A 72089-nucleotide genomic window follows, 5' to 3' on the forward strand; every position below is an offset into this window, starting at 1 on the left:
ATGAATAATCAAAAGTGCTAATTTTAAAGGCTTATATGCAAGTTATTGTCATAAAAAGTGTTTGGGGACCTAGGTCCTGCCCCAGGGGACATGGATCAATGCAAAAAAAAGTTTTAAAAACGGCCGTTTTTTCGGGAGCAGTGATTTTAATAATGCTTAAAGTGAAACAATAAAAGTGTAATATCCCTTTAAATGTCATACCTGGGGGGTGTCTACTGGGCAGCAAAATTCATTTCTTGAGCAAGAATGATATCCGCTTTAAGGGAATGGGCTTCCTTCAACAGTGCAGCGTGCTTAAAGGGACTATTGATTCCCTTTGAGTTTATGGACATAAACTTCAGAGGCATGGTAGAAGTTGGTTATTTGCTGGGATAATGCAATGCAAGGATATACTGTAACACTGAAGGTGAGGAACAGAGTACCTGTGCGATGGAAACTTAGGAATCCGGAGAGTAGTTCTGCTTGCGATAACAGTAGTGGAGTAGTTCATAGTCATCTCAATGAGTAGCAAGTCCTTGATATCTGAAATCCACGTAGATAGTGCAATCATAGGCGGTGACTAGGTGGGCAGAGGATGCTAGAAAAAAAATAGGGAAGAAAGGAACAGAAACAACATGTGTAAAAAAGCACCTGTTAAACACAGGTACAATGGGCAGCTTAGGCTGCTGTGGTGACTTGGGGGTAGGTAGACCAATAGTGCAATGCACTAGGTACTGGAAGAGGAGGACAAACTAAATGTTTGGTCTCCATGACTCACGCTACTAAGGAGTAGTAGTGATAGGGAGAGGCTCATTACTGATTATGGAGAATGGTTTAGGTCTACTCTGTGTTCAGACATTCCGGGGTGGGTTGAGAAGGAGGTTGTGCATCTGGAGGGAGCAATTGCCATTGTTTGAAGAGTAGAATGACATTTTCCACACTGTATATAGGGAATAGTTTGCCGTTCCAGGCGACAGGTAGCTTTGTGGGGAATCCCCAATGGTATACGACACTATTGTTGCGCAGAATCTTTGTGAGCGGAGTAAGCTTCTTTCTCTTCAATGCGGTCTGTTGTGATATATCCGTGTATAAAGACCTGTAAGGTTGTCTAGGACTGTTGGGTTTTGTTTGGCTGCCACCATGACTCCCTCTTGCACATGTTAATAGCGAATGTGTGCCAGGGTATCTCTGGGTGCTGTGTCAGGTAGAAATTTTGGTTTGGGTATGCGGTGGGCCCTGTCAACGCATAGTTCAATATCATTCAGAGACAGTATGAGGGCTTTCATAAGGCATTGAACACATTTGGTAAGTTCATTTGGTGGAATAGATCCAGGAATCCCTCTGAACTTAATATATATTTTTTTAATTCTTTTATTTAAAATTTCACAAGTAAAATACATAGATAACATAAATCAAAAGAAATATGTTTAAACAATAAAATAACAATGTTTGTACAAAATATATATTTTGAAGCACATTATCAGACAAGTATTTACAATATTTACATAACCCTCCCACCTCCCTCCCAAAACCCACCCACAAAAACCCAAATGTATATAACAGTAAAGAAAATAAAGACATCTCACAACAATAAATATATCAAAAATGTTTCAAAACAACAATAAAGATAACAAGAATATTAACAAAACAACCCACTCCCAACCCTCATAGCGAAAAAAATGACAAACTAGCCCTATTATATACTATCCCTCCACCCTATCCCTACACAAACAAAAAACACTCCTATATACTTTCTCCACACTGTCCCTTAATCACCATCTGTACTCACCCTGAAAAACAAAAATAAAAAAGGTTAATCGTTCAAGAATAAACATCAATAACATAATTCACATATTTACATTATATACACCATTGCTTCCACTCCTCCATGTTCCATAATTTCCTTGCATCCTTCTCTCCTAATTTCTTATAATCAAAATATGCATAATTGTAAATCTTTCCTCGGACCATGGCCACGCATTCTTTCACTTTAACCACTTCCTGCCTAAAAATCAGAATATTCCAAACATCCCACAAACACTCTTTAATACAATTCACAACAATCCATAACAGCCTCTCCTCATTCCTCCCCAAATCACACAAACCATATAACACCATCTCATACGTTACACTATTCACACCAGTCAATCCCTCAATCATCTTTTCCATCCTTTTCCATATTTTCTTCGCATAGCAACACTCCCAGAACACATGTACCACCCTCTTAATCCCCCCACACCCCAGCCTTGGACACACCTCACTGTCCACAAACCTTCTCTTTCTCTGAAACTCTCTTGTAGGCAAACACCCATGCACCCCCATCCATGCAATATCCTTCTGCCTATTATCCACTCCCTTACAGCACACATTCTTCCAGACTTTCTTACATTCGGCTACTCTTAAACCACCTATTCCTTCCATCTCCTCCCTTTCTTTCGGTATCTGCATAACCTTCTTACTCTCACACCATTTATCTCGCGTCGCATCCTGCAACCCATACCTCCTCATACACCTTTCAATCCTCACATAAAACCAAGGCGCGACAAAACATACAGGTTTCCTCAAATCAACTTCACACAACTTATATTTCCATAACACACTCCCACATGCATATTTTACCATACACCCTGCAACATTCTCTTTCTCACTTAATCTCACACACATACTTACATACTTCACTACCAGAAATTTCTCAATATTCACCATACCTTTCCCGCCATTCACTACTCTTTTCATTACTTTCTCTCTTTTCAACTTCTCCATTTTAGACGACCAAAAAAAGGAAAAACACACTCACAATTTGTTTCATTACTCTATCTGGAGCTGGAAACACATAAAACAAAAATAACAAAATCGGAATCACAACAGCCTTCACAATCAACACCTTCCCTTCCAACGACAAAGTCCTTAAAGACCAAAAATCAATTTTCTTTTTTACTTTCACTAACGCATCCTGCCAACTCTCTCTCCCATACAGATCAGAATTAAACTTGACACCTAAAATCCTCACTCCTCCCTCACAAAACTTCCAACCACACTGTTCAATCCCCCTCCATACACCAAACAATTTACACTCACTTTTCCCCATATTCACACAAAAACCACTTGTCATACAAAAAATCTCAATCAACAACTTCACTCTTTTTAGTCCTGCCATATCTCTACAAATCACTAACATCATCCATATATCCTATTACTTTCAAAACCCTGCCACCACTCCCTGGCACCTCCACCCCTCTCACACACTTATCTTTCATCAACATCCTCAACAAAGGTTCAAACACACAAATAAACAACAAGGGTGATAACGGACAACCCTGTCTCACACCCGACCTAATGCTTATATCACGCGTCATCCACCCATTCACCAAAACCTTACTTACTATACCTCTATACAAACACTTAATCCACCCAATCAACACCTCAGGTAACCCCATTCTCCTCAATACTTTAAACATAAAATCATGCGACACTCTGTCATACGCTTTTTCAAAATCGACGGCCAACACTGCCACTTCCTGCTTCCTCTCCTTACAAAACCATACCACATCCCGCAAGCTCACCAAACTTTCTGCAATAGACCTCCCAGGCACCGCACACGCCTGCTCCTCCCCCACCAATTTCTCCACCACCGCACGCAACCTATTCGCCAATACCTTCGCCACCACCTTTATAATCAACATTCAACAATGATATAGGCCTCCAATTTTTCAACTCTCGCTTGTCACCTTTTTTATACAACAAAACAATCACGCTTTTTAACATAGATTCAGGCATCCTCCCCTCTTCCAAAACTTTCATCACCATCTCATACACGCAGTCACCAATCACCTCCCAAAACATACAATAAAACTCAACTGGCAAACCATCACTCCCAAGTGTCTTACCTTTCTTCATACTCCCCAGACATTCATCAACTTCACCTTTACTCACTTTCTCCCCTAACATACTCTTATCCTCCATATCCAGACACATCTCCACCTGCTCCAACACTTCCTTCTCAACCCTCTCATCCCTCTTCTTTTCCATATATAAATCGGAATAAAACTTCCAGATTTCATCTCCCAACCTCTTTTTTCCACTTACCACCTGTCCATTCTCATCCAACACACTTGACAAATCCACCTTCCCACCATATACCTTTTTAAAGAAAAACCGCGTACACTTCTCATCCTTCTCCTTCACTACCATCCTTGCTTGCGACATATTCTCTCTCCCCCTCCGCTCCATAAAGATTCTCAAGTTTCCTCTTGCTTCCACCAACTCACACCCCACATTCTCTCCCCATTCCCTTAGTTCTTACAAATATTCCAATCTCTTCAGCCACCATTCATACGCCTCACGTTCCTTTTTCGCAATCTCACAACCCTTTCTTACAAAAACCTCTTAGTCTGACCTTTCACCCACTCCCACCACTCAATCATACTTAAAAAATCCTTCCTCCTCCTTTTAAGTTTCCCAAAAAAATCAACATACTCTCTTTTCACACCCTCATCCTCCAATAATTCCACATTCAGCTTCCACACACCTTTACCATACGTTACCTCCGATTCCATACTCACAACACACTCGATCCGACCATGGTCCAAGAAAGGCTCCCGCTGAATCATAAAAGATTCCGGCTGCAAATTTTTTGAAATAAAACAAAAATCAATTCTAGATCTCACAGTACCCTTATCACTAAAATAAGAAAACCCACCACCTTCACCCACATCCCTTAACCCAAACAACCGCAAAATAATTCTTTGCTATTACTCATTTAATCAATTTTTTCAAAGTTGTATTTACAGGCATATATCATCATCTCTCTCTGAGCTCTCACCATGGCCTACTCTGATCTAGGACACAATCCCACAGTTACCTCGCACAATGTCAGGGGTTTGAATATCCCAGGGAAGCGAATCACTCTTCTCAGAGAGTTAAAAAAAAGGTAGTCCAGCTTTGTTTTCCTTCAGGAAATGCATTTTAAGACGAATCATATACCAAGACTCACTGATCATTACTTCACAGAGGCACACCATGCTACAAATAACACCTCCAAGTCAAAAGGGGTTTCAATCTTGGTCAGTAAAGATGCTAAGTTTGAGTTAAACGATAAACTAGTAGACCCAGAGGGCAGATTTATCTTTCTAAAAGGGACATGTCACGGGGTCACCCTAACTCTGGCCAATGTTTATTTCCCCAATACTGAGCAATTTTCGTTTTGCCAAAAAATGATTACAGAATTAACGAGTTTTCATACAGGTCGTTTGATCCTGGGAGGGGACTTTAAAGCCCTTCTTAACCCATCGGAAGACACCTCCTCTGGGAAGACATACATTACTTATAGAACTCTTAAAAAAATAAAAAATCTTCTATACTCACTATCCCTGATTGACACATGGCGTTTCTTACACCCGGATGACAGGGATTATACCTTTTACTCGGTTCCACATGATCGTCATGCGAGAATAGATTTTTATTTATCTCACAGAGGGACCTCCACACATTGTCTGGGGCAAACATAGGGTTGCAGACTATCCCAGACCACGCCCCAATCTCCATAGTTCTGAACCTCTCAGAGCCTGTCATGAACAGGTGTGACCAGATTGTGTGGACTGCAAAGAGGAAACCAAAATGCATGTAAAGTGAAATAAGAATGTTTATTTAGGATAAGTGATATAAATAAACAAACACCCCAAATACAAATAGTGCTCAACCAACCAACAGAAACCCACAGACAACAGATAATATATACAGCCAAAGGGAAATACCAAAATCAAACACGTAAGCCAGGCCAGGGTCATACACAGGGGATCAGCAACTGAACAAGGGCAGGATAGGAGAGGGAGATAATGGATGGGATATGGATACAAGGGAATCGGAACACAGGAGGGACAGGATCAGGATGGGATCGGATACAGGCTCAGGAGCAGGTTCAGGTTCAGATACAGGAGATACAGGTTTACAGGATACGGGATAACAGGTCAGGGCACAAGGAAGAAAGATACCAAGGCAAGCCTATGAGGGCTTGCCGGGTATTTATAAGGCTGTGGTAATTGACCTCATGTTACAGCTGAGCGCAGAGTGTGCTGTTTGCTCCACACTGCCGGAGTGCACCCACTGGTGGACACCGGTACTACGGCCCAAGGATGCAACAGTGCCACCAGCAGGAGAGACCTCTTACTACAGGTCCCAGGTGTTGGAAGACACCCACTGGTGGACACTGGTACTGCGATCCAAGAGACCGATAGCGCCACCAATGGGTAAACCCTCTTATGACAGTACCCCCCCAAAGGAGCGGCCTCCGGACGCTCCAACAAGGTGAAATTGTCCAAAGTTCATGGCTTCAAAACGAACAACAGATGAGGGCACATCAGGCTGGGCATCGGGTACATCAAACTGGACAGCGGGTACTTCTGAGCAGACAGCGGGCACATCTGGGCAGACAGCAGGCACATCCGGGCAGACAGCGGGCAGGAATACACCGAGCTGGGCAGCGGGCACTTTGAGCTGGGCAGCGGGCATGGACACTTCAGCTGGCACATCAGTCTGGAAGCTGGCACATCAGTCTGGGAAGCTGGCACATCAGGCTGGAAGGCAGGCACTGAGACAACAGACTGGGAAGCTGGCACATCAAACTGGGAAGCTGGCACATCAAACTGGAAGGCAAGCTTCAAGACATCAGGCTGGGAAGCTGGCACATCAAACTGGGAAGCTGGCACATCAGATTGGGAAGCTGGCACATCAGACTGGGAAGCTGGCACATCAGACTGGGAGGCAGGCATCGAGACATCAGGTGGAAATGCAGACACTGAGACATCAGGCTGAAAGGCAAGCTTCGAGACATCAGGCTGGAAGGCAGGCATGAAGACATCAGACTGGCAAGCGGGCACATCAGACTGAAAAGCGGGCACTGAGACTTCAGGCTAGAAGGCAGGCACATTAGACTGGAGAGCGGGTACATCCGACTGCAAGGCTGAGACATCCAGCTGGAAGGCAGGCATTGAGACATCCGGCTGGAAGGCAGGCATCGAGACATCCGGCTGGAAGGCAGGCGTCGAGACATCCGGCTGGAAGGCAGGCGTTGATACATCCAGCTGGAAGGCAGGCGTCGAGACATCCGGTTGGAAGGCAGGCATCGGGACATCCGGCTGGAAGGCAGGCGTCGGGACATCCGGCAGGAAGGCAGGCGTCGGGACATCCGGCTGGAAGGCAGGCGTCGGGACATCCGGCTGGAAGGCAGGCGTCGGGACATCCGGCTGGAAGGCAGGCGTCGGGACATCCGGCTGGAAGGCAGGCGTCGGGACATCCGGCTGGAAGGCAGGCGTCGGGACATCCGGCTGGAAGGCAGGCATCGGGACATCCGGCTGGAAGGCAGGCACATCAGACTGGATAGCAGGTGCATCAGAATGGAAAGCAGGCACCGAGGCTTCGGGCTGGAAGGCAGACATCAGGACAGACTGGACAGCGGGCACATCAGACTGTGAGGCAAAGACATCAAGCTGGGAGGCAGGCGCCAAGACATCAGGCTGGAAGGCAGGCATCAGGACATCAGACTGGAAAGCAGGCACATTAGACTGGAGAGTGGGTACATCAGACTGGAAGGTGGGCACATCAGGCTGGAAGGCAGAGACATCAAGCTGGAAGGCAGAGACATCCGGCTGGAAGGCATAGACATCCGGCTGGAAGGCAGGCTTAGAGACATCCGGCTGGAAGGTGGTCGCTGAGACATCAGGCTGGAAGGTAGGCATCAGGACATCAGACTGGGAGGCAGGCACATCAGACTGGATAGCAGGCACATCAGACTGGAAAGCGGGCACCGAGACTTTGGGCTGGAAGGCAGGCATCAAGACATCAGACTGAGAAGCGGGCATATCAAGCTGGAAGGCAGGCACCGAGACATCCGGCTGGAGGGCAGGCACCGAGACATCAGGCTGGAAGGCAGGCACCGAAACACCAGGCTGGAAGGCAGGCACATCAGACTGGAAAGCGGGCACTGACTGGCAAGTGGGCACATCAGACTGAAGGGCAGGCATCGAGACATCAGGCTGGAAAGCGGGCACATCAGACTGGAAGGTAGATATATCAGGCTGGAAGGCAGGCACCGAGCCTTCAGGCTGGAAGGCAGGCATCAAGACATCAGACTGGAAAGCGGACACATCTGACTGGAAGGTAGGCACATCAGGCTGGAAGGCAGGCACCGCGACTTCAGACTGGAAAGCGGGTACATCAGACTGGAAAGTGGACACATCAGACTGGAAGGTAGGCACATCAGACTGGAAGGCAGGCACCAAGACTTTGGGCTGGAAGGCAGGCATCAAAACATCAGACTGGGAAGCGGGCACATCAGACTGGAAGGTAGATACATCAGGCTGGAAGATAGGCACATCAGGCTGGAAGGCAGGCACCGAGACTTTGGGCTGGAAGGCAGGCATCGGGACATCAGACTGGAAATCGGGTACATCAGACTGGAAAGTGGACACATCAGACTGGAAAGTGGACACATCAGACTGGAAGGTAGGCACATCAGACTGGAAGGCAGGCACATCAGACTGGAAGGCAGGCACCGAGACCTTGGGCTGGAAGGCAGGCATCAAGACATCAGACTAGGAAGCAGGCACATCAGACTGGAAGGTAGGCACATCAGACTGGAAGGTAGGCACCGAGACTTTGGGCTGGAAGGCAGGCATCAAGACATCAGACTGGAAAGCAGGCACATCAGGCTGGAAGGCAGGCAGGTCAGGCTGGAAGGCAGGCAGGTCAGGCTGGAAGGCAGGCAGATCAGGCTGGAACAGGTTGGTTGGTGTGGAAGCAAGTTGGGTTACTGGCAGGATTGTGTGAGTGGGGAAGAACTTCCGTTTCTTCTTTGGCTTAACTGCTGGAGATCTGTAGGTGGCTGTAGGACTGTAGACAGGAGGTGAGGCATACTGAAAGGAAGGGCTGGGATATGGCAAGGAAGGAGGAACAGCGGCCAGAGGAAGTTCTTGTGGGGAAGTTGCAGGTATTAGAGAAGAGAGAGGTGGGTTAAAGGCAGGATAGGTGCAGGAAGTAGAAACAGGGCATTGATACCTGGTGGGGAGCAGGGTATATTGGACTGCAGCTGAGGTTGCCAGGGGTGATGGGAGAAAGGACATCTGAGCAGGCAGGTGTTTAGTAGCAGGTCTGGTTTGTGGAGAGCTAACAGAAGCTGGGCATAACAGGTCTGACCATGCCTGAAGTACAGGTAGCACAAAAGTGGGCTCACATTCCCTTTGTCTGACCAGCGACTGCAACTGTTTGGGACAAACCAAATAATGCTCAAAAAAGGATGCAGAGTCATCCTCCAACAGCCATACTAAGGACGCAACCTGGTTAACGCTGAAGGGGGGAGAAAAGTCATCATGGCCCCTTGGGATACAAGGCAGAGCCAGCTCTGTACACATTCCAGTCAAAGGCTGAACATCCTCAAAAAGTATACTGCCCTGATCGACAACAGAGTGAGCTAAACGGATAATTTCCAGCAGCTGATCACTGGACCACCCTTTCAATATCTGGCGGAGATATTCAGAACTAGGGATGAGCTTCGTGTTCGAGTCGAACCCATGTTCGACTCGAACATCGTCTGTTCGCCCGTTCGCCGAATTGCGAACGATATGGGCCGTTCGCGCCAAATTCGTGTGGCGCGTCACTGCCCATAATTCACTGCGGCATCGCAGTGCATTGCTGGCTGATGATTGGCCAAGCATGCACTATGACCCGCATGCTTGGCCAATCACAGCACCGTCTGAACAGAGAGCTGTAATTGGCCAAAGCCAAGGAGGCTTTGGCCAATTATGGCTCGGGATTTAGCACACGCCCCACACTATATAAGGCAGCCTGCACGGCGGCCCTGTGTAGTGTGTGTTCCGGCGTTCATAGATAGAGAGAGAGAGAGACAGACAGTGTCATTTGATTTGAGTTAGATAAATTAGGCAGAACAGTCAGTCAGTTAGCTGCACTTACAGTGTATTGTGTATAAATATGCATCCCAGGTGTTGCATATATATATATATATATATATATATATATATACACTGTATTCAGTTTAGCTAGATCCGTTCCTGTTATCATCTTACTGACAGGCAGGCTTGTCTTGTTACAGTATTTACAGCTACTTGAAGAAAATTGCTGGTGTTCTTTTGATCCTATTAGTACCACAGTCAGGTAGCTAAACTATTTACAGTTAGTGCAGTGCGTCCTGCTCAGTGTTCAGCTAAAACTACAAGTTAGTGGGGTGCGTCCTGCTCACAGTGTTCAGCTAAACCTACAAGTTAGTGGGGTGCGTCCTGCTCACAGTGTTCAGCTAAACCTACAAGTTAGTGTGGTGCATCCACCTCACAGTGTTCAGCTAAATTAGTGCGGTGTGTCCTGCTCACAGTGTTCAGCTAAAACTACAAGTTAGTGTGGTGCGTCCACCTCACAGTGTTCAGCTAAACCTAGAAGTTAGTGCGGTGCGTCCTACTCAGTGTTCAGCTAAAACTACAAGTTAGTGCTGTGCGTCCTCCTCACAGTGTTCAGTTAAACCTACAAGTTAGCGTAGTGAGACCTCTGCACAGTGTTCATCTAAAGCTACAAGTTAGTGCAGTGCGCCCTGCTCACAGTGTTCAGCTAGATCCGTTCCTGTTATCTTCTTACTGACAGGCAGGCTTGTCTTGTTACAGTATTTACAGCTACCTGAAGAAAATTGCTGGTGTTCTTTTGATCCTATTAGTACCACAGTCAGGCAGCTAGACTATTTACAGTTAGTGCAGTGCGTCCTGCTCAGTGTTCAGCTAAAACTACAAGATAGTGTGGTGCGTCCACCTCACAGTGTTCAGCTAAACCTACAAGTTAGTGCGGTGCGTCCTGCTCACAGTGTTCAGCTAGATCCGTTCCTGTTATCTTCTTACTGACAGGCAGGCTTGTCTTGTTACAGTATTTACAGCTACCTGAAGAAAATTGCTGGTGTACTTTTGATCCTATTAGTACCACAGTCAGGCAGCTAGACTATTTACAGTTAGTGCAGTGCGTCCTGCTCACAGTGTTCAGCTAAAACTACAAGTTAGTGGGGTACGTCCACCTCAGTGTTCAGCTAAACCTACAAGTTAGTGCGGTGCATCCTGCTCACAGTGTTCAGCTAAAACTACAAGTTAGTGCTGTGCGTCCTGCTCAGTGTTCAGCTAAACCTACAAGTTAGTGTAGTGAGACCTCTGCACAGTGTTCATCTAAAGCTACAAGTTAGTGCAGTGCGTCCTGCTCACAGTGTTCAGCTAGATCCGTTCCTGTTATCTTCTTACTGACAGGCAGGCTTGTCTTGTTACAGTATTTACAGCTACCTGAAGAAAATTGCTGGTGTTCTTTTGATCCTATTAGTACCACAGTCAGGCAGCTAGACTATTTACAGTTAGTGCAGTGCGTCCTGCTCACAGTGTTCAGCTAAAACTACAAGTTAGTGGGGTGCGTCCACCTCACAGTGTTCAGCTAAACCTACAAGTTAGTGCGGTGCGTCCTGCTCACAGTGTACAGCTAAAACTACAAGTTAGTGCTGTGAGTCCTGCTCACAGTGTTCAGCTAAAACTACAAGTTAGTGGGGTGCGTCCACCTCACAGTGTTCAGCTAAACCTACAAGTTAGTGCGGTGCGTCCTGCTCACAGTGTACAGCTAAAACTACAAGTTAGTGCTGTGAGTCCTGCTCACAGTGTTCAGCTAAAACTACAAGTTAGTGTGGTGCGTCCACCTCACAGTGTTCAGCTAAAACTACAAGTTAGTGCAGTGCGTCTACCTCACAGTGTTCAGCTAAACCTACAAGTTAGTGCGGTGTGTCCTGCTCACAGTGTACAGCTAAAACTACAAGTTAGTGCTGTGCGTCCTGCTCACAGTGTTCAGCTAAAACTACAAGTTAGTGTGGTGCGTCCACCTCACAGTGTTCAGCTAAAACTACAAGTTAGTGCGGTGCGTCCACCTCAGTGTTCAGCTAAACCTACAAGTTAGTGCGGCGCGTCCTGCTCACAGTGTTCAGCTAAAACTACAAGTTAGTGTGGTGCGTCCACCTCACAGTGTCCAGCTAAACCTACAAGTTATTTTTTGCGAGCTCTGCACAGTGTTCAGCTAAAGCTACCTGTAGAAGGTTGGTGGTGTTCTCATACTACAGGCAGGCAGTTGATTTTGCTAGCTGCAGTATCAGTACATATATATATATATATATATATATATATATATATATATATATATATATTCCAGCTTAGTGCAGCTACAGGCCATTAGTATGTCTGGAAGGCCAAGAAGGAGAGGCAGACAGTCACAAGCCAATAAGAGAGGGCAAGCAGGCTCTGTGTCTAGTGCTGATTGTGGAGACGGTGCATCCTCATCAGCACGTGGCCGTGGGACACGCTTGGCCTTTTTTTTGGCAGCTGGCCGTGTTGAGCCGCAACATGCGGAAGACTTTGTCGAGTGGATGACCAAGCCGTCCTCATCCTCCTCATCCTCTCTCACCCATGCCCAGGGTACTTTGTCTGGCAAAGCAGCGGCCTCTTCCCTTGGCTCAATGTCATCAGTGACTCCTTCCCTAGCCCCACCATGTCCTCCTGAGGAGTCCCTCGAACTGTTTGACCACAGTGTTGGGTACATGCTCCAGGAGGATGCCCAGCGTTTGGAAGGCTCTGATGATGATACTGAGCTCGATGAAGGCAGTAACGTGAGCATGGACAGAGGGGGTGCCCAAGAAGGACAGCAATCTGGCAGTCATGCTCCCCCTGCTGCAGCATACTGCCAGGTTTGCTCCAGTGATGAGGAGGGAGGGGATGATGAGGTCACTGACTCAATTTGGGTGCCTGATAGGAGAGAGGAGGAGGCGGCACATCACCAACGAGGCAGGATGCCCTCCAGGGGCCAGCCTAAGGGCAGCACCTTGACTGCATCACACCCCAAAGCTCCACATGTGCAGGGCGCTGCAGTCTCTGCACGTTATTCAAAAAGTTCTTTGGTGTGGGCCTTTTTTGAGACAAGTGCATCAGATCGCACCGCTGCTATTTGCAACATATGTCTCAAGCGTATCTCGCGTGGCCAAAACATCTCCCGCTTGGGTACCACATGCTTGACCAGACATATGTTGACCTGCCATGCAGTTCGTTGGCAAGCGTATCTAAAAGACCCACACCAAAGAACAAAGAGGACCTCTCCTTGCTCCTCATCAGCTGAGATCTCCAATCCCACTATACCTTCAGTCCTCTCTGAGACCTGCACTGAGAGGAATGAAGGTGTAGAATTAGGTGTGTCACAGCCAAGTACTTGTGGGCAATCTGCTTTTGGTACACCGACGTCAGATTGTACCAGGCAAATTTCCCTGCCCCAGCTGCTGCACCGCCGAAAGAAGTTTGCTCCCAGCCATCCACATGCCCAGCGGTTGAATGCTAGCTTGGCAAAATTGCTAGTACTTCAACGGCTACCTTTTCAGTTGGTAGACTCTGCCCCCTTTCGTGAGTTTGTGGAATGTGTGGTTCCTCAGTGACAGGCAAACGCCACTTTTTCTCACGGAAGGCGATTCCGGCTCTCTACCGGCATGTGGAAGGCAATGTCCATGCCTCGCTGGACAGGGCGGTCAGCGGTAAGGTGCGTATTACCGCTGACTCATGGTCCAGCAGGCATGGACAGGGACGTTACCTAAGTTTCACGGCGCATTGGGTGACTCTGCTGGCAGCTGGGAAGGATGCAGGACAAGGTGCAGTAGTGTTGGAGGTTGTTCCGCCACCACGCCTCCAAAATGCTAATGATTGTGACACACCTCTCTCCTCCACCCCCTCCTCTTCTTCTTCCTCCATGGCCTCTTCCTGTGCTTTGTCCTCGGAACCAGCGGTGCTCCGTAGCCGTTCAAGGGGCTACGCAAGTACGCAGGCCAAAAGATGCCATGCAGTGCTTGAGCTGGTGTGCTTGGGGGACAGGAGCCACACTGGGGCAGAGGTTCTGTCAGCTCTGCAGGGGCAGGTTCAAAGGTGGTTGACGCCACGCCAACTTAAGGCAGGAATGGTGGTTTGTGACAATGGCACCAACCTCCTCTCTGCCCTCCGACAGGGACAAATGACCCATGTGCCCTGTTTGGCTCACGTCCTTAACTTGGTGGTGCAGCGGTTCTTGGGCAGGTACCCGGGCTTACAGGATGTCCTGAGGCAGGCCAGGAAAGTCTGTGTGCATTTCCGCCGGTCATATAATGCCTGTGCTCGGCTGACGGACCTCCAAAAGGAGTTTAACCTGCCCAAGAACCGCCTAATCTGTGACATGCCCACCAGGTGGAACTCAACGTTGGCCATGCTGCAGCGGCTGCACACGCAGCAGAGGGCCATCAATGAGTACCTGTGTGACTATGGCACCAGGACAGGGTCAGGGGAGCTTGGTTTTTTTTCCCCACGCCAGTGGGCCATGATCAGGGATGCATGCACTGGCACTCAGCATCAGCAGCAGTCTTTAAGGGATCAGTCCCAAGAAACACATGGACTTGTACGTGGCTGGGAGGAGGTGGCTGCGGACCATGTCGTCCTTAGTGACCCAGAGGACTCCGGACCGAATGCCTCTGCAAACCTACGCTGCATGGCCTCCCTGATCTTGCAATGCCTGCGAAAGGATCCTTGTATTCGTGGTATCAAGGAGAAGGACCAATACTGGCTGGCAACCCTCCTTGATCCACGTTACAAGGGTAAGGTTGCGGACCTTATCTTGCCATCGCAGAGGGAGCAGAGGATGAAACATCTTCGGGAGGCCTTGCAGAAAGGTCTGTGCAACGCGTTCCCAGAGACTGGGAGGTTACAAACTCCTGTTTCTGGACAACGTGTTGCTAAGGCTTCGGTCAGTCAAAGAAGGAGCGGTGGAGAAGGTGGCCGTCTGACCGATGCGTTCAGACAATTTTTTGGTCCGCAGCCCCAAGGTATGATCGGTTCCAGCAACCATTGCCAGTGTCTGTTTTACATGGTGCAGGAATACCTAAGGGCAAGATCTGACTTGGACACCTTTCCCACCGAAAATCCTCTGGGTTACTGAGTCTTGAGGATGGATCACTGGCCAGAGCTTGCACAGTATGCAATTGAGCTACTGGCCTGTCCTGCATCCAGCGTTCTTTCGGAACGCACATTTAGTGCTGCTGGAGGCTTTGTAACCGATCACAGGGTGCGTCTGTCCACCGACTCGGTCGATCGACTGACCTTCATAAAAATTAATCAGTCTTGGATCACCACCAGCTACCAAGCACCTGATGCTGATGTAACCGAATAATTTTTTTTGGAATCTCAGATCCCTTCAAAGACTGCCTATGCTGATGCTGAGTGACTATCCCTGAGTAATTATCCTCTTCCTCCTCAATAATCATGCTGATAGCTTGTAAGAACATTTTTGGTTCTGGGCGCCACCACCAGTGCAGCAGGGCTCATTTCTGCGTTCCAACTAGAGTATCTGTGAGAGGTTGCAGTGTTGTGGCACCAGCACCAGTGCCTAAGGCCCAATTTTTCAGCCCCTGTTTAACAGGGGCGTGTTATTACAATTTTTGATGCAATACTTTGCAGCAGGGCTCATTTCTGCGTTCCAACTAGAGTATCTGTGAGGGGTTGCAGTGTTGTGGCACCACCTCCACCAAAGGCCCAATTTTTCTGCCCTTGTTCAACAGGGGCATGTAATTACAAATCTTGATCTAATATTTTACAGCAGGGCCCTGTGAGGGCTTACAGTGTTGTGGCCACAACAACACCTAAGGCCCAAATTTCTGCTGAGTATATAGGGCAGGCCCCTACTTTCAAACATCCTACTTGCAAACGGAAGGAGACAACAGGAAGTGAGATGAAATCTACCCCTAGGAAGGGAAATTCTCTCCTGTAAGAGTTAATATGGGAAAAACATTTCTCCTTTCCACTGATGCTTTCCAATCCTTGTTCCACAAAAAAACCCAAATTTTCAAAAAACATTTGTCATTGGGACAAAAAGTGAGGTGAAATCTTCTGAAGAGGAGGAAAGACAGCAAAACAAATGTCACAGGGGTGATAACCCTTCCCTATGTTTTCCAAAAAGCTTAAAAAAGATTTTTTGGCTGGAGCTAAACACGTTAAAAATGTACTCGTTAAAAATTACAAACAGATTCTACTTAACAACAAACCTACAGTCCCTGTCTTGTTTGCACCGCCTGTATACTGCTGTTCAGAGTATATAGGGCCTGGTGGCCTCACACCTTTCCTTATTTTAATTTGGGTGCGGGGTTCCCCTTAATATCCATACAAGACCCAAAGGGCCTGGTAATGGTCTGGGGGGTACCCATGCCGTTTGTCTCACTGATTTTCATCCATATTGCCAGGACCCGACATTATATTAAACCCGCAAGCAGTTTTAAATGAGATTTTTTCCTTTAAAAATGACATTTTGTGCAGGGACTGTTCTAAACACGGGAAACACGCGCCACTTTACAGGCATACTATAGACACACCCCAGGTACGATATTTAGGTATATAATAAAATGAACCACTGAAGGTCAAATATGTTGCCTTCAAAGAGTTGCCAACATCCCGGATTAGTGCAAAAAATAAGCTTTTTCTCCTTTCCTTTTCAAAGGTCAATTTGGGACTTAACAGGCTGTCCTCTCATTTGGGGGCCTTTGCGAGGTCATCTCTGAAGCCGAGGGGTAACCATTATTCTACACGGGTTAGTCAGCTGACAGCCAATGCGCTTTTATCCAAAAGATATAATTTGCTGCCTCATCCCACTGGATGTTTGTGCATACTCATGCATGTATCTTTCATTTTTGAAAACTCTTTACTGGTATGTATGGTGGACACTGTGGGATGCTGGGTTGCTAAATTTTCTTTTGTTCATATTGTTACATTGTGCAAATCATTTTTCATTTGTTATTTCAGAATGTATCTTCTACATATATGATTTGTTTCTCTCTACAATACGCCTCTGAAGAAGGGACATCGTCCTGAAACATGTCAGGCTTTTAGAGAAAATATCCTATTACAAATGGAAGTATACAAAAATTACTATATGAAAGCAAATTTCACTGTATGAGTACCATTGTTGAGATTCATGTTTAATGTATCTTGTTTTTATGCTTTTCTAAATAAATAAAATATATATTTTTTATCAAAATTCTATCATATGGTTCGCCTACAAAGTCCCATTATACCGGGGGGTATATAAGTTCCCTGACCCAAGGGTCTTATTTTTTGCAGGTACGATATTTAAAGGAATATTTCACTTTTTTTTTTTTTTTTACTTTAAGCATCATTAAAATCACTGCTCCCGAAAAAACGTCCGTTTTTAAAAGTTTTTTTTGCATCGATACAAGTCCCTTGGGGTAGGACCCGGGTCCCCAAACCCTTTTTAGGACAATACCATGCAAATTAGCCTTTAAAATGAGCACTTTTGATTTCAAACGTTCGAGTCCCATAGACGTCAATGGGGTTCTAACGTTCGTGCGAATTTTCGGTCCGTTCGCAGGTTCTGGTGCGAACTGAACCGGGGGGTGTTCGGCTCATCCCTATTCAGAACTCTCTGTTGCCAGCAGAGCATAATAAACAATTATATCTGAATTCATCCCAGCAATGTGAAACAGAACTCAAGATGGTTCCCCTGTGCAGCCACTTCTGGTCAGAGATGGCCTTGGTATATTGTCATGAACAGGTGTGACCAGATTGTGTGGACTGCAAAGAGGAAACCAAAACGCATGTAAAGTGAAATAAGAATAATGTTTATTTAGGATAAGTGATATAAATAAACAAACACCCCAAATACAAATAGTGCTCAACCAACAGAAACCCACAGACAACAGATAATATATACAGCCAAAGGGAAATACCAAAATCAAACACATAAGGCAGGCCAGGGTCATACACAGGGGATCAGCAACTGAACAAGGGCAGGATAGGAGAGGGAGATAATGGATGGGATATGGATACAAGGGAATCAGAACACAGGAGGAACAGGATCAGGATGGGATCGGATACAGGCTCAGGAGCTGGTTCAGGTTCAGATACAGGAGATACAGGTTTACAGGATACGGGATAACAGGTCAGGGCACAAGGAAGAAAGATACCAAGGCAAGCCTATGAGGGCTTGCCGGGTATTTATAAGGCTGTGGTAATTGACCTCATGTTACAGCTGAGCGCAGAGTGTGCTGTTTGCTCCACACTGCTGGAGTGCACCCGCTGGTGGACACCGGTACTACGGCCCAAGGATGCAACAGTGCCACCAGCAGGAGAGACCTCTTACTACAGGTCCCAGGTGTTGGAAGACACCCGCTGGTGGACACTGGTACTGCGATCCAAGAGACCGATAGCGCCACCAATGGGTAAACCCTCTCATGACAGAGCCCCCAACTAAATCTAATACCTGGATATTAAATTCCTTGCTGACAGACCCAATGCTGACAGACCCAATCTTGTTACCCAAATTGACATCATCGTTGACTGAATATTTTACACATAACATTACCCCTGATGTAGACCCTTTAATGGTGTGGGAGGCACACAAGTGCTAAATTATAGGGGAACTGATCCAAATGGGAACACGCAGAAAAAAAGAAATGGACAAGGAAATTGTTAAATTGACCAATAAAATTTGTGAACTAGAGACCCTCCATAAACAATCATTCACAACCCAATCAGCGGCATTATTATTGGAGTCCAGGAAAACCCTTAAACAGATTCTAGAAACCAAGTTTCTTTTAAAAGAAGATATATTACGAACACGGTGACAAAACTGGCAAGATTATAGCAAGGGCATTGAGAGGCCAGGTAACCCAACATACTATTCTAGGCATCCAAAACAAATGGGTAAAAGTGACAGAGCGACGGACAAAATTGCACACCATTTTCATGAGTATTATACTGCTATATATTATCTCCCGCCCCAGCACAAACCGGCAGACATTTTAAAAGACAGGACACAAGCTATTGAAGACTATCTGAAGGAATCCAAACTCCCATCCCTTACAGCAGATGACATTTCCCAGTTAGAAAACCCCATAGAAGCCTCAGAAATTCAAATGGCCATTAAAGATTTGAAAACTGGAAAGAGCCCAGGCCCAGACAGATTTAGTGCCATCTATTATAAGACATTTATTGACTTATTGACCTCTCCCCTAAAAGATGCGCTGAACTCTTTGTCTAAACAGAGAACTATACCGCCCTACTTTTTGTCAGCACACATCACAGTGTCACCCAAGCCAGGCAAGGACCCAGTACACTGTACTAGTTATAGGCCGATTTCTATTTTAAATTTAGATGTAAAACTCATGGCCAAGATCATTGCCAACAGGTTGGGACCCTTATTACATGACCTGATTGGTCCAGACCAAGCAGAATTTGTACCGAACAGAGAGGCCAGAGACAATGTCACGAAATCTCTGGACCTGATATATGCGACACGTCAGCGAAAGATCGAGGGCTTTCTCCTGTCAACCGACGTGGAAAAGGCCTTCAATCGAGTAGCATGGGACTATATGTTGAAGACTTGCGAACATGTGGGCCTGGGCCCACGTATGCTGACCTGGATTTCAGCATTATACCGCAACCCCTCAGCCAAGCTTAAAATAAATGGTACGCTGTCAGATAGTGTTAGCACAAAAAATAGGACAAGACAGGGCTGCCCACTGTCCCCCCCTCTACTCTTCATTATTTCACAGGCACATCCTCTCAAACGGATCTATTAGGGGATTCCAGATGACTGGGAGGGAATTCAAGGTCGCAGCATACACGGATGATCTTTTATTTTTTTTTACTGACCCGCATATCTCCATTCCTTCTCTCATGAAAGAATTTTCCCTCTATGGTTACATCTCCAACCTTGAAAACATTTGCACCCATAAAAAAACTCAACAAATTTGAAACATATGTGAACATACAAAAATTTATTAGAACTCTCAACATGAAGAAATATTTTTTATCCCATCCTTGTCAGGATCCGAGGCCTATGGTGAATGATCACTCGACATTAAAGAATAAATCCATTTTTAATCCTCCTAATGTTGATAATAAATATTTGGAGGTTTTTAAGAACATGGTTTCAAATGATTTGGATAAGCTTAAAATCAAGAAAGTTTCTGATCCACTATCAGTTAAACGTGGTATTGAATCTCTTGCTAACCGCAAAGAAATAGTGATCCGCCCTGCGGATAAGGGGGGGGTCTTGTCATTCTTAGTAAAGAATACTATCAGTTTGAAATGCGCCGTCTACTTGATGACCATGATACTTATCAGATCCTCAACAAAGACGATGTTAGTATTTAAAGATGAGCTACATGCCATCATAGAGGATGGTAGGGATCAAAAAATCCTGACAAAAAAGGAATCTATGTATTTGGACCCCTTATTTTGCAGAACTCCCATCATCTATTTTTTACCCAAGATTCATAAGGACACCACTCACCCTCCTGGGAGACCCATTGTGAATGGGATCGATTCTGTATCTGCTAGGTTGGGACAATACATTGATTTCTTTCATCAGCCATTGGTTATGAAAACTCCAGCTTTATTGAAAGATACAAAGCGCATCATACAAATTCTAGAATCTCTTGAGTGTTCCCCTTCCATAATATTAGTGACGGCAGATGTCCGCTCGCTCTATACCATCATCGGCCATGAAGATGCCATGTCTTTGGTGGAATGGGCCCTTTCCTCCTCCTCCCTCTCTGGTAGACATCAGGAATTTCTCCTTAGTTGTCTAGATTTTTGTCTAACAAGAAATTATTCCTGGTACGACAAAGAATTTTATCTGCAAACCAGGGGAGTTGCAATGGGAGCACCCTTTGCCCCCAGTGTGGCCAACATATTTATGTCCCACTGGGAGGAAAAGACAGTATTCTCACACTGCCCCCCTGAATTTCTATGTTATCGTAGATTCGTAGAGGATCTTATTATGATTTGGAAGGGTGAAAGATCTAAACTTGAGGTCTTCATTGAATCTTTGAACAATAATGACAAAAATATATCTTTGACATGGACTATTGATCTTGAGAAAGTTGTTTATCTAGATTTGGTCATTAGTGTTGACAACAATCGTTTTAGATTAATTAATCATTTTAAACCGACTGACCATAACTCTTATATTCCCCTGGGGAGTTGTCATCACCGTTCCTGGTTGTGTAACATCCCCAGGGGACCGTTTATCAGATTACGTCGCAATTGCACCAGTGAGGACGATTTTGCCACCCAATCCCACGTCTTACTATCTCGTTTTGAACAAAAGGGATATCACCGACAGAATCTAGAAGAAGAAATCTTGAAGGTCAAAACCTAGGATAGACATTTATTGGTCTCTGATCAAAAACAAGGATTCCAATGTTGATAACCATTATTTTAAAATGATTTTAGATTATAATGTGCAATATCGCAAATTCGAGAAAATCATCCAAAAAAATGGTGTATTCTAAAACAAGACAGGGTTTTAGGCCCTGTCTTACCTGAACGTCCCCAGTTTATTTATAAAAGGGCCCCCACCCTTAGAGATTGTCTTTCCCCTGGTGTTCTCAATCCCCCTATGCCTTCCACTGACAGATTATTTTCGTTTTTGGGAGGGTTCTATGCCTGCGGACGATGTGTCCCTTGTAGACACTCTAAGGTCAACATTAAAAACATGTCAACAATAAAAAATGTAAAAAGTTCCTGGCATCTGCCACTAATAGAGAATATGACATTAAGCACCTTATTACCTGCGACATGGTGGGAGTTGTTTATATGTTGAAGTGCGATTGTGGGCTTCAATATATTGGTTGAACCTCTAGATCCTTACATGTTTGACTTGCAGAACATGTCAACAACATTAAAAAGGGTCTCAAAACCGACAACGTATCTAAACATTTAAAATTATTTCACCAACAGAATCCTAATGCCGCGTACACACGGTCGGACTTTTCGTCTACAAAAGTCCGACAGCCTGTCCGACAGACTTCCGGCGGACTTTCGGCGGACTTGCAGCAGACTTTCTAACGAATGGACTTGCCTACACACGACCACACAAAAGTCCGACGGATTCGTACGTGATGACGTACACCGGACTAAAAAAAGGAAGTTCATAGCCAGTAGCCAATAGCTGCCCTAGCATGGGTTTTTGTCCGTCGGACTAGCACACAGACGAGCGGATTTCGGGTCCATCGTAGTTACGACGTAAAGATTTGAAGCATGTTTCAAATCTAAAGTCCGTCGGATTTGAGGCTGAAAAAGTCTGCTGAAAGTCCGGAGAAGCCCACACACGAACGGATTACCAGCCAGCTTTAGTCCGTCGGCGTCCGTTGGACTTTTGTAGACAAAAAGTCCGACCGTGTGTACGCGGCATAAGAGTTTAAAGTTTTGGGGTATTGAGAGGGTCACCAAACACTGGAGAGGGGGCAATTTTATACGACAGTTGAGCAAAAGGGAATATTATTGGATAGATGAAACTCAAGTTCTTTGCCCTGATGGATTAAATATCGACTTTGATATTAATTTTTTTATTACTGATCGGGAATAATATAATTTATAGTTGATGCAGAAGATGGTCGCGGATGATGTTTTTATATATAGGATTTTATATTATACTGTATGTAATTTATATTTCATATATCATTTTTTACATTCTCAATTTTTTCCTAATATGATGGTTTGGGTTTTAAATGCTTTCTAGCCTGTCTCACCGCACTATTCAGGAGTCCTCATGATGTGCAAGCTGTGAGCTTATATTTACATGCAGTGACCTATTTCCATTTGTTGTTTTTCAGTTAGTGGGGACACTTCCAGGATTGCATCCCTGTATAGTGATCCCCGCCCCTTCATTGCTACGCTGCTTCCCGCAGCGTTCGGTTGCTATGGTAACCTATTGCGTATATAGCGCGGGTGACCACACTCCTTCCGGATCCGCTGATGAAGTCCCCGCCCACTGGGACGCAATGCGTTCGGAAGGAAGGGAGCATCGTGACGTCACCCGCAGCCATCTCGCATTTTCATCTCGTGCTCATACATCTGGCACTGGATGAGTGCCTTGTTTACACTTGGGGATTGATTTATGCTTTATATGGCTCGTCTGTTATCGCTGTTCTACTGATCCGGATCCGCTGCTTATCACTGCCATATGACCCGTAGGGGAAAGTGCATTTGACCCTCTATAACGAAAGGGTCCTGGTGCTGAGGTGAGAGGCCAACCTGTGTATTGGTGGAGGGATCACACTTACCCACTGATTTTCCAGCATGATATCACATCACTTATGATTGCTTGGATTTTATGGACATCTCCAACCTTAAAATACATTTTTCGAAGTCTGATGCGATGAACATCACATTGCCCGATGACAAGCTGATTGCAGCACAGAGCAATAGCCCCTTTTCATGGGTAAAATCGGCCATTAAATACCTATGGATCTGGTTGACCCCTAGAATCTCCTCGATCTTTGAGCGCAATTTCCCTCCTCTCTTTAAAACTGTCGAGAAAAACCTACAAGATTGGCACACTTCATATTTCTCGTGGTTTGGCAGGGCGGCTATATGCAAGATGACTGTTCTGCCAAAAATTCTATATCTACTCCGTACCCTGCCCATAAAAATACCCCAAAGCTTTTTAAAAAAATTGCACACACTCCAAATGAAATTCATTTGGGCCCACAAACCACCTCGTATAAAAGCCTCTCTCCTCACTAGACCCAAGGGACTAGGGGGATTGGGTATTCCTGATTTAAAAGATTATTATTATGCCACGTATTATTGATTGGCATTGCCACTCAAAGCTTAAAGATTGGATCACCATTGAAAATGATATGAGCACAATCCCACTTCAATTCTCTCCCAGGATACTCAAAACGAAATACCCCCTTTCTGTGAAAACGCATCCTCTCATAGGCACCTCTCTGGACATTTTCCACAATCTCGCAAAACATTCCAAATTCTCCACACCCCTGAGCCCTCTTACCCCATTACAAGATAATCCAGATTTCCCACCGGGCTTAGGCAATCACCTATTGGCATCAGCTGACACAAAGATGCCTCTCCTTGCATTGCATTGTTTTACGAATAAGACAGTAAAAGACTTTACCCAATTCAAAATGGAGAACAAAACACCCCACTTGCCCATGTGGTCATACTTCCAAGTACGCAGCTATATTAATAATGCTGCTCGCAGGAATCACTTTACGAGAGATCTCACAGAATTTGAAAGGACGTGCTTTAGTGGGGAACTGGTAGCGAAATCCACTTCCACTTCCTATGCATGGCTGCAAAATTTGAAGACAACGGCCGTGGACAGGTTCAGAGAGAGATGGTCAAGGGAACTGGGAATACAGTTCACCGACAGCCAATGGGAAAGAACTTGTATATTGTCCCATAAAGGCTCAATCAGCACATGAATGCAGGAAACAGCTTATAAGGTCTTGACCCATTGGTATGCAACTCCAGAGAAACTACATAAGTGGTACCCTTAGACATCTGACTTGTGCTGGAGATGTAACAAGGTCAAAGGCACTTTGCTACACATTTGGTGGCAATGTGATATGATACTACCACTTTGGTTCTAAGTCAGGGAGGTCATCCAACAAATTACGGAGACCAATCTACAACTTGATGCTGCCTGTTGTTTGCTGCATGTGTCAAGTTTCTCTTTCAGGAAATATAAAGCTTCTCTCTCCAAGCATTTGATAAATTCAGTCATTCCGCTCTACTGGAAATCAACACTTACCCCCACACTAAAAGAATGGTTATATAAGGTCTCTTACATCTGTGAGATGGAGGACACAGCAGCCCAGTCCTCTGAGATCATCGAAAGCTACCACAAAACTTGGTCTCCCTGGTTTGTCTTCAGACACTCCCAGGCTTATGAAAAGTTAATATCTTAGACAAGATCCCAGAAACGTATGATTGCGTACGTACTAATTTGCAGGTTCCCTGATGTGTCTCTAGTAAATTTGAATTTATGAAGCATCACTTTGGGGTTTTCCAGATATATATATATATATATATATATATATATATATATATATATATATATATATATATATATATCTATCTATATATATAGATAGATATATATATATATATATATATATATATATATATATATCTATATATAGATATATATATATATATATCTATATAGATATATATATATATATATATATATATATATATATATATCAACACTTCCTAGAATCTCCAAAGGTTTAGCCTTCAAACAAAAGATCAGAACTTCAGAACTATCTTAGTAATGCAACTTCACTTACCACCTCCCCTTAACTTTCTTCTTCTCTTTATCTTTTTCTTTCTAATCTTAATCTTTACTCTTCACTTCCCTACCTAGTGGTGGACCATACCTCCATTTAAAAACATGTCACAATAATTTTTATTCTTGTTTTTCTTCTGATGGTCCTGTTGTAACCTCTACCATTTACAACTCTTGGACTCTTTATTCTATGCTTGTCAGTTTCTTTATACTACATGTTTCATTCTAAATGTACGCTACTGTACTTTTCATTTCATTTTTTCGTGTATGTATGCTACTTTATTCTTGAATAAACTCTAATGATAAAAAAAAATAAATAATAATAATAAATTATCTACTGAGTTTGTACTCAAAGTGCCAGTGCTGCCACAATTTTATCATCAATATGTGGAAAAAAAGGTTTAGCCCCAAGGATATTGCGGACACAGAGACAAGTGCAAATAGGGTATGCCAAAAATTGAGTAAAAGATCTATGAATTTTATTAATACAAAAATACACAATACAATATAATGTACAAAAATCACCTAAAAACAATAGAGTAAAACACCTAACAATGTAATGAAACAGCCACTAAACTTGAAACACACCGCAGATCAAGACTAGAGGCCAAGCTGATGGGGTGTGTATACCAAGGTACCCAACATGTTTCGGAAAGCAAAAGAGGGATTTTTTGACATGTATATTTCATTCTTCCTCAAGGCGTGCTGTTCCATTTCTATTGAAAAAGAAGGGAGGGGGAGTATATCAGTATTATAGTATATAACATATAACATATACTATTACAATAAACTGATTTGACATAGCAACAATATGGTACATGTAATCGATGGAATAAATTAGGGTTGTCCCGATACCGATACTAGTATCGGTATCGGCACCGATACCGAGCATTTGCCCAAGTACTTGTACTTGGGCAAATGCTCCCGATGCTTCCCCGATACCTAGAGGACAGCTGTGATCGGCGGTGGGGGAGTTACAAGATTCTCCCCCCCGCCGGCTTTCAGCTGCTTTAGTGACATACAGCGGTGATCGCTCACCGCTGACTGTCACTGCATCCTCCTCCATGTCCCCTCCTTTCCTCTGTCCCTCTCCACTGTCCCCCTCCGTTCCCCTCTCCTTTTCTGTGCCTCTCCGCTGTGACTGTCCCCTCCGTTCCCCTCTCCTTCTCTGTGCCTCTCCGCTGTGCCTGTCCCCTCCGTTCCCCTCTCCTTCTCTGTGCCTCTCCGCTGTGACTGTCCCCTCCGTTCCCCTCTCCTTCTCTGTGCCTCTCCGCTGTGACTGTCCCCTCCGTTCCCCTCTCCTTCTCTGTGCCTCTCCGCTGTGACTGTCCCCTCCGTTCCCCTCTCCTTCTCTGTGCCTCTCCGCTGTGACTGTCCCCTCCGATCCCCTCTCCTTTTCTGTCCCCCTCCGTTCCGCTGTCCTCCTCCTCCTTCCTTTGTGAATGGACAGAGTCAGCTGACTCTGTCCATTCACATAACTGAAACATTGTAATCTCCTGTGATTACGATGTCTCAGTTTATGAATGGAGAGGAGCCGCTGTCTTCTCTTCATTCATTCTCAGTGCAGCTGAGGCTGCAGAGAAAGGGACTGGGGAATCTCTATCCTCGGTCTCTTTCTCTGTCTCAAGGGGGAGATATCAGAGGTCTGTTAAGACCCCTGATATCTCACCAAAGCCCCCCAACAGGGCTGATAAAAAAAAAAAAAACACATATTGCAATAAAGTATAAAAAAAAATTATTTTAAAAAATAAAAATTGTAAATAAATAAAAAAAAAAAAAAAAACACACACACATACACCGTTCACCCCCTCCCCACCCCACCCCCACCCCCCAAAAAAAGAAAGCACTGTTAAAAAAAAAAAAAAAAAAACACACTGTCACATGACATTAAAAAAAAGTATCGGTAATCGGTATCAGCGAGTACTTGAAAAAAAGTATCGGTACTTGTACTCGGTCCTAAAAAAGTGGTATCGGGACAACCCTAGAATAAATGCATCCTGTACTTACAGATCTGTGTTTAGGTTCAACAGTACAAGTCAGTAGGCGAAACGTCAGGCCCTGGATGTTGCTGAGCTGCACTTCCAAAATGCATTCATATAGTTTGGGGTGTTTGAAAAAATAAACCCCATGTAGCTGGAGTGCAAACTAGAACAGTTGCAACTAGATAAATGGAGACAGGTCCAGTAGTCGCCCTGAAGCGATCCAATAAAGTTCACGAGGATAGCCCCTAACTAATGGAGATGGATGTCTAGTAAAAAATATAACAAAATGTATGTATAAGGAAAGTTGTATACTGTAGCTATATATTAACAGTCCTCCATTGGGTTAAGTGAACACAAATTAGTCACAACCCATAGGAGGGCAATATGTTAGAAGAATACAAAAGTAGCAGAAGCTGAGAAATGAACAGTTTCCATTACCTGTGATTCAGATGTCATACCACAGTCACAGAGATCCCTCGCGTTTCCTGGCTGTCTATCAATTACTTCTCACACTGACAGGTATATGTACGATCCGTCAGACGTCGACACGGCCGCCGGCAAGGTGGTGGGCGGATGCACTGGACGAATTTATCATCAAGGTGTGCAAGATAATGCAAATAAAAATAATATTTTTATATGTTATCACAATCCAACATTAAAATAATACCCCTAGTGGATATTGTAGCCAAAAACACCAGTGCTGCAAATAATGCAAAATTGTGCAAAAATGTGCAAAAATAGATTACACATTAATCAATACAGTGATAAAGTGAAAAAACAATCCAGTTTGGTGACTTGATTTTCAGATGATAGTATGCATTAAAGAACAAAATCAGTTTGTCTGGTGATATCCGTTGTACAAATGTCATCAAAATCCTCAGTGATCTGATCATGGGGAAACATGTGAATGTATTATACTAGATACAAGAAGATAAATTGGGGTAGGAATTAGAGCTGCATGATTCTGGCCAAAATTAGATTTTTTTTTGCTTAGAAAGACAATTTTTTTGCTTAGAATAAAGGTCACGATTCTCTCACGATTCTCGCGGTCTAAAATCTTTCACATTAAACAAAAAAATGTGGGCTAACTTTACTGGTTATTTTTTTTTTTTAATTCATTAAAGTAATATTTTCCAAAAAAATTGCATTTGAAAGGCCGCTGCTCAAATACAGTGTGACCTAAATATTGCAACAACCACCATTTTATTCTCTAGGGTCTCTACTAAAAAAAATATATATAATGTTTGGGGGTTCTAAGTAATGTCTAGCAATTTCTAGCAAAAAAAATGATTTTAACTTGAATACAACAACTGTCAGAAAAAGGTTTAGTGTTTAAGTGATTAAACGTTCCTAATTTACATACAGAAGTCTATTACTTTGATGTAAAAGACAAATTGATACAATGTTTAGACTTAACATTCCACTGATAGAATATTTTAAAACTTGGCAGACTGTACAGACTTTGAAAAGAAAAAAAAAAAAATGAAAATTCTCTGCATACCAAAGATCGGGAAGATAGGGAAACCCTTTGTCAAGATTGCAATGGGAAAAAATTGTGATAACGATTCTTGACGATTAATCGTGCAGCTCTAGTGGGAATACAATTGAAGTAAAAGTCGCCAGACATCATTGTATACAGAAGGTGCTAGGTCCTCTATGGGTGAATAAAAAAAAATATACTCCCTCTGAAAAGCGATACCCAATCAATGATATATGTCTATTTTTAAAGAACTTTACACAATAGAAAATCATTAATTATTATCAAAAGACCACAAAAAATAAATACCACTACATAAATAAACTGTAAAAGTAACCTAAAAAAAATGGAGTTTTGTTTTTTTAGCTTCTCAGTTTTGAAGCATAGTGCCACTTCAAATTTGTAAACAATAACAGGAAGTTTTGTTATTCCTTTGGTGATTAGGGACAGCTAGCTGTAGCAAACCATGAATGTATGGGAGATTGATCAGCATGACACTACAAACTTCAGCCACAACATGTGAGCCCTTCAATTATAAGGTAAGGCAAAAAAATCACGCCGCAAATATAACTAAACTAAAGCTGGAAACGCACTATATGATTTTCTGTAGATTTTTTCCTTCAGATTTACCAAAACCACATAATATGAGGTCAAACCTTAAAAGTTTGTATGCAATCAGGCAGGCCCTTGCACTGGTTTTGGTAAATCTAAAGGAAATCAGACAACAAAAGTTGTATAGTGTGCATGGGGTATAAAACCTAGTTAACCCCTTGCTGACCAGCCGCCTTAATTTTACTGTGACAGGTCGGCACCATCCCGCGAGCCCACTGCACAGCGTGGGTGCCAATGCTCGTTGTCGACAGTTATGATGACCGCTGGCCATGAGCAATCGCGGGCATGAGAGGAAGAACAGGGAAGTGTGTGTGTAAACACACAAATCCCTGTTCTGTGAGGCGTGACAGATTGTGAGTTCCTATTAGCTAGGAACCACAATCTGTCATTTCCTCTAGGTCAGTCCCCTTCCCCTACAGTTAGAAACACACATAGGGAACACAGTTAACCCCTTGATCGCCCCCTAGTGTTATCCCCTCCCCTGCCAGTGACATTTTTACAGTAAGCAAAAAAATGGGGAAAAGCGAACTTGGGACTTTAAATGGGAAGCGAGGGAAGGTTCGCGCCCCCATCCCTATATCATGAGAAAAAAGGGGGGGAGGTTGGGACTTTAAATGAGGCGCTCATAATGGAACCCAATCATATTCACAGAGGTACAAACATATGTATGTTTATTAGGGACCAAAGAACAACATGGCATAAAAAGTGTACTGCATACATATGACATAAAAAATATTGAAGTTTAGACAATAAATGGTATGTAGATAAAGCAACATGGCAAGGCAAATAAAATTATGCATCACAGTCCCCCTGACAAGATAAATGTACAATGAAATGAGAAACATCAGGCATTTGAATAGGTCCCACGCGTTTCATGGACTTTGGTCCACTCTTCAGGAGCCATATGCATCTGAATTATAAAAAATATAAAGAAAGGACAATATAGTTTCAGAACGTCAGCTCCCCCTCGGCGTCACGCAGGCATGCATACGCTTTTTATGCCATGTTGTTCTTTGGTCCCTAATAAACATACATATGTTTGTACCTCTGTGAATGTGATTGGGTTCCATTATGAGCGCCTCATTTAAACATCCCAGCCTCCCCCCCTTTTTACAGTAAGCAGTGCATTTTTATATCACTGATCACTGTATAAATGCCAATGGTCCCAAAAATGCGTCAAAAGTGTCCGATGTGTCCGCCATAATGTTGCAGTCCCGATAAAAATCACAGATCTATCCCCTATTTTGTAGATGCTATAACTTTTCCAAACCAATCAATATATGCTTATTGCAATTTTTTACCAAAAATATGTAGAAGAATACATATTAGCCTAAACTGAGAAAAAATTAGCTTTTTTTTAAAAAAATGTGGATATTTATCGTAGCAAAAAGTACAAAATATTGTGTTTTTTTTCAAAATTGTCACTCTTTTTTTTTGTTTATAGCGCAAAAAATAAAAACCGCAGAGGCGATGAAATACCACCAAAAGAAATCTCTATTTGTGGGAAAAAAAGGACATCAATTTTGTTTGGGTGCAGTGTCGCACGACCACGCAATTGTCAGTTAAAGCGATGCAGTGCCAAATCACAAAAAATGGCCTGGTCATTCAGCAGCCAAATGTTCCAGGGCAGTGGTTAAAACAACAAAAACATTTAAAAGCATACAGTACCTTTAAATTACATTTACAATCTCTGCCCTGCTTCTGTTTGAAAATAAAGCAGCTGAGTAATCCCAGGTGACATAACTGACCACATGTAATCATGAATATATACTGTGTAGTCAATGACATCAGCCAGTAAAAAAAAAGGGAAAAAACATGGTATAGGGTTCCCCTAAGGAATCCATATCAGACCCTTATCCTTGATGAGAGTATTGTATGGGTTTGACCTTGAAATAAAAACAATGTGGGGTTATTATCAAAATGGTTTTAAGGGTAGAAGGTTTAAGCCTTCTATGTGTTAGCCACATGCACTCAGAATGTGTCCCTCAGTGTAAATCAATTGTCATTCATGTTGTCCATTGATGCAAACACAGCATCGATCACAATGAACAATGATTCTGGTAACCCGCCAACACAAATATAATGACCAACACACAACAATCCTCTGCTAACAGACTGTCATCGCACTGGTTGCTAATGAGTGTCAACAAGCCAGCAGTGATGCTCCCTGATGTTACTGACCAGATATTATATTGATCATATTTACAGTCAAACAGTCTGAGGAAGAGAGGATTCCCCCATCTAAATGCGTCAGCCATCTGGAAGATCCTCCGGTGCGTTGGACACAGTCCTGGTGACCTGGTTGCTTTTTGTCCATTGTGGACTCTGATATGCTTTTATAATACACTTGTTTGTGAGTATGTTTCCTTCTTGATTTTAATAAATATTACTTGGGTAATGCGCAAGGTTGGTGCGCCCTCTCTTCATTCTTTTAAATAGATCATATTTAGTCAGTGACACCACCCAGGATGCTTATTGGCTTGTTTACAATTTAAAACAAATCAACAGGCACCAGGAGCTTTGGTTGCTGGGATGCTGATGGCCACTTATGTCCTATCTATCTCTAATTTCACTGCCACCCGACCGCGCTAAGGTAACACTATAATGCCGCTGCATAGAAAAGAAAAAGTGCAGGTGGGTTTAGTTGTAATTTGGTGGATTGGCAGCCCTAATGCATTATAATGTGCTTTGATGTGCATTTGTTTACAGTATGAAATGCCCTGGAGGGAGGGAAGGAGTCTTTTAAAACAAGAAGAAGAAGAAGAAGACGTTCGATAGGTTGGGGGGGTTCTGTACATTTCCACATGCTGGCAATGGTAAGTCTTGCTGCTATTAGGATATGTGTTACTATTGTTCTAAAACAATGCAGATATATATCCAGATTTAATCCTAATAATGCCATTGCAGATGTCAGTTCTGTCAGATTACCTGTAAAACCTGCAATAAAAGATGAAAAAGATTTCCAAGATTGAACACTCAAGCTCAGTACGAATTGCTATTAGCATTCAAAAAATGTTCTATCATTAATTTCAAGAAAAAATGGCAAATATGTTTAAACAACCCAAGAGCCTCTAAATATCTAAAGAATAGCATTATATGATATACCAAGATAATGAATATCATAAAGACCCTTCTTCTCGTCCCTAATAATTTAAGTACTTGATAACCAGATCCCGCTTACAGTTAGATCCCACTGGAGGTAGGCGGAAATAGGTTATCAAAATTCAGATAGTGTATGTTACCCTTGTAACTTCTTATTATTAATTCCCTAATACTTGTTATATATTGATCCATGCAACATGATAAGCAATACCAAATAACTGTAATCATTTTTGTTGGAAATTATTCTGTCAAAAACCTAATAAAAATGTAAAGTTAACTGATTCCTTGACCGGTGCATGCCGATGTACATCGGCAGAATGGCACGGCTGGGCAAATGGGCGTTCCTGTACCATGAGTCGGGTCGCGGGTCCCGTGGACTCGATGTCCGTGGGGATACCCGCGATCGTCTCACAGAGAGAAGAATGGGGAGATGCTAATGTAAACCAGCATCTCCCCGTTCTGCCTAGTGACAGTATCACTGATCACTGCTCCCTGTGATTGGGAGCTACAATCAGTGATGTGTCACAGCTAGCCCATCCCCCCTACAATTAGAACACATCCCTAGGACACACTTAACCCATACAGCGCCACCTAGTGTTAACCCCTTCACTGCCAGTCACATTTACACAGTAATCAATGCAATTTTAATCGCACTGATCGCTGTATAAATGTGAATGGTCCCAAAATCTTGCCAAAATTGTCCGACGTGTCCGACATAATGTTGCAGTCATGATAAAAATCGCTGATCGTCCCCATTACTAGTAAAAAAAAAAAAATATTAACAAAAATGTCATAATACTATCCCCTATTTTGTAGACGCTATAACTTTTGCGCAAAACCAATCAATAAACGCTTATTGCAATTTTTTTTTACCAAAAATATGTAGAAGAATATGTATCAGCCTAAACTGAGGAAAAAAAATTTTTTTTTATATATTTTTGGGGGATATTTATTATAGCAAAAAGCAAAAAATGATGCGTTTTTTCAAAATTGTCGCTATTTTTTTGTTTATAGCGAAAAAAATAAAAAACACAGAGGTGATCAAATACCACCAAAAGAAATCTCTATTTGTGGGAAAAAAAGACGTCAGTTTTGTTTGGGAGCCACGTTGCATGACCGCGCAATTGTTAGTTAAACCGACGCAGTGCCGAATAGCAAAAAGTGCTTTGGTCTTTGGCCAGCAAAATAGTCCGGGTCTTAAGTGGTTAAAAAAAACAAGAAGAAGGAATGCTTAAGCCTCGTACACACGATCGGACTTTCTGACAACAAAACCATGGAATTTTGTTCGAAGAGTGTTGGCTCAAACTTGTCTTGCATACACACGGTCACAAAAATGTTGGCCAACAATTACGAACGTAGTGACGTATGAGACATACTATGTGGTTTTTCAGCTCTTTAGCGCCACCCTTTGGGCTTCTTCTGCTAATTTCGTTTTAGTAGAAGTTTAGTGAGTTTTGATTTGTGCTTTTCAGTTCATTTCTGAATGGCCGTTTGTCAACCAGACATGTTGCGGAATTGGAGGAGATAATGTGTTATTTATTATTGGCCTTGGAGTTATTGCTCTGACATTTTTTTTGGTTGAATAATGATTTGATTTGGTATAGTTTCTATATTTTTGGATGCATAGAATGCACTTTTTGGTTACGTTCTATTGGAAGATAGCATGTCTAATTTTATTTGTTTTCTTTTTTTAATGCACAATAAAAAATTTTTGTAGACTAATACTTGGCTATGGGAGTCATTTACTGTAGAGCTGCGGCGCTAATTAGCGCTAATTCATGGCAATTTAGTGCTAATTAGCGCTAAAACGGTATTCACTATAGTGCTGGTGAGAAAATACTCCCAAAATCAAATTTACTATAGTTCCCTGAAACCAAATAGCACCCAAACCCTCTGAGGGTCTGAGAAGTGAAAAATTCCCAATTTTGGACAACTAGGTGCCAAGTGTCTTTTTTACCCGGGGCTATAGTAAATACCAAAATGGGAGCTAATTAGAGAGCATTTTTTGGAAGTGAAAATCTGCTCTATTCTAGTCCAAATCAAGTTTTAGACATTGTTTCTAATGGAACAATTGTAACTTTCACAAAAAAAACTTTTAATGTTGAGATGAAATGTATCTTTCTCTGAAATAATTTTTCCTTTTCAACATTGTTGCTTCTACTTAAAATATTTTGTTTTTAAGAATGCTAGAATGTGGAATGTTTTGATGTTTTGGTAAAATATATTTTTCTCTGTCACTTTCATTTGTTACTCTCCATCTCACAACAATCTTTACCCAAACTCACACAGGTGTCTTTACAAACCACAAACAATACCATTGCTGATGCAAATTTAAAACGAGTCACAATTTTTTGTGCTTTTTATTATTTCCAAATATTCATAATTTGAGCCCAAAAAATGTGATGTGTACCAACATCAGAAATCAAAATGTAATTCCCAAAAATTTGAGGGTAATATTCTACTCTCAATATATACAAAATAATTCTGCGCTACCCAAAGAGAAAAGGGAACGAAAGCAGCTAACACGACCAACAAAGTATAAATGGGAAAAACAAAGAAAAAGTGTAGCGCTAAACAATATCCAACATAAACGACAATAGACCAGTCAATATGCAGTGAAAAGGGATCCATCGTATCTAGGAAATGAACATTATAAATGGATAGTCCTCATGAAAACATTATGACTGAACAATAAAAGTGGGTAGTCCTTATGAAAACATATATTAGACAAAAAATTTCGGCATCCCAAATGCAGACCAGCTCACTCCCACTGAGAGATGAAAAGGCTTACCGGATGGGGTGGACCCAAAGGGGCATACGCCAAGTTGGGTCGGATAAGGCTTGGGTGGTGAGTGGCTGTGTTTGGCTCAAAAAAGGATGTTATCTCGCGGATTACTGTATTCCTCCAAGTGGCACCCGGGTCCTGAAGGGTGTGGGCAATCTCGCGGATATGGATGGTCCTGCAGATCCTAGAAGGATGGGGTATTCCGTGGGTGAATCCCTCAAGGCAACATTCCATGGACCAGGAGATGGTGTTGTTAGGTAAGGAGAGAAAGGAAGGGCCACATAGTGTAAATCCAAAAACAAAAGTTTTTATTTAAAATAAATAGATATACACTCACATGTAAATCCAAAGTAACAGCGCTGTTTTTTTTTTACTTTGGATTTACATGTGAGTGTATATCTATTTATTTTAAATAAAAACTTTTGTTTTTGGATTTACACTATGTGGCCCTTCCTTTCTCTCCTTACCTAACAACACCATCTCCTGGTCCATGGAATGTTGCCTTGAGGGATTCACCCACGGAATACCCCATCCTTCTAGGATCTGCAGGACCATCCATATCCGCGAGATTGCCCACACCCTTCAGGACCCGGGTGCCACTTGGAGGAATACAGTAATCCGCGAGATAACATCCTTTTTTGAGCCAAACACAGCCACTCACCACCCAAGCCTTATCCGACCCAACTTGGCGTATGCCCCTTTGGGTCCACCCCATCCGGTAAGCCTTTTCATCTCTCGGTGGGAGTGAGCTGGTCTGCATTTGGGATGCCGAAATTTTTTGTCTAATATATGTTTTCATAAGGACTACCCACTTTTATTGTTCAGTCATAATGTTTTCATGAGGACTATCCATTTATAATGTTCATTTCCTAGATACGGTTGATCCCTTTTCACTGCATATTGACTGGTCTATTGTCGTTTATGTTGGATATTGTTTAGCGCTACACTTTTTCTTTGTTTTTCCTAATATTCTACTCTCACCCACAAAAAAACACCAAATATCACAGAATAAATCAAGAAGAATAACTCTTGAGTAATGTAATTTCATCACCTGTATGTCCAAAGAAATGCAGTATTTGTGTTTTTATTTGTATTTACGTGTAGTTATGTGTAGGAGGTTCTCACATGTGGCAGCTCTGTGGTTTAGAGGTTAGAACTTCTGCTTAGTATCCCTAAGCGTCTGGGTTCAAATCCCAAACATGCTGCTTCATGTAGAGAAGTTGTCTCATCTCCCAGGTCCTATAACTATGTATAAATGTAGTATTTATGTGTAGGAGGGTTCCACCACCATTGTAAATCTTTTCCAGGTACACTAGCCCAGTCCCAGGCAGCCCAGTCTTAGTCCGTAGGGTTACAATTTGATTTGGCCCACCCTTTGCAGCTAGAACAGCTTCTGGGAAGGCTTCCACAAGGTTTAGCGTGTCTATGGGAATGTTTGATCATTCTTCCTGAAGTGCATTTGTGAGGCCAGGGACTGATGTTGGATGGGAAGGCCTGGCTCGCAGTCTCTGCTCTAATTCAGCCAAAGGGTGTTCTATCGGGTTGAGGCTAGAACTCTGTGCAGGCCAGTCAAGTTTCTCCACCCCAAACGTGCTCATCCATGTCTTTATGGACCTTGCTTTGTGCAGTGGTGTGCAGTCATGTTGGAACAGGAAGGGGCTTTCCCCAAACTGTTCCCACAAAGTTGGGAGCATGAAATTGTCCAAAATGTCTTGGTATGCTGACCCCTTAAGAGTTCCCTTAACTGGAACTAAGAGGCCAAGCCCAACCTCTGAAAAACAACCCCACATCATAATCCCCCCCGCACCAAATCATTTGGAGCAGTGCACAAAGCAAGGTCCATAAAGACATGAATTAGTGATTTTGGGGTGGAGGAACTTGACTGGCCTGGACAGAGTCCTGACCTCAACACAACAGAACACCTTGGGGATGAATTAGAGAGGAGACTGTAGGTCAGGCCTTCTTGTCCAACATCAGTGCCTGACCTCACAAATGCACTTGAAAGAATGGTCAAACATTCCCATAGACACACTCTTAAACCTTATAGACAGCCTTCCCAGAAGAGATGAAGCTGTTATAGCTGCAAAGGGTGGACCAAATGAGTTTTGAATACTAATACTGGGATGCCATTACAGTTCATGTGTGTATAAAGGCAGGCATTCCAATACTTAGGTCAATATATTGTATATTGCTTGTGACACTGAGCATGGCTATGGACTTAGGGCTGGTTCACACCACAGAGATGCAGAGAACATGTGTGAGGCTGCCTGGTGGCTAAGTGGGTAGCAGTTCTGTCTAGCAGCACCTGGGATGTTGGTTCAACTCCCCAACATGCTAATGCTTGTGTTGAAGTTTATATGTTCTCCCTGTGTGGGTTTCTCACCACAATCCAAAGACAGGCAGGCATTTGATTTGTCTCCTGTCGAAATAGGTTCTAATGTAAGAAAGTTACTTTTGGACTTTAGATTGGAAGCTCATTGCAGCCAGGGACTGATGTTAATGTGTGTTAGCACTAATCATGCCCAGGAACTTGAACATTTAAAATGTTAGGGTTTACACTGCACAGGTACATGTGCTTAGAAAACTGTTTCTTTGTTTGTGGATGCAAATGGACTTCGATCTTTGGCCTGTAGTTGGAGATTTGATGCACATAGCCAAGAGCTAACACAGTTGCCAATAGCATTATGTGTTCCTGCTCATCTGGTGCAATCACTTTAGACATACATGAAGAGACAGATTGAAAGATACTGGTGGGCGTGTACTTCTATTGGGAGTGTCAGTGTGCTAACAATACAACCTCTCTTATATAAAGGCCTGCAATAGGGGGGTTTGTTTGGCCTGAGAAGGTCAGGTTTTTTGCTGTGATTTGTGGGGGAGAAGTAATGATATCATGCCTATTATCAAATGCCCAGCTAGGGATATTTGCTGAAATTCTTGTGCATTTTTTCAATCAAAAGTGGGTTTATGTGGCCTTGCTGTCAATGTTGTGTGTGTATTGTTCCTGTCTGATCATGCAAACATCGTTTGGAAGCATCTGCTGACCTTATACCCTTTTTGATCTCATTGTTTATTCGTGTACACCGAAATGCAGCTTCCAGCAGAACATTGTCACCAATGTATGTATGTGTGGATTGTGGGCTGGTGGTGGGTGTTTTTAATAAATCTTTTTTCATATTATGTTGGAATGCTTTGTAAGAATGACTGTTAAGTATGTTTCTATAATCTTGCAGATAAAAATGTGATGTGTTGCCCGTTATACACTGAAATTAAAGCTGTGTCCAGGTTTTGTCAAATTTTAGATTGTAATCTCCTATGAGCAGGGCCCTTAAAATCCCATTGCTAAATGTAGCACCATATATCCTGTCCAAATTTTTTTAAACCTAGTAAATGAATGTACATTATTTATTTATTTTTTTTTTTCTGCTGGTAAAATAAAAGCACATTATTGAGCTTTGTTGTGGTGTTTTTTTTTTTCTTCTACTTTTCTTTCTCTTTAGTTTTTGTGGGTGGTGGTTTTGGGAAAGTGCAATATCTCTTATATCTTATTTCAATATGTATTTGTGCACCAAAAAACTAATCTCTTCACCCTGGTTCACATTGATGTTACTTTGAAATTGCGCTGCTTCACTTGAAGTAGCGCGATTTCAAAGTAGCAAGGTCAGCGTGAGTTCAGGTGCTACTTGATAGACATCCGTGTGGCTTCATACACAGATGTCTATTGCAGTTGCACCTGAAATCGGCAAAAATAGTGCAGGAACTACTTTAGAAAATTGGTGCGGCGCCACAAAATCGGTGTCACATCGATTGGAACAGTGCCATTGCTGCCAATATTCATGCATTTTGATCTCTCAAATCGCATGACAAATCACTCCAATGTAAACCTAGGCTTCTACACACCTGCAAGTAAATGAAAAAGGTGGAATCTTTATATATAACAGCTGTGGAGAATTGCAGGTAATAAATTCAGCTGGTGGATAGGCAGTGTTGTATGTGTCAGCTTTAGTTCACATTGGTGTGATTTGACATGTCAAAGCGGTGGCAATTGCACCGTTTTAATTGGTGCGACTTTGGGGTGCAATTTGTATTGATATCAGTGCAGAAACCAGCATAGATGTCTCTGAAATTCCCCCTGCAGTCGGGACTGACATGCGGGAATGAAATTGTGTGATTTCAGCTGAACAATTTCCTCCCTCCGTCAGTGTGAACCAGGGCTCAAACTGGGCCTTTTGTTTTTGTCATTCACCTGCTGCTAACCCAGGGACACCATTTCTTATCGAACGCCTTTAAATATCATAAGTAGAAATACAAATTTGCATATCTGCAAATAAACAAAAATAATAAAATTCTAAATGTGGTTGCGATCAAATATTCGCAGCAGCGATCAAGAGTGTGGTTTCACCTTCTGACCCAGAAATAAGTCATTGTAATCACCCAGAAGTTCCTGTGCTGGTCAGGATCTCCATCTAGGTGGACATGGCGAGGTCCCTCTTTAGCAAAGAGGAGGTGCTGCCCATTTTCCGGATAAGGGTATGATATGTACTTATAACAGAAGAGATACTGCGCTATGGAGTGTACAATGTAGTAAACTGTGACTAAAAGTGTTATATGACACTAAACGGAAATACAGAGCAAAAAGTTGCGCTAAATAAGAATGGTGAAACTAATTGATATATGCTCCCAATGATAGATGCCAAAAAAAACCACACTGAGTACCCATAAAATTGAACAGACCCAAAGTTAAAATGAAAAAAAAATGAGTGCATCCAACTAAATAATAAACAAACTAAATGTGCATCAAACAGGTGAATGTAGATACATGTGTGGCAAAAATAAAAATAAAAATTGTAAAAGTGATTGGGAATTGTCCAGTGACTAGATAAAAATAAATATAGCAAAAATCAATCCATATTAAAGAGAAGAGTGGAAAAAAAAAACATAAAATTGAGTCCATAAAATATGATGATAATCAAAAAGTGAAGTGTGAGTACTTACTAGGGGAGAACTGCGTGGCCAGACAAATCATGATTATATACTGCATACTTACTGCTTAATCTGGGGGGCCTGTACAACTGCTTTTTGTTTTTATGGTGAACATACTGTCCACTTTACCGATCCATCTGCTGACCATTCCCACTGATGCTGAGGAGTCCACTACATGCCAGTGAGATCCCGGGCTGGGGTTACAGCCACTCGCCCAGTGTGGTCCCCTGTAATAAGGGACCACCGATTTCTGGTAAGCGGCAGTCCTTTCTGTGGTGGAGGAAACTTTTCACTTGTCACTTTAGTGTGGAACTTCACGGCACATCACTTTTTGATTATCATCATATTTTATGGACTCAATTTTATGTTTTGTTTTTTCCACTCATCTCTTCAATATGGGTTGGTGTTTGTTATATTTATTAGTATCTAGTCACTGGACAATTCCCAATAACTTTTTGCAATTTTTATTTTTATTTTTGCCACACATGTATCTACATTCACCTGTTTGATGCACTATTTAGTTTGTTTATTATTTAGTTGGATGCACTCATCTTTTGCATTTTAACTTTGCGTCTGTTCAATTTTATGGGTACTCAGTGTGTTTTTTTTGGCATCTATCATTGGGAGCATATATCAATTTGTTTCACCATTCTTATTATTTAGCACGACTTTTTGCTCTGTATGATATGTACTTGTGCTTAATCAATGTGGGTTGGATGTGGTAGTTAGATTTGGTGTGGGTGGGGTTCATTGATTTGTTTGGCATCCCTACATATCACTTGCTGCATTTGTTCTGCTGATGTAAATGCAAGTATAAATGAGAGCTCCTTTCTATTAAAATAAATATGACTTGTTTCACAGTTAGGAGACTTTGGACCTCCGAGTTGCTTGACAAGTTGTACCCCATGATTCTCAATGATAACTAGGGATGGGCCGAACACCCCCCTGTTCGGTTCGCAGCAGAACATGCGAACAGACAAAAAATGTGTTTGAACACGCAAACACCGTTAAAGTCTATGGGACACGAACATGAATAATCAAAAATGCTAATTTTAAAGTGTTTGGGGACCCGGGTCCTGCCCCAGGGGACATGTATCAATGCAAAAAAAGTTTTAAAAACTGCAGTTTTTTCGGGAGCAGTGATTTTAATAATGCTTAAAGAGAAACAATAAAAGTGTAATATTCCTTTAAACTTTGTACCTGGGGGGTGTCTATAGTGTGCCTGTAAAGTGGTGCATGTTTCCCATGTTTAGAACAGTCTGACAGCAAAATGACATTTCTAAAGGAAGAAAAAAGTAATTTAAAAGTGCTAACACTAGTGCCGGTGTTCTGCTGAGAAAGTTCCCCCCCCCGGCGGATAAGGACTCCCCTGTAGTGCACAGGCGCATCGCTTGCACAGTATGAGCCACTGAAAATAGCCGAAGCTGAACACCTGTGAGTCAGCTGTACACAGCGCCTGTAACAGGGCCCCTCACTCGCCACGCTTCGGGCACAAGCTCGCTTCACTCGGCATATTTTTATTCTAACTCTGTGTCCACTTGGATGGTGGGGCTTGAACCTGGACTCAGGGCAGAATGTAGTGCGCAGACGCCGTGTAGAGCTGATGATCAGCTGTTCAACTTCGGAGACTTTCGGCGGCTCCGTAGTCATTTGTACTGCGCAAGCGCAGTGCATGCGCAGTACATGGGAGTCCTTATCTGCCGGGGGAACTTTCTCAGCAAGACACTGATTAATTAATGAATTGTCGGTCCTGACAATACACATAAAAGTTCATTGATAAAAATGGCCTGGGATTCCCCCACAGTCCATTACCAGGCCCTTTGGGTCTGGTATAAATATTAAGGGGAACCCCAAACCAAAATTAAAAAAAAAAAATTTGTGGGGGTCCCCCCAAATTCCATACCAGGCCCTTCGGGTCTGGTAAGGATTTTAAGGGGAACCCCACTCCAAATTTTTTTTTCTAAATGGCGTGGGGGTCCCCCTCAAAATCCATACCAGACCCTTATCTGAGCACGCAACCTGGCAGGCTGCAGGAAAAGAGGGGAGGACAAGAGAGCGCCCCCCCTCCTGAACCGTACCAGGCCACATGCCCTCAACATTGGGAGGATGTCCCCATGTTGATGGGGACAAGGGCCTCATCCCCACAACCTTTGTCCGGTGGTTGTGGGGGTCTGCGGGCGGGGGGCTTATCGGAATCTGGAAGCCCCCTTTAACAAGGGGACCCCCAGATCCCAGCCCCCCCCTGTGTGAAATGGTAACAGGTACATTGTACTCCTACCATTTCACAAAAAAGTGTCAAGAATTGTAAAAAACACACAGACACAGCATTGGACATGTCCTTTATTAAAAAAGAAAAAAAAGAAAAAATCCAGCGATGTAATCCTTCCTCGTCCCGGGATACGGAGAAAGATGCCGCCACGACAGGATCCGCCTCCATGGGAGGAGCCCGCTGACTGACGCTAGACCTGCCGTGACATTTCTTAAAAAGCTGAGGGAGGGTGACCCCGCCCCCTCTAACGCAATGGAGTAAATGCCGCGGGGTTACCAGTGACAAGTACGGGTGACCCCTCCCCCCTCTGACACCACAGAAACCCCCCTGGCATCAGAGGGGGGCGGGTCACCTGTACATGTCACTGGGTAACCCCGCTGTGTTTCCCCGGGCATGTTGAGGGCATGTGGCCTGGTATGGTTCAGGAGGGGGAGCGCTCTCTCGTCCCTCCCTCTTTTCCTGTGACCTGCCAGGTTGCGTGCTCGGATAAGGGTCTGGTATGGATTTTGAGAGGGACCCCCACGCCAGTACCCCGGTGTGGGGAGTGTTTTCTGTTAATAAAAGTATTTTGACTATATTAGACTATATAGTTTCCTTTTCATTTATATGTATGGAGCCACATTGTTTCCAGCTGGAGGAGTGCAGCAGACACTGAGACTGAGCCCAGGGGTGGGTGGCTCCAAAGCGTATTTGGACTCAGGGTAGAAGCTGAGTCACACGCTCTGAAATGAGCACATTAGCTTAAGGGGGTCATGAAGGAGCACCAGAGCATGTTTTGCAGCACCCAGGATATCTTCGGCATGATGTTGGATTGTTGTCACAGCTGAACACCACCTGCACGCATTGTTTTATTATCACTGCTGGACATTATTTGCACGCACTATTTAGAGTGCCAAAGAGAACTTTTTTTTTCATTATTTATTATTTATTCATTTTTTCATTTAAACAAGCAGGATACTTTATATTGAGCACTAAGCACTTTTTATGTTGATTAAGACACTATGTATGGTGTAACAAGCACTATTAAGCACTAATTTATGGTGTAACAAGCACTTGTTTTTTCACACCTTGTTTATTTATTCAACATTCATATTATTTGTATTTAATATTAGCACACTAGTAAGTACAGAGTTGGTTATTATTAATTTTGTTTTTGGGGTCACCCAAGCGCAGCGCATAACTTGTAAATTTATCCTATGCACGTTATATGAAGGGTGATTAGCGCATGCAGTTGGAGGTAGCACAAACAAGGCATAAGATCATTGTGGCTCACAGAATTTTTCCAATTTGATCAATGATGCTCTTTCCCCCCTTCGCAGCTTTTTGTTCGCTAGAGATTGTGGGAAGCCCTTCCTATTTTTTCTGGAGGTTCCACAGGCCAGGGTTTTTGCAATGTATAAGTGTTTGAAAAGGGGCAGGCTCGTGTAAAAGTTGTCAACGTATATGTGATATCCTTTATTCAGAAGTGGGTATGCCAGGTCCCATACAATCTTTCCAGTTGTGCCCATGTAGGCCGGGCATTCAGGGAGCTGGAGCTGGGAATCTCTTCCTTCGTATATGCGGAATGCATACACATATCCCGTGGCTCTCTCACATAGCTTGTATAACTTTACTCCGTATCTGGCCCTTTTGCTAGGAATATATTGCTTTATTCCTAGCCAGCCTGAAAAGGGTACCAGGGACTCATCGACACATATATTCTGATCGGGGACATAGAATTCTGCAAATTGTTGGGAAAAGAAATTTATCAGTGGGCGAATCTTGTATAACTTGTCGTAATTTGGATGATTGTGGGGAGGGCACTGGGTGTTGTCGCTGAAGTGAAGAAAGCGCATTATCATCTTGTATCGGGACCTGGACATTATGGCAGAATAAATGGGCATGTTGTGGATAGGGTTGGTGGACCAATAGGCATGTCCTTCATTTTTTCTTGTAATCCCCATGTTTAGGGTGAGGCCTATAAACACTTTAAACTCCTCCAAATTCAGATCTCTCCACTCAAAAGGATGGGCATATGAAGATTGGGGGTTGTTGACAATATATTGCTGGGCATATAAATTTGTCTGGTCCACAATAAATTGCAGCATAGTGTCGGGCAAAAACATATGAAAGAAATCAATCTCTGAGAAATTTTGGGTGTTGGTCTGCACACCTGGCAGTGCTGTGAAAGGGGGAAAATTGGTGATGCCGAGTTGGAAGGCAGCCATGTTGGGTTGGCAAGACCATCTGGCATGTATGTAGAGGCCCTGGCTCTTGGGGGGTGTGACACTCCAGTATTTGGATTGGAATTTCCTGTGCTGGTACTCAGGCATGATGTGGCAGGACTGGTACTGAGTCTGGGCATTTGTTCCTGGGGCCTATTGCCGGCGGCAGTGCTGGTACTGGGCATTTGTTCCCGGGGACTAACGCTGGCAGCAGCGCTGGTACTGGGCCTGGGAATTTGTTCCTGGGGCCTATTGGTGGTGGCAGCGCTGGTACTTGGCCTGGGAATATAATCCTGGTTTCCAGAGTGCCATGCCCTTTTGGGAGGGACCTATTCTTCCTCCAAATCATTTGCCGATTCACTATTTGGTTCAAATGCCGAACTGGATTCAGAATCAGAATTGGAATCTGATGAGAACTCCCCGTTGCTCTCATCGGTCATGGAGAGGATCTGGAACGCCTCCTCACTGCTGTATACTCTTTTGGACATGACGCGGTGTGACAGGTGGCAGGTGACGGTCACTGATGGGCTGTGCGATGGGTGGCAGCTGACGTTCACTGACAGGTGATGACGGTGTGACAGGCAATGGTCACTGATGGGTGACAGGCCACGGAGAGTGACGGGTGATGGTTGACGGGTGATGGGTGATGGCTGGTGGTCACTAAAGGGTGACAGGTGATGGCTGATGGTCACTGATGGATGACAGGTGATGGGTGACGGGTGATGGCTGGCGGTCACTGATGGGTGACGGGTGATGGCTGGCAGTCACTGATGGGTACGGGTGACGACTGGCGGTCACTGATGGGTGATGGGTGATGGCTGGCGGTCACTGATGGGTGATGGGTGATGGCTGGCGGTCACTGATGGGTGACGGGTGATGGCTGGCAGTCACTGATGGGTACGGGTGACGGCTGGCGGTCACTGATGGGTGATGGGTGATGGCTGGCGGTCACTGATGGGTGACGGCTGGCGGTCACTGATGGGTGACGGATGATGGCTGGCGGTCACTGATGGGTGACGGGTGATGGGTGACGGGTGATGGCTGGTGGTCACTGATGGGTGACGGGTATTGGCTGGCAGTCACTGATGGGTGACGGGTGATGGCTGGAGATCACTGATGGGTGACGGGTGATGGCTGGCAGTCACTGATGGGTGACGGGTGATGGCTGACGTTCACTGATGGGTGACGGGTGATGGCTGATGGCTGATGGTTGATGGCTGATGGGTGATGGGTGACAGGTGCACCGCTGACGGTCACTGATTTGTGATGGGTGACTGGTGCACCGCTGACGGTCACTGATGGGTGACAGGTGCACCGCTGACGGTCACTGATAGCAGTCCCTTATGTGACAGGTGCACTTTATTTGGTGACTGTGGTGACTGTTGGGTGACAGATGACAATTGGGGGTGATGGGACAGGTGTGGTGTTGGTGCAGACACTACAGAACACAGATCGGTAACTCACTGCTTCAGGCTCTTCTCTCCTCACACTGGAAACGGTGTGCGAGGAGAGAAGAGCTGGTAACAGCTAGTTACCGCTCTGTGTTTACATTTATGATCGGCTGTGAAAGGATCACAGCCGATCACGTGGGTAAACAGCCGGCCAATGGGTGTTTACTGGCATCGGTGACGAGTAGTGTTCCCGGGAACACTCCACCACCGACGTGCACGTGCAGCGTGCTTGCGATCCCGCGCATGCACCGTGCACAATGGGGTGGACCTATCTGTGATCGGCCATGACTTCATCAAAGCCGATCACGTGGTAAACAGCCATGTACAATGGCTGTTCACCCCCCTCGGTGGCGAGCGGTGTCTCCGTGACACGCCGCCACCGAAGGAACAGGGATGTGCGCACACAATCACGCGCATTCCCTGTTTAAATGGGAGGCCGTCATATGACGTCCTCCCACAACGAGAGCCACGCCGCCTGGCCGTCAATTGACAGCCAGCGGTCAGCAAGCAGTTAAAGAAGAAGAGAATTGTGCACTGCATTTGGAGATTTCATAATTTGCCATGTCACAAATATTAATTCTCCATTACGAACACCAGGTTACAAGATTGACCGCTTCTGGCTCGTATTTGGTTATGAGCATGCGTGTTTGTACTTTGGACTTTTGTCTGACGGACTTGTGTGCACACAATCGGAAAGTCTGACAACAATCAATTTGAGACCATGCTAGCCAACATTTGTTGGCGGAAAGCCCACACAGTGGTGGCACAGTGGTGTAGTGGGTAGCACTCTCGCCTAGCAGTAAAAAGGGTCGCTGGTTCAAATCCCTACCACAACACTACCTGCCTGGAGTTTGCATGTTCTCCCTGTCCCTGCGTGGGCTTCTCTTGGGTACTCTGGTTTCCTGAATGTGAGTTGGGGAGCTTGGATTGTGGGCTCTTTGAGGGTAGGGACCGATGTGAGTGTGTGATGTATGTGTGGAGCGCTGCGTAAATTGACAGCACTATATGGGTACCTTAAATAAAATAATAATATAATAGCTGAGCATCTTAATGAGACACAATGTACAGGGATAGGGATAATTGTAGACACGATGGAAAAATGATACTAAAAAGCCACTCCTTTGTGTGAATCAACTCATGTACTAAAATGATTATGTAGAAAAGATCTGTACGATTCATCAAACTGATGGGCTCCTTCCCAAGTAGTACAAAATGATGCAACTAAACAAGACAGAAGTGGTCCCAGGAATGCCAATGAAGGAAGAAGCTACCATGTAATGAGATCAAAAAATTGTCTTGATCCCCTTTTGGATCACTCTTTACCACCAGTGGATCCCATGTTTAAACTTTATTGACGTCTATAGTGCTCTTTAATTACCACAGTATTTTGGTTTGCACAGGTGTGGACAACTAACATTTATAATTTTTATAATTTAACCTATAGCATGGCATTTGTACCTGGTGAGGAGTTTGATCAGGAAATCTGAGCTACATTTGACGAGGGAACCTCTGGGGCAGAGCCACAGGCGCAGGAGGAAATTAAATCCCTATTTAAGGAGCATAAGAAGTTGATTATTAAGTCCTTAAACCACAGATGGGACATCCTATCTCTGGAATCGTATATCCAGAGAGGGATCATCCCCCGTGGCCTAATGGAAAGAGTTGCCGCTGCCCATCTCCATACGGAGAGCTTCCTATCTAAATGGAAAGCAGAATGTATTAAACATGGAATAGAGGTTATGAAACTCATTGTGGAGGAGGAGAGGAGTCAATTGGTTACCTTAGAACAACAGATAACTCTAAGTGGATCTAAATTAGAGCCCCACAAGGATAGCACTAAATTTGATAGGCTTAATGAGATCCTTAAAAAAGAGGTGGATAAAACCCAGAAGAATCTTAAGCTTACCAAACAAAGTAAATTCAAATGAGATTTGGATGACTGGGCTAGAGATGACATCTTTGATCTAACAACAAGCAGATGCTGGGGTAGGTCACGTCAATGGAGACATCCCTCCCAGGCAGGTACTGAAACCAGTGCCCAATCATCCGGCAGTGAAGACGAAGCGCCTAATACGGTATCCTTTTTAGACAGAGACCCACTGGAAACAGTGGGAACCTCCCCTCCCACCAAGAGCATTCTAAAGAAAAGCAGAGTAGAAACAACAGGAGGCGCAAAAGGTCACGGCAAAGGAACAGGGAAACAAAAGAGAACACACAAGAAAGGGGACCGCACTTTTACAAGAAGCCAAAACCAACATCAGTGACCGATCTTGGATTGGGGAAAATGAAGGATCAGGACTTTACTGTCATCAATCTTTCCCAATTCAAATTGGAAAATAGACATCTCGCCCTCCTCAGCAGAGGACTTTCATTTTCCCCTTCCAAAACTATGAAGGAATTTGAGATCTACAAAGATCTCAATTTGTTCCTCAGGAAAGTCTACTATAGATCATTATATTTGGAAAGATCAAATGAATCAAATGCAGCAGGGGAATCAAATCCAGCAGAGGCCTTGGCCCTCCAACAATTGGAATCTCTGTTCAAGGAAGGTGAAATCCCCTCTGATGAGGAAGACATTCCCCCCAGCAACACTTGGAGGAGGGAGGCAGGGCTGCGCATTAGGTCCACTAAAATGCACCAATTCAGAAAAGATAGAAGACTGGGGATCTTCCTGGACTTAGTACAGGAGGATCTGGCCAAGGTCAACTGGCATCCCAATGAGACGGGTAATCTATCACCCGTTGAACATCAAGCTCTAAGGGAACTATGTACATCTAAAGAGATTATTATCAAACACTGTGATAAGGGGGGGGATGTGGTACTGCTCTCAATTGCCATGTATGAGGTGGAAGTATGCCGCCTATTGTCAGATCAGTCCACCTATAAAAAGCTTGACCACAATCCATTTGGCCCCTTAGTGTTACTCATTAATGACTGCCTATATTGGGCATTAGAGGCCTCACTTATCACCAAAAGAGAATATGACTTTCTGAGGGTAGAAGATTTCAATATTCCTGTATTTTATATAATACCGAAAATACACAAGAATCTGGAAAATCCCCCGGGGAGACCTATTGTTTCGGCAATAAGAGGTCCCCTGGAGAGGGTGGGTAAATATATCAAGGGGCTGGTTAAATCATTGCCTTCATACGTTCAGAACACTGGGGATGTGCTAAATAAAATACTTGATTTGCACATCCCCCAAGGGGCCCTATTGGTTGGCATAGACGTGGAATCTCTATGCACGTCCATCCCACACAAATGGGGTATTTTGGCGGTGCATCACTTCCTTGACCAAAAATTCCCCCATATGGGTGCGCAAAATGAGTTCATTCTGGAGTTACTAGACATGGCCCTCAAAAACAACTTCTTTAGATTTGTTGATTACTATCATCAACTTCGTGGGGGCACCCTGGGCACCAGCGTATGCCTGTCTCCACCTCGGTTGGTGGGAGGAGGAGACGGTCTACGCTTCGCTGCTATACCGCGGCCACACCCACGCGTGGCTGTGGTATATCGACGATGTGCTCATGGTGTGGACGGGTACCCACACTGAACTCTTGCAATTCATGAATGAATTGGGCAACAATAAACGCAATATACGTTTAACCTTCAGTGGATCCGTGTGAAATTTTGTTTTTGGATCTACGTATAAAGGCCATTGGGGGACTATTGGTCACTTCCATGTTCCGCAAGGATACGGCTGCCAACACCCTGCTAAGGGCAGACAGCCATAATCCCCAATCACTGATACGGGGCATTCCCATGGGTCAGTTCCTCCGCATTCGGAGGAACTGCTCCAACGAGGAGGACTATAGACGTGAATCTGAATCACTATATCAGCGATTTCGCCAACGCGGATATTCGCACCACACATTGAGGAGAGCCAAAAGTATAGTGGGGTGTAGGACTAGAGCTGATTTACTCACCCCCCAGAAAAAAGATGGTCCCTCGAGAAATGAACCGGTGCGTTTTATGACCCCATTTGGAGTGCAATGGCAACAGCTGAGCTCCATACTCACTGAACACTGGCATATCTTGACTAGATCTAACCAATTGAGAGAGATAGTTGGGGACAGACCTTTAATGGTTGCCAAACGAGCAAGAAATATAAAAGATGAGTTAGTGGATTCTGAATTTAGATGCCCCATTGATAGGAATTGGCTTACAGATTTGCCTAGGGTGAAGGGAATGTTCCCATATGGCCACTGCACCACATGCCGCTTTGTTGACCGTACCAAAATGTTCCGTGACTCAAATTCAAGCCACGAATACACAATTAATTCCTTCATTAACTGCAGTACATCGAGGGTCCTATACATTCTAGAATACCCTTGTCAAAAATTATATGTTGGCAAAACAATGCGCCAGCTACGAATTCGGTTCACGGAACACTTAATAAGTATTCGCCTCAAGGAAGAGACACCAATAGCTCAACATGTCCTGTAGGTCCATGATGGTAAGACAACAGGCCTTACTGTCAAGGGATTTTACGCCTTAAACCTCTCAGACCGCAGAGGCGATTTTGACACGGTACTTCTAAAGAAGGAAAAAAACGGACGGGACCAGCCGCACTGGCTTCACCTGGATTAGGTGTCATTACTGAGTGCACTCTGTTTCATTTTGACACACAGCGATTTCCTTATCATGGACATACTAAACATCCTCACCCATGGTACATCACTGCATGATTAGGACTTTAATTCCATGCCTGCCTATCAGTGGATGCACATCATAACATTGGGTTAATTTACTAGCCGGGACACAGGCATTATCGGGTATCACTGCCCATACCCCTACAACAGGGTGGGCTCCCCCCAGTGGTTGCAATCCAAGTCAGCAGCTCCAAAGACTCCAATTCTTTACCAACAATATTTGGTGTGGTCTCCTTGGGGGTCTTGGGAATTGAAAGGGGTACTAAGGGGTAGGTGGGTGGACCCACCACTTTCTATTTTTAATACAACGTTGTCTTTTGCTTTTTTATTTTTACATGGTCTCTTTATACTGTGGAGGTATGGATCCCACCTATGTGGTTTAGATCCGCAGATGTGGGATCCTTTAGCACATGTTTTTACTTAGATGTCTCAATAAAATTTTTCATAATTGTAGACACGCACCCACACTCACTCTGGTGTCTTTATTCAACCTAACTATGTAACTAAATGTCCGATGGAGCAAACACACGGTCAGACTTACCGCCAACATTTCCCATTGGAAAATCCAATTGTGTGTACGCAGCATAAGAAATTCGTTTTTTCCCCCATGGTAAACTTCTGGTTCAGAGGGTGACTCTAGCTCTGAAGCAAACTACAATAAAAAAAATCTATGTGGTTTCTACCCCCTCACCACTCTATCCAAAACCATTCATTTTTTTACACATTAATGTACACACAGCACCCCATATTGACAGAAAAACACAGAATTGTTGACATTTTTGCAGATTTATTAAAAAGAAAAACTGAAATATCACATGGGCCTAAGTATTCAGACCCTTTTCTTAGTATTTAGTAGAAGCACCCTTTTGATCTAATACAGCAATGAGTCTTTTTGGGAAAGATACAACAAGTTTTTCACACCTGGATTTGGGGATCCTCTGCCATTCCTCCTTGCAGATCCTCTCCAGTTCTTTCAGGTTGGATGGTAGCCATTTTTAGGTCTCTCCAGAGATGCTCAATTGGGTTTAAGTCAGGGCTCTGGCTGGGCCATTCAAGAATAGTCACGGAGCTGTTGTGAAGCCACTCCTTTGTTATTTTAGCAATGTGCGTAGGGTCATTGTCTTGTTGGAAGGTAAACCTTTGGCCCAGTCTGAGGTCCTAAGCACTCTGGAGAAGGTTTTTGTCCAGGATATCCCTGTACTTGGCCGCATTCATCTTTCCCTTGATTGCAACCAGTCGTCCTGTCCCTGCAGCTGAAAAACACCCCCACAGCATGATGCTGCCACCACCATGCTTCACTGTTGGAACTGTATTGGACAGGTGATGAGCAGTGCCTGGTTTTCTCCACACATACGGCTTAGAATTAAGGCCAAAAAGTTCTATCTTGGTCTCATCAGACCAGAGAATCTTTTTTCTCACCATCTTGGAGTTCTTCAGGTGTTTTTTAGCAAACTCCATGCGGACTTTCATGTGTCTTGCACTCAGGAGAGGCTTCTGTCGGGCCACTCTGTCATAAAGCCCCGACTGGTGGAGGGCTGCAGTGATGGTTTACTTTCTACAACTTTCTCCCATCTCCTGACTGCATCTCTGGAGCTCAGCTACAGTGATCTTTGGGTTCTTCTTTACCTCTCTCACCAAGGCTCTTCTCCCCCGATAGCTCAGTTTGGCCAGACGGCCAGCTCTAGGAAGGGTTCTGGTCGTCCCAAACGTCTTCCGTTTAAGGATTATGGAGGCCACTGTGCTCTTAGGAACCTTAAGTGCAGCAGAAATTTTTTTTCAACCTTGGCCAGATCTGTGGCTTGCCACAATTCTGTCTCTGAGCTCTTCAAGTTCCTTTGACCTCATGATTCTCATTGCTCTGACATGCACTGTGAGCTGTAAGGTCTTATATAGACAGGTGTGTGGCTTTCCTAATCAAGTCCAATCAGATGATCAGAAGAAATGGACAGCACCTGAATTAAATATATGAGTTTCACAGCAAAGTGTCTGAATACTTAGGACCATGTGATATTTTAGTTTTTCTTTTTTAATAACTCTGCAAAAATGTCAACAATTCTGTGTTTTTCTGTCAATATGGGGTGCTGTGTGTACATTAATGAGAAAAAAAATGAATTTAAATGATTTTAGTAAATGGCTGCAATATTACTGCAAAAATTTAAGGGGGTCTGAATACTTTCCATCCCCACTGTATAATACATTTATGTACTGGCAATTAGGTATAATATAATTATTTTAGCTTGTAATATGAATATGTGAAGGATCAAATGCATAACATGGTCAGACTTTATTTAAAGGTAACCTATACTGAAAAAATATGGGAGCTGCAATTGCTGAGCTCTCCTTTGATAATAAAAGATGACATGTGATCATCGAGTGCCAGTGGTTTTAGTGTTTTCTGTCTTTTTATTTTGCTTATTCCAGTCTACTCTATTCCAGTCTATCTCAAAAAGCATCAAACCTATATTTAGCCAGCCAACTAGTATTCTTGGAAGAAGGTCAGCAATGGTAGCCCCCAAGTTACTGTTACTATAGATTTACTTTAAAGAACGATCATGCACATTACTGTGTGTTCCATTGCATTGCATTGTGTTGCAAAATTGTGTCACATACAACTGGTATTTCATAGTAGTCTAAAAACAGTTAATGCATGCTGAAAGTCACTTAAATTCCCCTTAACAGATAACAATTAGTATATTCTGTATATTTCTGGACATAGTTTCTTGTGGATTAAAGAATTGTGTATGGAGTGTGCCAACTTTCAAATAAATTTGTGTACCACCACTTCTGTGTGTGACCTTATACCTCAACAATATATATTAGTGACCTAATGTTGCAGAGTATCCTCACGTTCTACTCTGCAAAAAAGCACCCCTACTCAGTGATTTGATGTAATGTCCTCAGACATTATCACCTTTACCCTTCGGTGAAAGTACAAAGGTACGTGCTGCTATGCCCAGCTATATATAAAAATGTATAAAATAAATATATATGCAGCGATGAATACATTACTAGTGAACCAATATGCTATACCTAAAATCCGAAACCATGCATCAGTGACAAAAGTGAAACAATATATCTAAACAAACAATATATAAATGTAACTGTTGCTGTGAAAAAAACTGTCAGTGAATGTCTTCAGTGAGTAGCAGACACACACGATTGGCAAAACAAAATTTTTTCTTTGCGCCGGTATCCTATATATATCTTCTCATAGTTTCTTGTGGGTCAATGTAAAATGTGAAAGGAAACCAAAGAGATATGTTGCAAAGTGATTTTCGCTCTCCATAGGTTCTGTTAATGGATGTTCTCAACCCTCAGGTTAAATATCTTCAAGCTCGTACTTCGGTTTCAAGGCAGGTGCTTAGGGATTGCATTGGCTTTTTAAAGGACAAAGTTGTTTTTTTGCCCTGGGCTATTTTGAAAGAGCAATTATTTGGTAAATTCTATTAAAATGAACATTAGGAATTATAGCAGTGCATCATAAATTTCTGCCGTTTATATTCTCTAGAGATAAAGTGTATCATCTTCATGTCATTTTTGTAACATCAGTCTGGAGATATGAACTGTGAAATAGGTATAGGTTATCGCTGATGTAACAAATAAAGGGGACTCTTTTTTTTATTCCTAAATTCTCATTATCCTTGGACTATTGCTGCAGTCCTACAGCAAAGCCCACAGCACTACTGCTGTGGCTCTTTCTCCATCAACTCCTTCCTCAGACCACGTTTCTGAATTATAAGTAAACACTTTTTTGCTATACAGCAAGTGACAGCAGCATTTGCTATTGTCTATCCATTTGCAGTGAAAGGTCTGTTAGTTATAAAGAATGAGAGTAAGAATAGGAAAGGGAATACTGCAGTATGTAACAGTGACTGATTTTTAAACATATAATTTAAATAAGAAAGTAAAATAGAAATAAAAAAATACATTTGTTTTTATTATAATACTATAATTGTAAATAGTTAAAGAGGAAATGTCTCATTTTCATTTTTTGGTGTGGAAATATATGCAAATTAAAGTCTTTTTGAGTTTAAAACAAATTTCTAGGCCACAAAGATGGCCTTGTTGTGCAGAAAAATAAAAGCAAGCCACAATTGTAAATTGCCAGTAAGAAAATATATATATTATATATATATATATATATATATATATATATATATATATATATATATATATATATATATATATATATTATATTATCTTGGTCAAGTAAAAATGTTTTTATCCAAAATAAGCTTTATATGCATCTACCACTTTATATGCAGCAACCACTTTTCAATTTTCTGAACAGATGTTAAAATCTGCATTTTTTATTAAAAATTACCGTCAACCCCCAAGTATATATTGTTTGAAATCCGAGATCCTGGAGAATAAAATGGTGGTAGTTGTAATGCAGCATGACATTTGCACATGTAGACCAAGTGAGAAAAAATAGCTGCACATCAACATCCGTCCAACAGGTTTATTGAAAGACTGCCACCAGGTCTAAGGCCTGGGTCACACCTATACATTTTTAGTGCATTTTCAGTTTTGCAGAAGCACACTACAGTCTAACATGGTTTCCTATGGATGTAGTTCATATCTTTGCATTTTATGGAAAGGGTGAGGTTTTTTTTTCTGTTTTTTTTTAGTTCGATAGACTTCAGTGGTTTAAAGATGTGTATTGAAAAACGCAATATTGCACCTGCAATATGCAAACTGCAACCTGCACCAGTGTGAATCAGGGTTTTGAAGAAGCACAATGTATGTGTGAAACGTCGTCACCCCTTGGTTCGTTGTTTTAGTCCTGGTGGAATGGCAGTCTTTCAATAAACCTGTTGGACGGATGTTGGTGTGCAGCTAATTTTTTTCACTTGTCTACATGTTCACGGTTGCGAGCCGAAGCTTCCACCCAGCCCCTCCTTTTTTAGTGGATTATTATACTCACCTGGAGCAGCGATCTGTTTCATTTCTCATAACATTTGCACAGTTATTTGCCAAATTCATATATTAACTACTTCAATAGAGGGCCCTTACACCCCCTTCCTGCCCAAGCCAATTTTCAGATTTCAGCGCTGTCGCTGTTTAAATGACAATTGCGCGGTCATGCTACACTATACCCAAACAGAATTTTTATCATTTGTTCCCACAAATAGAGCTTTATTTTGGTGGTATTTGATCACCTCTGTTTATTTTTTGCTAAACAAATAAAAAAGACCTAAAATTTAGAAAATAAAAGTTTTTCTTTTGTTTCTGTTATGAAATTTTGTAAAGTTTTCTCCTTCACTGATGGGCACTGATAAGGTGGCACTGATGGGCACTGATAAGGTGGCAAAAATGAGGTGGCAGCAATGAGGTGGCACTGACGATGGGCACTGATAGGCGGCACTGGTAGGCGGCATTGATGGGTGGCACTGATATGCAGCACTGATGGGCACTGATATGCGGCACTGATAGATGGCATTGATAGGCATCACTGATGGCACTGACAGGCATATGGGATGGGCACTGATTGGCAGCTGCCTGGGCACTGAATTGCAGCTGCCTGGACACTGATTGGCATTTCCATGGTGGTCTAGGGTGGCATACCTGGTGGTCCAGGGTGTGATGGCATCCCTGGTGGTCCTGGCGGCATCCCGGTGGTCCTCGGTGGGCATCCGAGGGAGGGCTGCGCTAATAAACAATCAGCACAGACCCCCCCTGTCAGGAGAGCAGCCGATCGTCTCTCCTCTACTCGCATCTGTTCGACGCGAGTGAGGAAAAGCCGATCAACGGCTCTTCCTGTTTACATCATGATCAGCCGTGATTGGACACGGCTGATCATGTGGTAAAGAGCGTTTGTCAGAGGCTCTTTACTGAGAACGGTGTAGCGGTGTGTCAGACTGACACACCACACCACAAATCACCGCGATGCGCACCCCCACGGGCGCGGGAGAGGTCGTTCTGGAGGGCCGTCATGTGACGTCCACCCAGAAGGAGAGCTGCGCCACCCAGCCATCATTTGATGGCCGGTGGGAGGGAAGTGGTTAAGGAAAAAATACACTAAAATTAATTGGAGTGCAAATAAGCACATTATTATACCAAATGTTTTAATAAAAGATAAAAGATAAGGTTGTGTGTTGTAAATTGATACCAAACATTTTTAAAAATGCACACGCCTGTGAAATCACAAAAAACTATGTGCCCAGTATTCTCCATAGGTGACACTTTAAAAGCTTTTACAGGTCATCAATTTAGAGTTAATCATGAACTATGGCCAAAGAATTATTGCTCTCACTCCAACGTTTGTACTTCACATGCATGGCACAATTTATGTTACATGCACATGCTCAACCTACTCTGCATTTTTCATGGGGTGTGTGTTGGATTGACAGGTGTGCTCAAAATGTTTTCCAATTATATTTATTTATTTTTTACACTTTTTAATTTTTCTTTTATTTTATAGCAATCAGATAGGGGGCATATTAGCCCCATATGTGATAGCATGGGCAGGTTCTCTTTATGGAGAGGACTACAGCAAATCAAACGCCAATTTTACAGATGTTTGACTTTTTCTCTGCTGCCCCTAAACGCTCTTCTATATTATCATATGTGTCCATGTACACATAGGCATTTACAGGCAAGTAGAGGTAGAGGGGTTTAGTGGCATAACTCTGAACGCACCAAAATCGCATTCAGGAGAAGAGTTTTTGGCCAGAAAAAGAACCTGACGTGCCTAATTGCATGTAAATGCTTCTAAATGCACCTAAACACAATGCACTTTTAGCACTTGAATGTTCTTTCATTTCAATGGCCATAATAAATTAATATTTTCTGGGAAGTGAAATGAAAGAGCGCCAAAATGTTTGACTTGCTTGAACATGTCTAAACGCTTTTCAAAATGCAGCTTTAGCTGCATTATTAATGCAGCTTTTTCCTAGAGTCTAGTGTTCATGAGGCATGCGTACAATGTCTAATGCAACTATATCAGCACAGATTATGCTGGAAAAGCTGCATTCTAGGCTACACTAGGAATGACAAATAAACTACTTAAGAAAATATCGGAATCCACATTGGTACAGTATAATATTGAAAAAAATACAGTTTCGTCAATTTAACGGGATACCTCCCTGAAAGCAATATGCTAGGGGGTAAGAGACAGAGATGTGTCACCAGGAAGCAATCAGAGGGAGAATCAACCACAGTATAATTTGAACAAACTATAAAGCTTTATTGATGAAATACAAATTACTGATTAATCCAGCTAGGGTGGTAAAAAAGTACCACCTCAGTGGATAAAGTTCCTACAATGCAACAATGCATTAATAAATACACTGTAATAATAAACAACATTGTACTATTTAAAAAGTGCTGAACATGTAACCCCACAGTTCCAAGCCTGAAATAACCACCCAGGAATGATGGTAGACAAAAATGCTGTTTTCAATTATCCTGCACACCGTTGCTCCTTTCCTGATTTAAAGCGCTCTAATTCAATCAAATAACATTTTCCAGTAAAGGCTTGTAGATATTCAGTACAGGGAAAGCTATTAAAAAATAATAATGAAGGCTTATTCAGGCAACTCGAAAACAGTCATCTGCCACCATTGTATTGTAAAAAGGTAATCACAGCAAGTCCGGTCTTCAAATGTATTACAAAGGACACAGCACTCAGGCTCTGGGCGTCTCTTTTTTTCAAACAGTGTATGGCTGTATGCAGTAATGAGAGAGCATGGCCCTTTTGTAACGATTGCTCTGGTTAACCTTAATTGGCTTGTTATGAGTATGCAACAGTTCCAATACAATTGATTGCAGCTGTAAAATACAGTTATAAGTGTAAATCCGATCTCTGAATTTCTCAGTGATATCTGCAACACACTAATTATGAGTATCACTTGTTCACGAAGTGTGGAGGGCTGTAGAGTCCGTGATAACCTGTATGGTGCTCAGAGGGACATAAAGGTTGCATATATCAGTCTCTGATGCAGCTGCAAATGTATACAGATCAAAGAAGGCTTAAGGGTAATATTAGCCCAGGTGTAGGCATTCTTACCCCTGTTGTATCATTGCTTCTAAGCTGAAAAAGACTTTTGCTGCTTGTGTGCGTTGCCGCAGTAATCGTTAATGATGACTCTGGGGGTCTGTAGTTTGCCGTGTTGATAGTACATACAGGTTTGCCGTCATTTCACCTGGAAGAGTATGGAGAGCACCTCCAGTGCGTCACCCAGGAACTAGGGCTACGGTGGCCTTTGAATGGGTATCAAAATGTATTTGTCCAAAATCCAGCCTTATAATATAGACTGTAAGGGGACGCCTTACAGGCCCGGGTGGGGGATCATCGAGGAGTGTGGGAGCATGTCGGCGCCAGGCAAACGTTGACGCGTTTTGTACACTAAGACGTGTACTTCATCTGGACGCTGTACGTGGGTAATCAGAGTCTTTATATAGGGCAGAGTGTCCAATCAAATTCAAGCCACGTACAAATGCAAAAGATTGCCATCTTATGGTAATGCCTAAAACTACAGTTCTAATAAAAAACAGGTCAATTTGTAAAGCAGGAATGACAGCTGTGACCACTGATGTGACTGTAGCACCCTCGTCCTAAAAGTAGGGCTACTGTAAGTCCATCAAGTCCAACCTATGTGTGTGATTTTATGTCAGTATTACATTGTATATCCCTGTATGTTGTGGTCGTTCAGGTGCCTAGCTAATAGTTTTTTGAAATTATTACTGCTGAAACCACTACCTGTGGAAGAAAATTCCACATCCTAACCGCTCTTACAGTAAAGAACCCTCTATGCAGTTTAAGGTTAAACCGCTTTCTCTTTTATTTTTAGTGAATGGCCGCGTGTCCTATTAAATTCCCTTTAACGGAAAAGCTTTATCCCTATTGTGGGGTCACCAGTACGGTATTTGTACATTGAAATCATATCCCCTCTCAAGCGTCTCTTCTTCAGAGAGAATAAGTTCAGTGCTCGTAACCTTTCCTCATAACTACGGTCCTCCAGTCCCTTTATTAGTTTTGTTGCCCTTCTCAAGACGCTCTCCCGTTCCAGTACGTCCTTCCTGAGGACTAGTGCCCAGAACTGGACAGCATACTCCAGGTGCGGCCGGGCCAGAGTCTTGTAGATTGGGAGAAATATTGTTTTATCTCTGCTTTCCCCCTTCTAATGCATGCCAATATTCTGTTTGCTTTGCTTGCAGCAGCTTGGCATTGCATGTCATTGCTGAGCCTGTCATATACTAAGACCCCTAGGTCCTTTTCTATCCTAGATTCCCCCAGAGGATCTCCTGCTAGTGAGTAGATTGCATTCATATTTTTGCCACCCAAATGCATTATTTTACATTTTCCTACATTAAACTTTATTTGCCATTGCCCACTCCATTAATTTGTTAAGATCCTCATACAAAGTTTCCACATCCTATGGAGAAGTTATTGCCCTCCTTAGCTTAGTATTGTCTGCAAATACAGAGATTGAGCTGTTTATCCCTTCCTCCAGGTCGTTTATGAATAAATTAAATATGATTAGTCCCAGGACAGAACCCTGAGGGACCCCACTTTCCACCCCGAACCATACTGAGTACTCCCTATTTATCACTACCATCTGAACTCACCCCTGTAACCAGTTTTCAATCCATGTACTCACCCTATGGTCCATGCCAACGGACCTTACTTTGTACAGTAGGAATGGGCCGAAAACCCCCCGGTTCGGTTCACATCCAGAACATGCGAACATGCAAAAAATTAGTTTGAACACACGAACACCGTTAAAGTCCATGGAACTCGAACGTGAAAAATTAAAAGTGCTAATTTTAAAGGCTAATATGCAAGTTATTGTCATAAAAAGTGTTTGGGGACCTGGGTCCTGCCCCAGGGGACATGTATCAATGCAAAAAAAAGTTTTAAAAATGGACGTTTTTTTCAGGAGCAGTGATTTTAATAATGCTTACAGTGAAACAATAAAAGTGAAATATTCCTTTAAATTTCGTACCTGGGGGGTGTCTATAGTATGCCTGTAAAGTAGCGCATGTTTCCCATGTTTATAACAGTCGGAGAGCAAAATGACATTTCTAAATGGAAAAAAAAAGTAATTTAAAAGTGCTAGCGCTAGTGCCGGCTAATAATGAATTGTCAGTCCTGACAATACATATAAAAGTCATTGAAAAAAAAAAAAAATGTGTGGGGGTCCCCCAAAATTCCATACCTAGGCCCTTCAGGTCTGGTATGGATATTAAAGGGAACTCCGTGCCAAAATTTTTTAAAAATAGCGTGGGGTTCCCCTCAAAAATCCATACCAGACCCTTATCAGAGCACGCAACCTAGCAGGCCACATCAAAAGGGGGGGACGAGAGAGCGCCCCCCCCTCCTGAACCGTACCAGAACACATGCCCTCAACATTGGGAGGGTGCTTTGGGGTTGCCCCCCAAAGCACTTGTCCCCATGTTGATGGGGAGAAGGGCCTCATCCCCACAACCGTTGCCTGGTGGTTGTGGGGGTCTGCGGGTGGGGGGCTTATCGGAATCTGAAAGCCCCCTTTAACAAAGGGGACTTCCAGATCCCGGCCCCCCCCTTGTGTGAAATGGTAGTGGGGTACATTCCACTCCTACTATTTCACCCAAAAAAACACAACAAAAAAGGTAAAAAAAACACACGCACAGCTTGGCACATGTCCTTTAATAAAAAAAAAAATCCCAGTGATGTAATCCTTCTACGATCCACGAGTGATACAGCCGTGATGTGGACGGGTGACCCTGCCCCCCTCTGATGCAAGGAGAAATGCCAGGGTTACTCAGTGACATGTACGGGTGACCCCGCCCCCCTCTGATGCAAGGGAAAATACCAGGGTTACCCAGTGACATGTACGGGTGACCGCACCCCCTCTGACGCAACAGGGGTTTCTTGTGACACATCAGAGGGGGTGGGGTCACCCGTCCACGTCACAGGTGGCCCTGCCCTCAGTTATTTAAAAACTGTCTTCCGAGTCGTGCGTCATTCTGCCGGGTGCCTCCTATGGAGGAGGCTGTATCGTTCATGGATCGTAGAAGGATTACATCGCTGGAATTTTTTTATTATTATTATTAAAGGACTTGTGCCAAGCTGTGTGTGTTTTTTTACCTTTTATCTCACTTTTTTGGGTGAAATGGTAGGAGTACAATGTACCCCATTACTATTTCACACAGGGGGGGCCAGGATCTGGGAGTCCCCTTTGTTAAAGGGGGCTTCCAGATTCCGATAAGCCCCCGCCCGCAGACCCCCACAATCACCGGGCAAGGGTTGTGGGGATAAGGCCCTTCTCCCCATCAACATGGGGACAAGGTGGTTTGGGGGGCTACCCCAAAGCATCCTCCCAATGTTGAGGGCATGTGGCCTGGCACAGTTCAGGAAGGGGGGCGCTCTCTCATCCCCCCTCTTTTCCTGCGGCCTGCCAGGTTGCGTGCTCAGATAAGGGTCTGGTGTGGATTTTTGGGGGAACCCCACGCCATTTCTTTTTTAAATTTTGGCGTGGAGTTCCCCTTAAAATCCATACCAGATGCTTCTGGTATGGATTTTTGGGGGGAACCCCACGCCATTTAAAAAAAAAAAATTTCAATGACTTTCAATGACTTTTATGTGTATTGTCGGGACCGACAATTCATTAATAACCTTAATATCTATACCAGACCTGAAGGGCCTGGTAATGGAATTTTGGGGGACCCCCATGCATTTTTTTAAATTTTTCAATGACTTTCAATGACTTTTATGTGTATTGTCGGGACCGACAATTCATTAATAGCCGGCACTAGCGCTAGCACTTTTAAATGACTTTTTTCCTTTAGAAATTTCATTTTTCTCTCGGACTGTTATAAACACGGGACACTTGCGCTATTTTACAGGCATACTTAGACACCCCCAAGGTACGAAATTTAAAGGAATATTTCACTTTTATTGTTTCACTTTAAGCATTATTAAAATCACTGCTCCCAAAAAAACTGCAGTTTTTAAAACTTTTTTTTGCATTGATACATGTCCCCTTGGGCAGGACCCAGGTCCCCAAACACTTTTTATGACAATAACTTGCATATTAGCCTTTAAAATTAGCACTTTTGATTTCTCCCATAGACCATTAAAGGGTGTTCCGCGGCTTTCGAATTTGCCGCGAACACCCCAAATTGTTCGCTATTCGGCAAAGGGGCGAACAGCCAGTATTCAAATCGAACTCATGTTCGACTCAAACAGACAGCCCATCCCTATTGTACAGCAAATGTTTATGGGGAACTGTATTAAATACTTTTGCAAAATCCAGATACACAGGTCTACGAGCCTTCCTTTATCTAGATGGCAGCTCACTTTCTCATAGAAGGTGAATAGATTGGTTTGACAAGAACGATTCTTCATGAATCCATGCTGATTACTGCTAATGAAGCCGTTGTCATTACTAAAATCTTGTATATAGTCCCTTATCATTCCCTCCAAGAGCTTGCATACAATTGATGTTAGGCTAACTGATCTGTAATTCCCAGAGATGTATCTTGGCCATTTTTTAAATATTGGTGCTACATTGGCTTTTCTCTAATCAGCTGGTACCATTTTAGTCAGTAGACTATTTGTAAAAATTAGGAACAATGGTCTGGCAATTACTTGACTGAGTTAAGGACCCTCGGGTGCAAGCCATCTGGTCCCGGTGTCTTATTAATGTTATGTTTTTCAAGTCTATTTCTAATTCTGTCCTCTGTTAGCCATGAGGGTGTTTCCTGTGACATGTCATGAGGATAAACATTGCAGTTTTGGTTACTGAAGCCCCCGGATTCCCTCGTGAAGACTGAGGAGAAGAATAAATTCAATACCTTTGCCATCACTCCATCCTTGGTAACCAGATTCCTTTTATCATTCTTTATGGGACCAATATAAGCTGACCTCTCTTTCTTACTATTTATGTACTTAAATAATTTCTTGGGATTTTTTTTACTCTCGCACCCTTACATTTCTTGTTGCATTCTTTGTAAAATTGGAATGCTGATGATGATCCCTCAGCCTTGTATTTTTTGGCCTTTGAAGAATATTATTAATATCTAATATTCTTGTATCTCAGAGGCATTTCCGGATGAATAGCATTGATAGTCAAACTGACTTAAAACAAAGTGTGAGTTTATTTTCACACAGTTGGAATTATAAATACAATGTAAAAAGTATAATAGTTCAGTTCAATGTGGGTAAAAATTTATGAAATAGAATAAAAAGTTATAGAGCTGTAATAAGCTTATGAAAGCATGTGTGCTTTATGGCTGCTGTCTGTCTCCATGCTGTCTTGTGTGTCGTCCAACAAAAAGCAGGAAATGACGTTCTTAGTCTTCTGGCAGAATTGACAGCTGTCCCAACTTGTCAAAATGTCTTGTGATCATGTCAGTGTTATCTATCCTAGAGGGTGTGTGTGTGTGTCTGTGTGTGTGTGTCTCACCTTCAATATGGAAGCATTGGCTTTATATGTTACATGTGAACATCATAACCTCACACCAACTTAGAACCTTGTATGGCATTTCTGCTAACTTCAGCAATGTGCTATCCAAAAGAAGATTCTAACTCAGTCATATATGGCATACGATTGACAAGCCCACATGTAACACTCCATACTTGAAGTAATGGGCTGATCATGTAATGTCATATAACCAAACATCTATATAATATGAACACATATTATCAACTTTACATTAAGTTACTATATACTAATACTTATTAATATGACTGGAACTACAAACTAACTTATCTTAACAGGATATAATCCACAATGTATTATTCCTTTAGCTACGTGGACACGTGTCTATTTTTGTCTTCTCATGACATTCTATACCAAGATACCTTACATGTCATACTCAAATTGGCTACACCAGAAAAATCCAGCAATGCTCAGCTTTAGATGAAGAATCATGTCAAATCAATTGATCAAGGTCATTCACACATACTCTATTTATTATAACTAATCATAAAACCAGATATGTTTTGCAAGCTTGCCATGAATATAATATAACACCTATAAGTGCTGAATTATGAATTTGGAATAATATTCTAACAGCCTTCTCCTTTGCTTTTATATGTGTAGCACTGCCCCCTTGAAGACTACTAAGAATTACCTGCTTATCTGCATGGCCATGACCAAGTGAACCTTCCAGCCCACCTGACACTCTGGCTTCAGACATCCTGTTAATACTATAAAGCAAGAATCAAACAACTCAGTAGTATAAGGTTCTGAAATGTTTTACTGGAACCAAATAGGAAAGTTATTTCACAAAGAAAGGAGAGGATCTGCTGAGCGGTGATAACAGCGCCAACTCAGCAAACAGACTCCTCCCAAAACACAACAATGGTTGAACAATGAAGAATGTTATTTTTGCAAGGATACCCTATATTTAGATCCAAATTCACCTCCTGGTGGATGTTTCAGTTAACTATACTTGTGGCCACATTAAGATAAATGTAATCTAAACAGCCTATGCTATATTCATGGGAGAGCTTATCTCCCGCTGGTGTTATATACAGTATATATATTGTGGCATGGGGGATTGTCAGCTCAAGTGGATAGATGCATTTTTGTGCAGTGAGTCCACATCAGACAGGCATGTACAGTTAAGGGCCTAGTAGCCCACGTTTTTTAAAGGGAAAAAACAAAACAAAAGTCCATCCAGTAATCCCATGCAGGGGTTTAACTTCATTAAGCACTCATAAATGAAAACATACCGAGCCACTTGGCTCTCTTTTGTCAGCAGCTCCTCTGCTTGCTCTCAGCAGAGTTGATTCTTTCCAGCCCCCTGGACTCACTGGCTTCCATAGTCTTCCCGACTCTCAAGGCTGGCCAGACTTTCCCAGTCCCTGGGCAAAGAATCCCCCTTACACGGGCTACAGTCTCCCACAGGGCAGACCACTCTCCAAACCCAGGTTTGTCTTCACACAGCAGCAGCAAACTGCTCACACTCCACCATCCTCCCAACTTCTGCTCTCACCAGCCCCTCATTATATGGGCTGTGTGCAGCTGGGCACACACCCTGCTTGCTATCCTCAAGACCTGGACACAGGGTTGGAGATCCCTTCCCACCCATGACTCTCAGGGATCTCCAAACTACAGAATCCCATCCGGAACTAGCAAAACCTGGAGAAAACTGACAGAGCAGTTTTCTCCATTTAAACTCTACACTCTGTATTCTTGCAGTCCGCAGACAAAAAAAAATTATATATATATATATATATATATATATATATATATTTATATTAGACCTGAAGTGTGCTCTGGTGTCTGCTGGATGGTAAGCCCTGGTCTGCTGGACGGTATGCCCAGAGAAGGGCGCAAAAGACTCGGTTACGGAGGTAATAGTTTATTTGAGTTTACTAACATACTACAGGGCAAGCTTGCTGAAGGCTCGCAACCTTTCTGCTTGTGGATTGGGGATGTATCGAGCGACGCAAGTGGATTTCCACCTGCCCATTTTCTTGATGACGTGGTCTGGGACCCCGTTTCGTGAGGCTGCTGATGCTACTCCAATGCGAAAGAATTTCCAGAAAATCGGCCGGGGTCAAGGCCTAAGTTGCGCAAAAAGAATCCTGACGTGTCTAGTGAACTGATTGCTACTTAGAGGGCTAGTAGGGAACAGTAGTAATGGCTGTCCTCCGAGAGATTGGACAGATGAGCTAATAACTGGTCTAGAATGGCCACGGGGCACCATGCATTGCGCATCTGGAAAGTTTGATATCTACCCTGGGACCGGACTGTTGTGTTTTGGACACCATGAGGTGCGGGATGAAGTAACTCTGGTGGTGTGTCAGGTGACGTCTACATAACATCTTACAACTGGGGCCGGTGACTGTGAATTCCCTGGGGCATAAGAAGCCGTAGAAAGCCAGGTAGATGGCTGCTTGAATGACCAGGCTGGAAATTAACCCAAAGGAAAACGTGACAGAATGGTAGACATGTCTCGGAATATGGCGCTGGTCACAGGTAGGCGTTTACTACTGACTTGGGGTTGTTGCCTGTGAATACCTGTGCAGGATGGTCTTGACCGCATGGGTGGCGAACAAAGATGGTTTGGTAAGATCTTGTAAGGAGATGAAATGCTGGATGCCAGCTAAGTAGAGTCTAATGGTATTGTGTGACAATACCAACTGTGTGTGGCAGCATGATATGAAGGCCAGGATGTGATGGAGATCTGATACTGCCCCAGGGTTTGAGGCTAGGAACCTGTCATAGATCTTCCAGGCAGTATGGTAGGCCTTCAGTGTGTTGTGAGATAATGATGGATTAATAAGGCAGGTAGTATTGTGAAGGTGTTGCCTCAATCCGAGGTTAGCTATGACCAATGTGGGATAAGAGACATGGTCGAGTCGGTTCCATGTTCCTGCGAAAAGAATGACGCAAAGTTAAAACGGCTAGTGCGTTGGTCAGAGTATTGCATTTGCCTGGGATGTAGATGCAGAGGACATTAAATTGGTGCTGTGGGGATAGTTGCACCAGCTTGCGCAGGAAGGCCATGAAGGCCAGCGACTTGGACCTGCTTTTATTTATAATACTGGCTGTGGCTTGGTTGTCTGTGGCAAACGTCACTGTTTGTCCTGCCCAGTTGCTGCCGCTGACTTGAGCTGCTGCAACAATGGGGTAGAGTTCGAACAAAGAGGAGGATCAACTGAACCCGGAGTCAAGAGGATTTCTGATGGCCATGGCCCTGCAAACCAAAGATGGCCAAAAATTGCCGCAAGAACCTGTGGATGCTGCTGTGTCCCTGACTACCTGGGGTGAAGAGAGAGATGCTGACGGAATGACATGCCATTCCAGTTCGTGAGAAATTCGTCCCACATGGGCAGATCTGCTATTGCTGGCACGTCTAATTTAAGGATTTAGTCAGGGTCTTGTACCTGGGAGAGAAACACTAAGAGGCGTGAGATAAAGATCACCCCGAGTCTGGTGGATTATTCCTGTGACACAGTCGTGCTGTGAGCTTGTTTTTTTTTTTTTTTTTAAATGGTCCAAGCTCTGTGAGACTGTGAGCTGCCACTTGCTGAGCCCACAAAGGGTGACGGCAGGGCGGAGGCAAAGTCATCACTGTCGGCCTGCGACATGGCATCAGCTAAAAGCAAGGAGGGGAAATACATATGTTTAAGGTAAGTTGCAAAAATAGGATACGTTTGGGTAGATAAAATGGGAAGGCAGAAGGAAAACAAGAAGAACAGGACAAGCAACGACAGCCGTAGTGACAGCTAGTTTGCATGTGAGCGCTGTTGAGTGTGACTTTAGAAAACTCAAAAGAATGCGTGACAACCGAGGTGAGCCTGGAGGTGACTGGCTAGGTAACTGATAGCTCGGCACAGACTAATGAATGAGAACCCCCCAGGGCGGACTGGGGCGGGTAGCTGAAGTCTGGTATTCTAAGTAGGAATGTTGCGATCTGTAGTTAATTGATGTATGTTCGGTCTGCTAACGCTTGCACTGCAAGCAAGCTGGATGTTCGGTGACCTTGTCTGCGTGGTGAAGGATCTCGCTTCGAAAACAGAGTGAAGTGCACAGAAGCATGTGACAGTTGCTAACGCCTCAGGAGCAAGTCGAATTGTGTATGTGAAGTAAAAATATGTTGTGAAAAGAGTGTTTAAGAGAAAGGGGGATCCCTTTGAACTACACACCTGACTTTATGCCCTAGTTGTGAAGTCTTGGTTGACCGGGAACCTGTAGTAAGTTGACATAGGAAGTTTGTTTTTAGAAGGGAGGTTGCAAAGAGCTGTTCAGGGCAGTAGCTTGCCCTCTGGTGAAGATGCAAGCCCTCGACAATGTTTTTTTTTTTTTTTTTCTAAGGGAAATACTGTCCAAACCTGGTGCAGGATAGAGCAACTGGAGCCCTACTGACCTAAAAGGGGAAAGTGACAGAGAATAGGTGAGCAGCCGAGTTGCTATTGGAGATGATGAGTAGCCGCTTTGAGCCACTTGCAAAAATGCTTGCAGCGATTGCAAGTAAGCGGCCTTATTAGAAAGGCGAAAACAAAGTTAGCGGAATTTTGAGTATGTAGGAATGACCATGTGCAAGATTATACAAAAAGATGGATTGAGAAATGTATGTTTATGCTTGATAAAGAACATAAGGCCGAGGGTCTGAATTGTAAGTGCCACTGTATTTGTATCAGCAATGCGACCAGTTTGAACTGGGCTGGGGTGTGAGCACCGGTGGGGTTTGTTTTGTGAAGGATCCAAATCATTGAGCCGGTGATGCGACTGGACTCGGATCGGTTGGTGAAGTTCCTATTGCCGGGATCTGAATTGTAAGCACCACTGTATTCGTATCAGTGATGCGACTAGTTTAAACTGGGCTGGGGTGTGAGCACTGGTGTTGTTTGCTTTGTGAAGGATCCGAATCGTTGAGCCGGTGATGCGACTGGACTCGGATCGGTTGGTGAAGTTTGTATTGCCGAGGATCCGGTTCGTTGCGCTGATGATGCAACTAGACTTGGATCGGCTGTTGGTGTCTTGTAGTGCTGAGGATCCGAATTGTTGCGCTGATGATGTGACAGGACTCGGATCGGCTGTATGGTGTGAGTATGTTTGTAGGAGGTGTCGTAGGAGGTGTGGTATTTTTGGGTGAAAGGATTTGGGGCATAAGCCACTGATGCGATTTGATTCGGAAGCGACTGTAGTGTGAGTGGTTTACGTGATGCGTAACGTTCATGCCTGCTAGGCAGCTAGAAATGAATGGTCCCGAGCAGTGGGCTGCCTTGAGTTGCGACTGGGCTCAAATGAGGTACGAATCCCAACGAACGCGTACGAATACATACGAATGATATGGTGCAATTACTACGAAGCAGTGAAAATGAGGCAAGGAATTTACGACATGAGGTGATGACAGTTTTACGAAATGGGGAACATGGTAGACAATGGTTTGAACGTAGATGTCTGCTACAAATCGGGTGTAAAGCAAGATGACTCTGATATGAATTGGTTATAAATTTATAAAACGAATCCGGTACGAACAGGTAGTAAGATGTGTTAAATGGATCTGATACTTTGAAGTTTGTATTGCTGAGGATGCGAATCATTGTGCTGATCATGCGACTAGACTCGGATCGACTGTGGATGTAAGGTGACCAGGGGGCTTGTGTGCCAGATCCGAATCATTGCGCCGATGATTTGTCTAGGCTCTGATCGACTGACAGTGATGGTGGTGGAAGTGGCTTGTTTTGCCGAGGATCCGAATCATAGTGCTGATGCTAGATCCTGATCGGCTTTTTGGTGAGTGCTTGGTATCCAGTAGGAGGTGTAGGGTGTCAGTTAGGTGAAGTGAGTGTACCGTAGGAGGTGTAGGGGGTCAGTAGGTGGAGTGGGGGGGTTTAGTAGGAGGTGTGGTGTGTGGGACGCAGGTTCGGGACCATGCGCCGGTGATGCGACCTGATTCGTAAGTGGCTTTACGGGCTATTCGTATAGTTCGTGTTGGCTAGATACGAATGGTGCTGATCGGAGGGCTACCATGAGTTTTTGCGTCGCAGCGGTGACTGGGCTTGAATGAGGAACAGAGCTAGGCAGTAAGTACAAATAAATGAGAATGATATAGTAAGAACTACGAAGCCATAAGCAGAGGCAAGGGCCGACTATAGATAAGGGCGGTGTATGAAGGGGAACATGATAACCAACGATTCGGTAGGAGGTTGTAGAGTGTATGCCACCCCTAGCTCTGAAACCAAACACAACCAACCACCCAACCCCCCAGGTTAATCAAGGTGCAGGCAAGGCACCAGGTGGGTCTAATTACCACCTCAATCAGCCACAGAATCCATACAAGCAATACATGCTCGTCTCCAAATGGATGAGACAGCAACCCCATGGACAGTGAATCCTATGTCAAGTGATATCAGACAACAACCGACAGCAGTTCGGAGGCTTGGATCTGCAAATGAATCGTATGTTTGCAGAAGGGATTACAAACAAGGCAGAAGAACCTATGAATGTATTACATCTGTGCCAAATCATGTCGGGACATGAGCGACAACAACTCGGCGGCAGGTTTTTCAAAAAAAGGGATTCAGGATAGGAAGCATAACAAATCGCAAGATTGCACATGTTCCAAAAAGGTTTGAATCCTACCTGCAACAGTCAGTGGGAACCACCGACGAAGACCACAAACACAATGCACTTGCAATTGAATGCACAGACTCACGACCATGAGCTGAGCTGGAAGAGTCAGCCTAGTACCGTGCACTGGAACTGACACAGACCATCATGGGTGGTCTGCTTAAATACCCCCCGGGCTCCTCCCATAATTTCAGGCCACCATACTGGCCTTCCTATATATGTAGATAGATATATAGAGATATAGATAGATAGATAGATAGATAGATAGATAGATAGATAGATAGATAGATAGATAGATAGATAGATAGATAGATAGATAGATAGATAGATAGATAGATAGATAGATAGATAGATAGATAGATATAGATGTTTCCTATAAGTGATGGCACTAGAGTTCCTCGTGGCAGAGCTGCTATCGCTAGCTTAGTTGGAGCTCATTAATTGTAATGATGGTAGTGGATAGATAAAGATCGAGCAGATTGCTCTCTCACCAACGACCCAAATAGTTTTGCAGTCTTCTGGACAGGAGCATGGATGGTGACACTCTGGCAGCGCATCCTCTGTCTCGGTCTTCCGTAGTGAATTTTCCCACATGTCTGCACCTATAGTTAAGCGCTATAAATTATGTTAGTAACAGGATGTCTGACAGTGGATAACAGGACCCAGCCTCTCAGGTCTTGTAGTGGAAGTATTGTTCTGCATGGTAGGCCGTGACCTCTCCGTGTATCACACAGAGAGGTCTGTCTTGCATCAGGCCCAGGAGTAAGAGATTGCGCCCGGCTTCCTGGGCTCCTTTTATCATTCGCCCCAGCAACCTTCAGGCCACTGCAATGGTCTCTGGGATTTGTAGTCTTAGGGTACAGGAATGTATTGCAGCAGATTCCAGAAGGACTATACGCCCAATCACTCTCCTGGCGCACAGGTATGAGGGCACTGGCTGCCGAATAATCACAGGGACAAACAATGTTCAGAACACTGGAAGGTACAAAACTTTCTGGTAACAGTCCATATAGCTACATATGCATTTTCACGTTGGAGTTAAGCCACCCAGGACTTTTATTAGCTCTTTTAAATATATTTCCCATTGGGATGCACTGGCTAATGCCCTTATTTAACCACTTCAGCCCCGGAAGATTTGGCTGCTGAAAGACCGATTTTTGTGATTATGCACTGCGTCACTTTAACTGACAATTACGCGGCCGTGCGACGCTGCACCCAAACAAAATTGATGTCCATTTTTCCCACAAATAGAGCTTTCTTTTGGTGGTATTTGATCACCTCTGCGGTTTTTATTTTTTGCGCTATAAACAAAAAAAGAGCGACAATTTTGAAAAAACACAATATTTTGTACTTTTTGCTATAATAGATATTCCCATTTTTTTTTTTT

This window comes from Aquarana catesbeiana, linkage group LG01 (genome assembly GCF_042186555.1).
Source record: "Aquarana catesbeiana isolate 2022-GZ linkage group LG01, ASM4218655v1, whole genome shotgun sequence".
NCBI classification, from domain to species: domain Eukaryota; kingdom Metazoa; phylum Chordata; class Amphibia; order Anura; family Ranidae; genus Aquarana; species Aquarana catesbeiana.